Raw genomic sequence first — 72,089 nt, 5'->3', positions numbered from 1 at the left:
ACGTTGTGTTGGATTTCCTAAAATCACATTGGTTTGAGCCACTTCAGACCGTGGAGCTAAAATATCTCACGTGGAAAGTGGTCATGCTATTGGTCTTAGCTTCGGCTAGGCGTGTGTCAGAATTGGCGGCTTTGTCATGTAAAAGCCCCTATCTGATCTTCCATATGGACAGGGCAGAATTGAGGACTCGTCCCCAATTTCTCCCTAAGGTGGTATCAGCGTTTCATTTGAACCAACCTATTGTGGTGCCTGCGGCTACTCGGGACTTGGAGGATTCCAAGTTGCTGGACGTAGTCCGGGCCCTGAAAATCTATGTTTCCAGGACGGCTAGAGTCAGGAAAACTGACTCGCTGTTTATCCTGCATGCACCCAACAAACTGGGTGCTCCTGCTTCTAAGCAGACTATTGCTCGCTGGATCTGTAGCACGATTCAGCAGGCTCATTCTGCGGCTGGACTGCCGCATCCTAAATCAGTAAAAGCCCATTCCACGAGGAAGGTGGGCTATTCTTGGGCTGCTGCCCGAGGGGTCTCGGCTTTACAACTTTGCCGAGCTGCTACCTGGTCGGGATCAAACACGTTTGCAAAATTCTACAAGTTTGATACCCTGGCTGAGGAGGACCTTGAGTTTGCTCATTCGGTGCTGCAGAGTCATCCGCACTCTCCCGCCCGTTTGGGAGCTTTGGTATAATCCCCATGGTCCTTACGGAGTACCCAGCATCCACTAGGACGTCAGAGAAAATAAGAATTTACTCACCGGTAATTCTATTTCTCGTAGTCCGTAGTGGATGCTGGGAGCCCGTCCCAAGTGCGGACTTCTGCAATACTTGTATATAGTTATTGCTTAACTATAGGGTTATTGTTCTGAGCCATCTGTTGAATGAGGCTCAGCTGTTATTCATACTGTTAACTGGGTATAGTTATCACAAGTTGTACGGTGTGATTGGTGTGGCTGGTATGAGTCTTACCCTGGATTCCAAATCCTTTCCTAGTAATGTCAGCTCTTCCGGGCACAGTTTCCCTAACTGAGGTCTGGAGGAGGGGCATAGAGGGAGGAGCCAGTGCACACCAGATGTAATACCTAATCTTTCTTTAAAGAGTGCCCAGTCTCCTGCGGAGCCCGTCTATTCCCCATGGTCCTTACGGAGTACCCAGCATCCACTACGGACTACGAGAAATAGAATTACCGGTGAGTAAATTCTTATTATCCATTTCATACAAGGTTTACTGGCTTACCCAAGCAAGCCAAAATAGAAATGAGCTTGGGTGGAGGCATAGGGGTACATTTACTAAGCAGTGATAAGAGCCGAGAAATGAGCCAGTGGAGAAGTTGCCCATGGCAACCAATCAGCACAGAAGTAACATCTATAATTTGCATACTTTAAAATGATACAGAGCTGCTGATTGGTTGCTGGGGAAATATCTCCACCGGCTCACTTCTCCGCTCTTATCACTGCTTAGTAAATGTACCCCATAGACTTATATTAGTACTCGCACCTAAAGGTAGATAGGGTTACACATCTTTAAGTTTAAGTTCACTACTGAACCCCTAAAAGAATTAGTGTGAAAATACATAGTCTATATGTTAATGGACAGTGTAAGGAACATATCAGTTTTCAAACTGCAATCAGTTTAGCGACCCCGAAAATTATGGATTTGACACTAATGTCGGTCATTTTGGACATTTTATTTTTCACCCCTTCTGACCCTCCATGCTGATGGGGGCTGAACTTGGACATAAAACGGCATCGGGAGTGTCACTATTCATCTCCGCGACACCGAACACTATGGATTTTTACATGTCACCCCCGTCCCACCCCAACCCCTAGGGGTGTCTTACACCACAGTATTTTTTCGAGATTGCAAGTGATATGTGTACCAAGTTTGGTGTAAATTGCTCCAGGCATTCCAGAGTTATGCTCGAACATACAGTACACACACACACACACACATACACACACACACCTACATCCATTTTTATATGTAATATATATATATATATATATATATATATATATATATATATATATATATATATGTACATATATATGTATGTGTATGTATATATATATATCTGTGTGTGTGTATATATATATATATATATATATAGACACACACACACAGACACACACACACACACACACACACACACACACACAGACACACACACACACACACACACACACACACACACACACACACACACAGTACCAAAGGCAGACACTCCACTTAAGCTTTTTTATGTGTCTGGGTGCCCTCCCAGGTCTCCTGTACTTATGGGCGGCATTCTACAGATTTCAAAGAAATATTCACATACGCAGAGATAGCTTTTCAACATTTCAAATGCTTTAATATTGCATCTTGGGACAAAACATGCAATATTAAATATGCATTATTAAAGCATCTGAAACATTGTAAACTATTTCTGCGTATTTGCATACTTTTTTTTTAAATCCGTGGTGTACCGCCAATTAGAACAGGGGTATACAGTAACTGTCAATTTATCCCTAATCATAACCTAACTCAAACCAAATAAATAATCCTAATATCCTAACTCACGGCCTAATTCAGATCTGTTCGCTTGCTAGCTATTTTTTGCAGCGCTGTGAACAGATAGACGCCGCCTATAGGGAAGTGTATTTTAGCTTTGCAAGTGTGCGAACGCATGTGCAGCCGAGCAGTACAAAAACAGTTTGTGCAGTTTCTGAGTAGCTCTGACCTTACTCAGCCGCTGCGATTACTTCAGCCTATTCGAGCCCGGAATTGACGTCAGACACCCGCCATGCAAACGCCTCGACATGCCTGCGTTTTTTCCAAACACTCCCAGAAAACGGTCAGTTGACACCCACAAACGCCCTCTTCCTGTCATTCTCCTTGTGATCGGCTGTGCGAATGGATTCTTCGCTAGAACCAGTGCACAGCAATGATCCGCTTTGTACCCGTACGACGCGCCTGCGCACTGCGGTGCATACGCATGCACAGTAGTTACCTGATTGCTTCACAGCGAAAAATGCTAGCAAGCGAACAGATCTGAATTAGGCCCTCAATCCAGTAACTAACCCTAACCCCTAACCTATCCCGAATACTCTAGTCTCTAGGGCAGGCTGGATAGGCCATATGGCTTTTATCTGCCATCAAGTTCTATGTGAGGAAAATATTCTTTGGCGCGGCACAAACTCACATTTATTAAGCAGTTGCTGTGGAACTTTTCAGACTCCGCCTCCACACATTTTCACCTGAGGGGCTGGGGTGAGTGCGCTGAAGATTTGCCTATGGTGCTGAGAAACCTTGCAGCTCCAGCATAATATTGATAACAGTAGCATACTAAATTGTTTTAAAATGTGTAAACATCTGTCATTTCATGGAATTGAACCCAAGTTCTAGGGTATACTGAGCATTGACAATCACAATACCTATAGGCTATGCATGATGGAGAGGCAGAGGGGGTGCCGGGCACCAGGCCGCATTCCATTGGAGATACTACAGCTACCGGCGCATGGCATGCAGCATAGTAAGTTCCAAGGCACTATGACTAAGTGTGTTTTGGAGCAAACGAGCACCAATATCTATGGCTGATTGAAAATGACAGTGTAAAGTACCATACAGAATCACAGCAAAGTAAATAAAAATAAAAAATCATTAAAATCAGTGACATCGCTATGTCACTGCAGGTGTGCACGGCTTGACTTGCGTGCTGTCTTACTTCTTGTATATGCGGATGACTGCAAGCAACTTGATCACATCGGTGTAAATAAATTCTGTACATTAAACATTCATCACTACCTCAAACAGGACTTTAACCTGTATTTATGCATTAAGGTTAATATGGACTTCTGAATTATTGGACTAATTAGTAGAGATGAGCGGGTTCGGGTCTCAGAGAACCAAACCCTACCGGACTTTGCCTTCTGAGTCCGGATCCGAGCCAGGCTCGGATTATCCCTCTTGACTCGGAAACCTGAACGCGACAAAACGTCATCATCCCGCTGTTGGATTCTCGTGGGATTTGGATTCAATATAAGGAGCCGCGCGTCACGGCAATTTTCACTCCAGTCTCGGAGAGCGTATTGAGAGGACGTGTCCTCAGTGATCAGTGTCTGTGTGGGGGCGGGAAAGTGGGGTGGCGAGTCTTGTGCTGTGTTGTGCTGTCTTGTGCAGTCCAGTGTAGTCAGTGTATTGTGCTGCATCACTCCAGCCACTCACAGTGTTGGTGTTCTCTGCTGCCATATATCCAGTGTAGCTGTATAAAGTGGTGCTGTGTTGTGCTGTCCAGTCCAGTGTAGTCAGTGTATTTTGCTGCATCAGTCACAGTGTTGGTGTCCTCTGCTGCCATATGTCCAGTGTAGCTGTATAAAGTGGTGCTGTGTTGTGCTGTCCAGTCCAGTGTAGTCAGTGTATTGTGCTGCATCAGTCCAGCCAGTCACAGTGTTGGTGTCCTCTGTTGCCATATATCCAGTGTAGCTGTATAAAGTGGTGTTGTGTTGTGCAGCATCAGACCAGTGGTAGTGTCCTGTCTCATCAGTCATTCTAGTGATGAGGCAGTCACAGTGGTATATGCTGCAGATATGTGTCCACTGCTGCCGTATAATAATGATAACAACAACAACAACAACAAGTCCCTTACAGTGTTGCTGTGTTTGTGCTGCATCAGACCAGTGGTAGTGTCCTGTCTCATCATTCATTCCAGTGACGAGGCAGTCACAGTGGTATACGCTGCTGATATGTCCACTGCTGCCGTATAATAATAATAACAAAAACCACAAGTCCCTTACAGTGTTGTTGTGTTGTGCTGCATCAGACCAGTGGTAGTGTCCTGTTCATCAGTCATTCCTGTGACGATATACGCTGCTGCTATATGTCGACTGCAGCCATATAATAATTATAACAACAACAACCACAAGTCTTTTACAGTGTTGTTGTGTTGTGCTGCATCAGACCAGTGGTAGTGTCCTGTCTCATCAATCATTCCAGTGATGATATACGCTGCTGCTATATGTCCACTGCTGCCGTATAATAATCATAACAACAATAACAACAAATCCCTTAGGGTGTTGTTGTGTTGTGCTGCATCAGACCAGTGGTAGTGTCCTGTTCATCAGTCATTCCAGTGACAAAATACGCTGCTGCTATATGTCTACTGCTGCCGTATAATAATTATAACAACAACCACAAGTCCCCTACAGTGTTGTTGTGTTGTGCTGCATCAGACCAGTGGTAGTGTCTTGTTCATCAGTCATTCCAGTGACGAAATACGCTGCTGCTATATTTTCACTGCTGCCGTATAATAATTATAACAACAACCACAAGTCCCTGTTATCCTTGGGACAAAGAAGCCCATTGTGATGCCTGGACAAACTACCAAAAAAGCCACCTCTTCGGTGCGGAATTATTTCTCCACAAATCCGGACAACAGGTGTCAAGCCATCTGTTGCCTCTGTCAATCTGTAATCAGTAGGGATAAGGATTTTAACCACCTAGGAACATCCTCCCTTATATGTCACCTGCTACGCATTCATCAGAATTCATTGTCAAGTTGTGAAACTTTGGGTAAGAGCGTAAGCAGTCCACCGACACCTAAATCGCTTCTTCCTCCTGTACCCAGCTCCTGCAAGCCACACCACCAACTCCCTCAACGCCAACTTCCTCCTCAGTCAGGAACGTCAGTAGTCCTGCAGGCCATGTCCCTGGCAAGACTGAAGAGTCCTCTCCTAACCGGGATTCCTCCGTCGGATCATTGAGTGGTATGCCTGCTGTTGCTGCTGCCGCTGCTGTTGTTGCTGCTGGGAGTCGATCGTCATCCCAGAGGGTAAATCGGAAGACCACTTGTACTACTTCCAGTAAGCCATTGACTGTCCAACAGTCCTTTGTGAGGAAGATGAAATATGACAGCAGTCATCCTGTTGCAAAGCGGATAACTGAGGCCTTGACAGCTATGTTGGCGTTAGACGTGCGTCCGCCATTAGTTCAGTGGGACTTAGAGAATTGTTTGAGGTACTGTGTCCCCGGTATCAAATTCCATGTAGGTTCCACTTCTCTAGGCAGGCGATACCGAGAATGTACACAGACATCAGAAAAAGAGTCACCCAGTGTCCACTTAACAACGGACATGTGGACAAGTGGAACAGGGCAAACTTAGGACTATATTACTGTAACAGCCCACTGGATAGATGTATGGCCTCCCGCAGCAACAACAGCAGCGGCACCAGTAGCAGCATCTCGCAAACGCCAACTCGTTCCTAGGCAGGCTACTCTATGTATCACCGCTTTCCTTAAGAGGCACACAGCTGACAACCTCTTACGGAAACTGAGGAACATAATCGCAGAATGGCTTACCCCAACTGAACTCTCCTGGGGATTTGTGATATCGGACAACGCCACCAATATTGTGCGTGCATTACATCTGGGCAAATTCCAGCATGTCCCGTGTTTTGCACATACAATTAATTTGGTGGTGCAGAATGTTTTGAAAAATGACAGCGGTGTGCAGGAGATGCTGTTGGTGGCCCAAAAAATTGCAGGCCACTTTCGGCACTCTGCCACTGCGTGACGAAGACTGGAGCACCAGCAAACACTCCTGAACCTGCCCCGCTATCCACTGAAGCAAGAGATGGTAACGAGGTGGAATTCAACACTCTATATGCTTCAGAGGATGGAGGAGAACTAAAAGGCCATTCAAGCCTATACATCCACCTACAATATAGGCAAAGGAGGGGTAATGCACATGACTCAAGCGCAGTGGAGAATGATTTTTGTCTTGTGCAAGGTTCTCCAACCCTTTGAACTTGCCACACGTGAAGTCAGTTCAGACATTGCCAGCTTGAGTTAGGTCATTCCCCTCATCAGGCTTTTGCAGAAGCAGCTGGAGAAATTGAAGAAGGAGCTAAGACGGAGTGATTCCGCAAAGTATGTGGGACTTGTGGATGGAGCCCTTCGTTCGCTTTGCCAGGATTCAAGGGTGGTCAATCTGTTGAAATCAGAGCACTACATTTTGGCCACCGTGCTCGATCCTAGGTTTAAAACCTACATTGTATCTCTCTTTCCAGCAGATACAAGTGTGCAGAGGTGCAAAGACCTGCTGGTTCGTAAATTGTCAACTCAAGCGGAACGTGACCCGTCAACAGCTCGTCCTTCAATTTCTCTCGCCACTGGGGCTGCAAGGAAAAATATAACATTTCCTAGCCCACCCGCTGGCGGTGATGCAAGGCAGTCAGGAGCGAAAGCTGACATCTGGTCTGGACTGAAGGACCTGCCAACGATTATTGACATTTCTACTGTCACTGCATATGATTCTGTCACCATTGAAAGAATGGTGGAGGATTATACGAGTGACAGCATCCAAGTAGGCATGTCAGACAGTCCGTATATATACTGGCAGGAAAAAGAGGCAATTTGGAGGCCCTTGCACAAACTGGCTTTATTTTACCTTAGTTGCCCACCCACCAGTGTGTACTCCAAAAGAGTGTATAGTGCAGCCGGTAACCTTGTCAGCGATTGGCGTAGGAGGTTTATTCCACTAAATGTGGAGAATATGATGTTCATCAAAATGAATTATAAATTCCTCCGGGAAGACCTTACCAGCAATTGCCTCCAGAAAGTACACAGGAACCTGTGATGGTGGATTCCAGTGGGGACAAATTAATACTCTGTGAGGAGGAAGATGTACACAGTGAAAGGGGTGAGGAATCGGAGGATGCGGATGAGGTGGACATCTTGCCTCTGTAGAGCCAGTTTGTGCAAGGAGAGATTGATTGATTGCTTCTTTCTTGGTGGGGGCCCAAACAAACCAGTAATTTCAGCCACAGTCGTGTGGCAGACCCTGTCGCTGAAATGATTGGTTTGTTAAAGTTTGCATGTCCTGTTTATACAACATAAGGGTGGGTGGGAGGGCCCAAGGGCAATTCCATCTTGCTCCTCTTTTTCTTCTTTGCATCATGTGCTGTTTGGGGACTAGTTTTTATAAGTGCCGCACACTTGTGTCGCTTAGCTTGGCCATCCAGCTTCCTCATTGCAACTCTTTTTCTACTTTGCATCATGTGCGGTTTGGGGCCTATTTTTTAAATCTGCCATCCTGTCTGTAACTGCAGTGCCACTCCTAGATGGGCCAGGTGTTTGTGCCGCACACTTGTGTCGCTTAGCTTAGTCATACAGCCACCTTTGTGCAACTTTTAGGCCTAAAAACAATATTGTAAATGTTATTGAGGTTATTGAGGTTAATAATACCGTAGGAGCAAAATTACCCCCAAATTCTGAGATTTTAGCTGTTTTTATGTTTTTTTTTTTTAAATCATCCAGATCCAAAACCAAAACCCGAAAGGGTGATTTTGGCAAAACCAAGCCAAAACCAAAACACGAAAGTGGAATTAGAACCAAAACCAAAACACAAACCACAAAAAGTGCCAGCCGCACATCTCTAATTAATGTGGTGCTGTGTTGTGCTGTCCAGTCCAGTGTAGTCAGTGCCTTGTGCAGCATCAGTCCAGAGACCAGTCACAGTGGTGGTGTCCTCTGCTGCCATATATCCAGTGTTACTGGCGTATAATTCCCGTGATACTGGCGTATAATTCCCGTGATATTGCCGTATAATTCCCATGATACTGGTGTAAATTCTTGTGACATTGCCGTATAATTTTCGGAATACTGGTTTATAATTCCCGTGATACTGGCGTATAATTCCTGTGATATTGCCGTATAATTCCTGTGATATTGCCGTATAATTCCTGTGATATTGCCATATAATTCTCGGAATACTGGCGTATAATTCCTGTGATACTGTCGTATAATTCCTGTGATATTGCTGTATAATTCCCGTGATACTGCCGTATAATTCCAGCTATCCTGCCGCATAATTCCATATAAATCCATATAATTCCGTATAAATCCAGTCCAGTGGTGCTGCCATATAAGTTCACTGGTGCTGTCCTGTGCTGTATATTATTTACTCCAAATAAAGGGGTTATTAATATTTATTCCAAATAATTTCTACAGGGTTTGCTCTGTGAGGTGTAGGGGTACGCTCTCTTGTGCTGCATATTGTGTTATATTACTCCAGAAAAATAATGGAGAACAAACATTTGGAGGACAAAATAGGGAAAGATCAAGAACCACTTCCTCCTAGTGCCGAAGCTGCTGCCACTAGCCATGACATAGACAATGAAATGCATCAACGTCGTCTGCCAAGGCCGATGCCCATTGTGATAGTAGAGGGCATGTATAATTCAAAAAGCCAAAGATCAGTAAAAAGACCCAAAAAAAGAAATTTAAATGGTCTGAGGAGAAACGTAAACTTGTCAATATGCCATTTACGACACGGAGTGGCAAGGAACGGCTATGTTCATGACTAGTGGTTCTGCTTCACAAATGACGATGGAAGCCCTCATAACTGAGGCCTTGACACTTATGTTGGTGTTGCGTCCGGTATCCGCCATTAGTGCAGTGGGATTTAGACAATTGATGGAGATATTGTGTCCCCGGTAACAAATCCCATCTAGATTCCACTTCACTAGGCAGGCGATACCGAGATTTTGCCATTTAATTCCAGTGATTTGGACGTATAATTATTAATTACAGTGATTTTGCCAATTAATTACAGTGATTTGGACGTATAATTACAGTGATTTTGCAGTATAATTCCAGTGATTTGGTTGTATAATTCCAGTGATTTGGACGTAAAATTCCAGTTGAACTTGTTTGTGTTGCTTGGCTTAGTCATACAGCTACCTCATTGCACTTCTTCGACATCTTTGCATGAGGTGCTGTTTGGGGCCTAGTTTTTGAAAAGTGCCATCCTGTCTGACACTACCATATGGGTCCAGGGGTACTGCTGTATTAGTTCTGGGGTACTGCCATATAAGTCCACCAATTGCAGATTTTTTTAAAAATGACAAAGGCGTGCTGGAGATGCTGTCAGTGGACCGAACAGTTACGGCCCACTCTCGACATTCAGCCGCTGCGTGACACTACTAGATGGGCCTGATGGTTGTATCGCTTAGCTTAGTTATACCAGGGCCGAAACTAGGGGGGGGCTAGGGGGGCAGGCGACCTGGGCGCCGGATTGGAGGGGGCGCCGAGACCCCCTAACACCCTCTCCCTATTCTTTGTACTTTGAAACCCCCTTCTCCCTCCTCCCGAGTGCCCAGCTCGGGGGGGCGGGGTTTCGCGGAATGACGCGATTGCGTCGTGACGTCACGACGCAAACGCGTCATTCCACGAAACCCCGCCCCCCCCCGAGCTGGGCACTTGGGAGGAGGGAGAAGGGGGAGCCGCGCAGACGAGGAGGGAGAGGCGGCTGAAGAGCGGCGAGAACCGCTTCAAATGTAAGTCAGCCCCTCTCCCTCCCTCTCTCTCTCTCTCTCTCTCTCTCTCCCTCCCTCTCCCCACCACCTGCCGGAATGTGTAAAATGGGGACCTGTCTGCCGCAATGTGTAAGATGGGGACACTTTTTCCTGCCGCAATGTGTAAAATGGGGACACTTTTTCCTGCCGCAATGTGTAAAATGGGGACACTTTTTCCTGCCGCAATGTGTAAAATGGGGACACTTTTTCCTGCCGCAATGTGTAAAATGGGGACACTTGCCTGTCGTACTGTGTAAAATGGGGACACGTGCCTGCCGCAATGTGTAAAATGGGGACACTTTTTCCTGCCGCAATGTGTAAAATGGGGACACTTGCCTGTCGTACTGTGTAAAATGGGGACACGTGCCTGCCGCAATGTGTAAAATGGGGACACTTTTTCCTGCCGCAATGTGTAAAATGGGGACACCTGTCTGCCGCAATGTGTAAAATGGGGTCACCTGTCTGCCGCAATGTGTAAAATGGGGACACTTGCCTGTCGTACTGTGTAAAATGGGGACACTTTTTCCTGGATATGAAATTTATGTTAGAAAAGGCAATTTTTCAGGTAAAAAAGTTCTGAAAGAGATATATATATATATATATATATATATATATAATATTTTTATTTATTTATTTATTTATTTTAAAATGTTTATTTTTTTATTGTAAAAAAAAAAATTTTTTTTTTTTTTTGGGGGGGTGGGGGGTGGGGGGTGGGGGGGGGGGGGGGTGGGTGTCAAATGACTACCTTGCCCCGGGTGACAAAAATCCTAGTTTCGGCCCTGGTCATACAACAACCTCGGTGCACCTTTTTTCTTCTTTGCATCATGTGCTGTTTGGGACCTTTTTTTGATATCTGCCCTCCTGTCTGCCACTGCAGTGCCACTCCTAGATGGGCCAATTGTTTGTGTCGCTTGGCTTAGTCATACAGCTACCTCATTGCACCTCTTCTACATCTTTGCATGAGGTGCTGTTTGGGGCCTAGTTTTTGAAAAGTGCCATCCTGTCTGACACTGCAGTGCCACTCCTAGATGGGCCAGGAGTTTGTGTTGTCCACTTGTGTCGCTTAGCTTGGTCATACAGCCACCTCGGTGCAACTTTTAGGCCTAAAAACAATATTGTAAGGTGTTAGGTGTTCAGAGTAGACTAGAAATTAGTGAAAATGAATGTTATTGAGGTTAATAATACCGTAGGAGCAAAATTACCCCCAAATTCTGTGATTTTAGCTATGTTTTATTCAAAAATCATCCAGATCCAAAACCAAAACAGGAAAGGGTGGTTTTGGCAAAACCAAGCCAAAACCAAAACACGAAAGTGGAATTAGAACCATAACCAAAACACAAAACACGAAAAGTGCCAGCCGCACATCTCTAGGTGATCTCTTTCCCTTACTTAACGATCTGAAAGTTTTGGACTTCAATTTAGTGCACGCTTTTATTTTATTTTATATGAAACTGCATTTATATCTCATATGAATATTTGGTAGCACCCAAGGTGTTTCCTTTCTCATATCTTTGCTCATATTGCACTGGTGGGTGGGTTCCACTTGATTACATCTATGCAGCTGTTATACCATATAGAGCCATTGCTTTTTCCATCTTTATATCTATAAGCGTAATGTCTAGAAAAAAGGAGGTGGAAGTGCCTGACACATTCTCTTTGCTAATCCCCACCTGGAATTTCATCAGACAGCCAGTACAATGTTCAATGGCAACAAGTTGAGTGAGTATAAGCCAACACATCACCACCAGGTACACAAAAGGTCTTGGTCAAATCGCTGAACTTTGTGAATTCCAAGTAAGTTCATTTATGGGACCCAATACTTTATATGTGAAAATGATTCTTTAATCTTTTACCATCTTTAATTACTGGGATACCCTTGGTGTATATATTGTACAGCAGTAATTCCAAAACTGGGTGCCATGGGGTGGTGGTCCAGGGCCTATTTATAATATTTATGGTCAATGTGATTGGAATATCAAGTGGTTGTGGCTGCCAATCATAAAATACATGGACAAACAGAAGAACAACCCTGTCAACCGCCACATGGCTGAACCTAAGGAGGACATATAAGTTCAACTTAACATTTACTAAATGTTATAATTTTTGCAGAATTTTTCAATCTAAATCTTTTGACTTCGTTGGCGAAAAAAATGCTGATACTGATTTAAAAATGTTTGTGACCCCCTGCTGTACGGTATGTACAATTTCCCACAGCAGTATTTTTGTATATGATGAAAGTTCCAGCATCAACTATATTACGGGATAAAAACCAATAATGTTTGATTTTAATTGAATCAGTTGTTTTCTCATTGTAGTGTTTAGCACCCTCCATAATTGTATCCAGTACACTACACATCCACTTCTCCCTCAACCACTATCCTAGAGGGGAAACCACATTTACACTATAATTTGAAGCTACATTTTGTAAAGAGCCCTTAAGAAACATTTTTTTCTTCAAAATAATCTTCTTTGCCTTTATAACTGTCATTGAAAGAGCACATCTACCTTGCATTTTGCTAAATATCTCTTAACACTAAAGCTGGCCATACACTAGGACGATATCGGGTACGAATATACGATTTTGACACCTCGATCGCTGCATTGTGTGCGTCATGCGCAGTCCCACAGGTCAAATGTCGCATCCTCTGATCATAGGTGCAGCCCATATTATCCATCATAATCGTAAGCACATAGTGCCATGCTTTTTGCACATACAAGTCATTGTTTGATCGTTCGATCAGCGTCATTTGAGTGTACTGTATGCTTTTTGTTAGGCATATGATGGCTCGTGAGACGATCCATCGTGTAGGGGCGTACGAATGGTCATAAGATCGTAAGCATATTGTATGCACATTGTGTGACAAAAAAAGACCAAATTGTGTGTTCAGAACTGCCAGGGAGCTCCCAGTGAGTTCAAGGGAAATCGTGGCATCGTGGCACGACTCGCACCTAATGCTTGTCGTCCTAATGTATGGCCAGCATAACAGTACAGCCTACGAAAAAAGCCTAAATGCAGTGTACAGTTATTAACACTCCTCCACACACCCCAACCCTTGAAAATACCGCAACCAGTGCCAGGCTGGCATGGTCACACTATAACAGGAGAACAGTGTGTGGTTACAATGTAATAATGTACTCAAGGTCCAGCCTGGTTTGCATGGGGTACAATTCTGTAGTGGAATGGGCAGTGTGTCATTCTTAGATCCCAACTAGCATACCTAAGCAGTTAATATCTGCCAGGGCTGTCTGGGACTTGTTGTTAGGCGCGGCGGTCTTCTGCCGTGCCCTGACTGAGCAGCGGTCACGGCCGCCGCGCCTCTCTCCTTCCCTGTCCCCCGCACGGCGCCTAGCAACACCAGGACGCCGTGCGCACGATAGCCGCCGGGTCCCTGGCAACGCAGGACGCCGTGCGTGCAGGGCCGCTGGGTGCATAGCAACGGGGACGCCACAGGTGGACCGCGTTCCCCGTTGCTAAGAATAGTTAATTAGGTTGCTCGTGCAGCAGGGCAGCTGCACGGCAACTAGTAATTAGGGTCTGGGGGCTGGTCCTGCTGGCCCTCCTGTTATTGGCCAGCAGGGCCTTTTTATGTGAGCCAGCACACTGCAGCCCCGCCGGTGATAGCTTCTTGTATGCTGTTCCTGCCTTGCAGAACTCTGTTCCTGTCAGCCGTGTTTGGTGGATCTTGCTCCCTGCCCTTTGGTACTTTGGAAGTCCGAAGCCGGTCCTGGGAATCCTTTTAGTCCTTGCAAACCTGTTTGTCATCTGGGGTTCTCGCCCGGTTTCGTGAGTAGCGGCTTCTGCCGCATGTTGCGGCCTATGCCGCTTAGTGTTTACTTTACTGTGAATTGGTGCATTTGCGGAGGTTTCCGCTTTCACTGTCCTCCCCGGAACTCCGCGGTGCCGTGTAGGGGAGTGGACAGTGGTTTCTTTGTAGTTCTTTATCCTTTGGCGGCGTGCCGCACATACGTTTAGTTTTTAGGTAGTTTATAGCCCCTAGCGTGGTTGTTTCAGTTAGAGGTCCCCTTGTTATTACCCTGTCTCAGTTCACGCCTTGTCTCTCTTTAAGACCTGAGGGGGCATCGGAGTTGGGCAGACCTAATCCGCCCTTCAAACGCGGCTGCCATGGGCCCAAGAAACCATAGTCGTTCAGGCGTGAATTGATAACACGGGTAAGACAACGAAGGTAGGGTGCTAGGGGTTATTTCCTTCCCATTTCCCAATCCCAGCATTCCGTCTTGGTGCTCAGGACTCACTACATAAGATCTCCCCTGTCCTGAGCATCGGGATCGTAACATTATCACCGGCCCACATAAAAAAAAAAAAAAAAAGGGGGTTAATTTTTTCCGTTGTATTGGTGGGCCTAGAAATTCGGCCTCATGAATCCGGCAGGTTTAGGGCCAAACCCCAGTCAGCTTTTGGTTAACCAAATACTGGAATTAACTCAGATGGTTCTGGACCTTACTCTTCGGGTGAGATCACAGGAAGATCTTTTGCGAGCCTCCCCGAGTATGGTTCCAGAACCAAAGATGCATTTACCTGACTGTTTTTCGGGTAACCGAAAGGATTTTTTTAATTTTAAGGAAGCTTGTAAGCTTTATTTTCGTTTAAGGCCCCGTTCCTCTGGTACTGAGTCTCAGCGGGTCGGGATTGTGATGTCTCTACTTCAGGGTGATCCACAGACCTGGGCGTTTGGGCTAAGAGCGGATGATGCTGCTTTGTTATCAGTAGACGCCTTTTTTAAATCCTTAGGCCTCTTATATGACGACCCAGATAGAGAAGCATCAGCTGAGAGTCACCTGCGTGTCCTTAAGCAAGGCAAAAATCCAGCAGAGGTGTATTGTACCGAATTTCGCCGTTGGTCGAAAGACTGTGGCTGGAATGACCCGGCCCTGCGCAGTCAGTTTCGCCTCGGACTGTCGGAAGTGATTAAAGACAGTCTCCTTCAGTACCCCGCTCCTGAGACTCTAGACAAACTCATGGAGCTCGCTATTAAAATTGATCGTCGTCTCCGAGAGCGGAGGGCTGAAAGAGGAACAATTTTTAGGCCTAATCCATGTGTATATACTTTTCCTGAGGACGTCGAGGAGCCCATGCAAATGGGTCTCTCCCGGCTGTCCCCAGAGGAAAGAACCAGAAGGTTAAGTTCTGGTCTTTGTTTGTATTGTGGTGGCAAGGGACATATCGCACGTAACTGCCCGAACAAGCCGGGAAACGCTCTGACCAAGTGAATTGTGAGGGGGTTCACTTGGGTCTGCAGTTAATCTCCTCTAATAATTCTCTATTAGTTCCAGTAAAGATTTCCTTTGGCAGCCTCAGTTCGTTGGTGTCGGCCTTCGTCGACATTGGAGCTGCAGGAAATTTTATGGATTTAGCTTGGGCTAAGGCTTTAGGCGTTCCACTTATACCCTTAGATAGACGTATCACCATGCACGGCTTGGATGGGGGTCCGCTTTCCAATGGGGTTATTACTCACCGCACACATCCAGTATTGCTGACAGTGGGGGCCCTGCATTCAGAAGAAATAGAATTTTACCTTACACATTATCCGGCAGTTCCAGTAGTTTTGGGTCACCCCTGGCTTGCCTTTCATAATCCCACCATAGATTGGCGGTCTGGGGAGATTTTCCAATGGGGTCCTTTTTGTGTTAAGGAGTGTATTTCCCATCCTGTCCGGGTTGCGGCAGTTACCCCAGAACTTATTCCTCTGGAATATCAGGATTTTGCTGATGTGTTCTCCAAGGGTAATGCGGACGTTCTACCTCCCCATCGGTCCTATGACTGCGCTATAGATTTAGTTCCCAGGGCCACTTTACCTAAGGGGAGATTATATGCCCTCTCCGGGCAAGAAACCACGGCTATGGATAATTATATCCAGGAAAGCCTGAAAAAAGGCTTCATTAGGCCTTCGAAATCTCCTTTGAGTGCAGGATTCTTTTTTGTTGAGAAAAAAGATGGGTCGCTCAGACCATGTATTGATTTTCGGGCTCTGAATAAAATTTCTGTTAAAAACACCTACCCTTTGCCTTTGATTTCAGTACTTTTTGATCAGTTACGCTCTGCCGTTATCTTCTCAAAAATCGATCTTAGAGGAGCTTACAATCTCATCCGAATAAGATCTGGGGATGAGTGGAAGACGGCTTTCAGCACACAGTCGGGTCATTATGAATACCTGAATCAAAAGAAATGAGACAGCGCTATTCACTTTGTATAAAATCCTTTTAGTTTACTTTTTTGTATATATAAAAAAAGAATAACACACACATATACAATACAAATATTAGACTATAGTGCCGGCCGGTACTGATGTTAATCTATTAAGAATTATTTAAAAACTATACCACATCAAATCTAAATGTTTCCACACTAAATCATTATGAATACCTGGTGATGCCCTTTGGGCTGTCAAATGCTCCTGCGGTATTTCAAGACCTCATCAATGATGTTCTTCGTGACTTTCTTGGAAAGTTCGTTGTCGTTTATTTAGACGACATTTTGATTTATTCTGAGTCTATGGAACAACATATTACCCATGTGCGTCTGGTTCTTCAAAAACTACGGGAGAATCATTTATACGCAAAACTAGAGAAATGTGATTTTCACATCACGGAAGTGTCCTTCTTGGGGTATATTATTTCTCCCCAGGGATTTTTCATGGAACCGAAAAAACTCCAGGCCATCCTTAATTGGGCGCAACCCACAAATTTAAAAGCAATTCAGCGCTTTTTAGGGTTTGCAAACTATTATAGGCGGTTCATTCATACCTTTTCTGATTTGGTCGCTCCTATAGTAGCATTGACTAAAAAAGGAGCGGACCCTTCCAATTGGTCGCCTGCAGCCGAGTCTGCCTTTCGGGCCTTAAAACAGGCCTTTGTCTCGGCTCCTGTTCTCAGGCACCCTAACCCGGATCTCCCCTTTATAGTCGAGGTAGATGCCTCAGAGGTTGGAGTGGGGGCTATCCTATCTCAGGAAGATCCGGAGTCTCAGGAATTACACCCTTGTGCCTTCATGTCCAGGAAATTCTCCTCCGCAGAATCCAACTATGACGTTGGTAATCGAGAATTGCTGGCAGTTAAATGGGCTTTCGAGGAGTGGAGGCATTGGCTGGAGGGAGCTAGGCATACTATTACAGTGTTTACTGACCATAAGAACCTGCAGTATATTGAGTCAGCTAAACGGCTTAATGCTCGGCAGGCACGTTGGGCATTGTTTTTTACTCGTTTCAGGTTTATTATCACCTTCAGGCCAGGTTCCAAAAATACTTAAGCTGATGCCCTGTCACGTTGTTTTCTTCCGGTTCACAATAACCATCCTGCTACTACCCCCATAGTTCCATCATCTGTCATCCGGGCAGGCCTCACACAGGATTTATTTACTCAGTTAGTCCAGCTTCAACAGCAGGCTCCTAAACAGACTCCTGCTGATCGTCTCTTTGTCCCTGAATTTCTGAGAGGCACTGTTTTAGCTGAGTTTCATGACAACAAAGTCTCTGGTCATCCAGGAATCACTAAGACCTTGGAGTTAGTCTCTCGCTCGGTGTGGTGGCCTAGTCTTTCTAAAGATGTAAGGGAATTTGTCCATTCCTGTCAGGTTTGTGCACGGCATAAGGTTCCTCGTTCATTGCCGATCGGGCAACTCCTACCTTTAGCCGTTCCTCTCAGGCCATGGTCACATATATCCATGGATTTCGTGGTGGACCTTCCTCTTTCAGCCGGATTTCGAGTCATTTGGGTGGTAGTAGATCATTTTAGTAAGATGGCTCATTTCATTGCTCTTCCCCGATTACCCTCTGCTCAAGGGTTGGCAGTCTTGTTTCTCCGTCATGTGTTCAGGCTCCATGGGTTGCCCAGGGATATTGTCTCTGATCGGGGTCCGCAATTCATTGCTCGTTTCTGGAAACGTTTTTGTGCCTCATTAAATATGAAACTCTCTTTAACATCTGGGTACCATCCACAATCTAACGGACAAACCGAACGAGTTAACCAGTCATTAAAACAGTATTTACGGTTGTATTCGGCCAAACTCCAGAATGATTAGTCTGAATTTCTTCCGTTAGCCGAATTTGCTTATAATAATTCTTGTCATTCTTCCACCAAGGAGTCCCCATTCTTTTCAGTCTTTGGCTTTCATCCTAGAGCCAACTCTTTTTTTCCTCAGTCTCCAGTCTCCTCGTTGACCTTAACCTCCCATCTCAGAACAATTTGGAGAAAGGTGCACCTTGCCTTGAGAAAAGCTGCCTTCCGAGAAAAGACATTTTCTGATAGGCTCCGACGTCCTTGCACTTTTAAGGTGGGAGATAAGGTATGGTTGTCAACTCGCAACATCAAGCTCCGACAACCTTCGGCTAGATTGAGACCCAAATTTATTGGACCATTCCTTATCATTAAGAAGGTCATCCCAGTTGCTTTTCGGCTACGCTTGCCGAGATCTCTCAAAATTGGCAATACTTTTCACTGTTCTCTTTTGAAACAGTATTTTTCTTCCAGGAGATTTCCTCGGAGGACTTCCCAGGGTAGATCTCCGGTGGATGTTCAGGGGCAACAAGAGTTCTTGGTGGAGAAGGTTTTAGATTCTAAGCTTTCTCGGGGTCGGCTCTATTTTTTGGTCCACTGGAAAGGTTATGGCCCTGAAGAAAGATCTTGGGTCTTGGATAAAGATTTACATGCTCCCAAGCTGAAGAGGATTTTCTTTCAGGAGTTTCCTCAGAAACCTGGCTCTAGGGGTTCTTTAACCCCTCCTCAAGGGGGGGGTACTGTTAGGTGCGGCGGTCTTCGGCCGTGCCCTGACTGAGCAGCGGTCACGGCCGCCGCGCCTCTCTCCTTCCCTGTCCCCCGCACGGCGCCTAGCAACGCCAGGACGCCGTGCGCACGATAGCTGCCGGGTCCCTGGCAACGCAGGACGCCGTGCGTGCAGGGCCGCCGGGTGCATAGCAACGGGGACGCCACAGGTGGACCGCGTTCCCCGTTGCTAAGAATAGTTAATTAGGTTGCTCGTGCAGCAGGGCAGCTGCACGGCAACTAGTAATTAGGGTCTGGGGGCTGGTCCTGCTGGCCCTCCTTTTATTGGCCAGCAGGGCCTTTTTATGTGAGCCAGCACACTGCAGCCCCGCCGGTGATAGCTTCTTGTATGCTGTTCCTGCCTTGCAGAACTCTGTTCCTGTCAGCCGTGTTTGGTGGATCTTGCTCCCTTCCCTTTGGTACTTTGGAGGTCCGAAGCCAGTCCTGGGAATCCTTCTAGTCCTTGCGAACCTGTTTGTCATCTGGGGTTCTCGCCTGGTTTCGTGAGTAGCGGCTTCTGCCGCGTGTTGTGGCCTATGCCGCTTAGTGTTTACTTTACTGTGAATTGGTGCATTTGCGGAGGTTTCCGCTTTCACTGTCCTCCCCGGAACTCAGCGGTGCCGTGTAGGGGAGTGGACAGTGGTTTCTTTGTAGTTCTTTTTCCTTTGGCGGCGTGCCGCACATACGTTTAGTTTTTAGGTAGTTTATAGCCCCTAGCGTGGTTGTTTCAGTTAGAGGTCCCCTTGTTATTACCCTGTCTCAGTTCACGCCTTGTCTCTCTTTAAGACCTGAGGGGGCATCGGAGTTGGGCAGACCTAATCCGCCCTTCAAACGCGGCTGCCATGGGCCCAAGAAACCATAGTCGTTCAGGCGTGAATTGATAACACGGGTAAGACAACGGAGGTAGGGTGCTAGGGGCTATTTCCTTCCCATTTCCCAATCCCAGCATTCCGTCTTGGTGCTCAGGACTCACTACATAAGATCTCCCCTGTCCTGAGCATCGGGATCGTAACACTTGTGCCACACAAATGATGATTATCTTTATATTATACATAACCCCATCTTCACTGCCCAGTTGAGCCAGGAATTCAGGGCATGTTGCTGGTTTTTCCTTGAGTGCATATTACATAATTCCGTTCTGCCGCATTATGGCAGTGAGACACCACATTGCAGGTCTCCTGGTTACACTGTGGGCAGCATTGCTTGCCATGGCCATAATTTTTGAATGATAGGGTGCACCATGCACCCCTCAGCCAGGGTCAGATCCAGTGGGGGTGCAATCAGATCGCTCTCCCCACTACAAAGAAAGGAGGCAAGCTATGTTTATTGAAAGCAGCCTCTGTGGATCCAACAGGCTGCTGCCAGCTGACAGGTAAGAAGGGGAGGGGGGTTGCATGTTCCAGGCACGGGTAATTAATACCTCTTCCTTCCCCCTCTCGGTACCACTGGGCATGCTGTGATGGGCTGTTTGGCGAGACTGCGGCCACAATGTATGAGGACACATCTGTATGCATGCAACTCAAAATACATATACTGTAGATCCAAAGAACAAAGGATCAATTACGGTGGAGGTTATCAAAAGGTAAAAAAAGGATAGACTACTGTAGATGGGCCAAATGGTTCTTATCTCCCTTCTAATTCTAAGTTTCTATATTTATTTGTCTTCTCACAAATATTGCAGCCTACTCTACAGTAAATCAGGCCTTGTGTTGTCAAATGAAACTAAATGTATACTAGGCCCTATTTTATTAGACTCTGCAATTACGTATTTTGGCTCCATGGTGTGCAGTGCCTAATGTTATTTGGCTAGCTGATATGGTGCAAGCCATTTGGTAAACGAATAAAATAGGTAAAATAAAATATCTGTAAACTGATTACCTACGTTACATCTCCTCCTAGATCAAGGGTAGCCAACCCTGGTCCTCGAGAGCTACCAATAGTTCATGTTTTCCAGGTCTCCTCACAGAATCACTAGTGAAGCAATTAGCTCCAACTGTGGATCTTTTAAAATGTGTCAGTTAGTAATGACTACACCTGTGCACCTGCTAGGTGAGATGGAAACGTGAACTGTTGGTAGCTCTTGAGGACCAAGGTTGACTACCACTGTCCCAGATAATTCAAAATATGAAACCAACGAGCAAAAGATAGACATTGGGGGGAATGTAACAAGGTGGAAGAATCAGGAAGTGAGAGATTTTGTGATTTTTTTTTTTTTCCAAATTATTTTTATTATAATCTCACACCATACAGAGTAGATAAACAGCATTTTGAGACATCGAATGGAATATACAGTCAGCATTGTAGTACAACATAATATGCACTATATATAAGCCTCTAGGCAAAAGACAGGAAGATACAGATTATTCAGTCTCATATAAAACTTGGTAGAGATCAAAACGTATTTTCAAACTTTTCTCCACATAAAACCTTCATACCCTTCCAAGAAAGGTAACTTATGTATAACTAAGGATATCAGGGAATTGAGAATATGCTTTATTTCTCCAAGCGGCACAGACTATAGATGGAAAGGGGTGGTTTAAACATCAGTTCTCCGCCAATATGGACAGAGTATTTTGAATTCCCTAAACATATACATAATAACACCTAAAACATAAAAAAAAAAAATAAAATAAACTAACATGTAATGCCTACTATGGGACACGGGCCGTTGATCCATCCACAAAGCAATCTTCCAATATCGAGGGTCCATATTTCTAGTCAACCCGGTGACGATTGAAAATAGAACGGAGCGGAGGAGGGATCCGGAAAAAGGAAAGGAGAGAGGGTAGATCAGATGTTCAAGGGGTTAGGTTGGGCTAAAGTGTGGAGGAGGTACCATGAGGTAGATTGAAAGCATTTGTCAATGGCTTGTTTAGTGTGTAGGGGGAGTGTCAAAATGTATGTGTCCCAGCATTGGAACAAGGCAGGGGTGAGCCTCTCCTTATGGATAGAGGCCTCCAGCCAGTCCATGGTGAATAGAAAAAATAATCTAGAGGTCACCATCGAAAGATTAGGGGGTATGTTGTGGATCCATTGTTGTAGGATTGCCTTCCTGCCAGCCGCAGATAATATCATAAGTAGTTTTTTGTTAGACCTGGGGATGTCTGGCTGGTCAGTCAAACACCCAAACAATGCCCAAGAAACAGTGCAACTAAAGGATATGCCTAAGGAGGTGGTTCCATAATGATGTACCTCATGCCAAAACTGTGATACTAGAGCGCAGTCCCAGAAGCAATGGAAGAGGTCGGCCCCCTCCATTGAGCATTTAGTGCATTTGCTGTCTTCTGAGATGCCCATCAAGAATCGGCGTTTAGGTGAGATGTATGCCCTATGGAGCATTTTATAGGCCATCTCTTGATAGGAGCTTGCAGGGATAAGTTTTAGGGTGAGTTGAAAGTGATTTAGGAGGGATTCAGGGGTTACCGTTGAAATGTGGGAGGACCATTGGGACAGCTCTGGAAGGTCCGTGTCAGGGATGAGTTCATGACGAATACGTGTATAGATGGTTGATATAGAGTAGCATGTTGATTGGAGTAATGTATCTAGAGAGTTAAGAAAGTCACTCCCCGTCAGTTTAGAAAGTACATTTTTAAGATAATGTATTGCCTGGAAGTAGGCAAACTCGTGGTGAGGGGGCAGGCCATATTTTTCTCGTGCCTCCGCGAAAGACAGCGGGACACGGGAGGTATTAAGCAAGTTGCGTAGGTTGCGGATACCAAGAGAGTGCCAGGCAATGAAGGGTTGCAGAGCCTCTCCTTCCTGAAACTCCAGGTTGCCTATAAGGGGCATCGAGAGTGAGTACAGGTGTTGAAGTTTGAGAGATTTCCACGCCATTTGCCACGCCTGTATTATGGGGAGTAGTAATGAATTAGTGGTGATATGTAGCGCCAACTTGGAGGGTTTGGCATGAAGAAGATAACTGAGAGATAAGGGGGCGCAAAGTTGAGAGTCTAGGCTGGAGTCCGTGTAGTAATTATTGTCTCCAAGCCAGTCCATAGCAATACAGAGGAGGCAAGCAAGATTGTATTGTTTAACATCAGGTAGATTGATTCCTCCTCTGGGTACCGTCTGGGACAATTTTTTCATGCTAATCCTTGGACGTTTGCCAGCCCAGATGTATCTGGAGATAGAGGTATTCAGAGAAGATATATCCGACTTGGATAATAGAAGGGGGGTCATCTGTAGAACATAAAGGAGTTTTGGGAAGCTGGCCATCTTAAATAGGTTACATCTCCCTAGCATGTTAAGGGGGAGGGATTGCCAGAGACCAAGTTCGGTTCTAATCTTATGGAGGACCGGGGTGATATTAAGCCTATACAGGTGGCAGGGGTGGGTAGGGAGTGCAACGCCTAGATAGGTAATATGTGTATTCGCCCATTTAAAGGGAAAAGTAGTCCCCCAACCCAATCTCGCCTGTCCGTATATGGCTAGTGCCTCCGACTTACTGTAATTAATGGAAAACCCTGCAAAAGAGGAGAAACGATCAATCACAGTAATCAGCTGTGGGATCGTACGGTGAGGGTCTGACATAAAAAGGAGGAGGTCATCCGCGAATGCCACCACCCGTAATTCCTGTGTACCCACCTCGATGCCCCCATAGTTTTGGTGTAGCAGAATGTGGCGTATAAGAGGTTCTAGTGCTAGATCAAAAAGGAGAGGGGATAAGGGGCATCCTTGTCTAGTGCCTCTTTCCAACGTGAAGGGTGGAGATGTCACATTGTTGACTAAGACCTGTGCCACTGGGTTATTGTACAAGGTCTGTACCAAGTTGCAAAACGCTGCGCCGAATCCCTGGTGGGCGAGTACTCGGGATAGGTGAGGCCAGGCAATTTTATCAAACGCCTTCTCTGCGTCCAGATTCACAATGATGTTGTTTTTGGCCTGATTGAAGCGGGTATGAGATATCGCAGTCAGGGCCGCCCGCACTCCTCGTGTGGATTGTCTACCCTTGACAAACCCCATCTGCGCGGGTGAGATAAGGCGGGGTAGGTAGGCTTGCAACCTATTAGCTATGATTTTGGTCAATATTTTAAAGTCCTGATTGAGGAGTGAAATGGGGCGATATGACCCTACTTGGGCAGGATCTTTACCCGGTTTTGCGAGTACTATAAGCTTGGCTTCGTTAAAACGAAGGGGAGTCTCTCCTGTTGTTAGGATGTGGTTATATAATCGTGTTAATGTAGGGAGTATGGCCCTCATTCCGAGTCGTTCGCTCGGTATTTTTCATCGCATCGCAGTGAAATTCCGCTTAGTACGCATGCGCAATATTCGCACTGCGACTGCGCCAAGTAATTTTACAATGGAGATAGTATTTTTACTCACGGCTTTTTCATCGCTCCGGCGATCGTAGTGTGATTGACAGGAAATGGGTGTTACTGGGCGGAAACACGGCGTTTTCGGGGCGTGTGGATAAAAACGCTACCGTTTCCGGAAAAAACGCAGGAGTGGCCGGAGAAACGGGGGAGTGTCTGGGCGAACGCTGGGTGTGTTTATGACGTCAAACCAGGAACGACAAGCACTGAACTGATCGCAGATGCCGAGTAAGTCTGAAGCTACTCTGAAACTGCTAAGTAGTTTGTAATCGCAATATTGCGAATACATCGGTCGCAATTTTAAGAAGCTAAGATACACTCCCAGTAGGCGTAGGCTTAGCCTGAGCAACTCTGCTAAATTCGCCTTGCGAGCGATCAACTCGGAATGAGGGCCTATATCGGCATCCAGCATCTTATAAAATTCGGCACTGAAGCCGTCAGGGCCAGGGCTCTTTCCATTGGGTAAGGACTTAATGGTGGCCCGTACCTCATCATCAGTTATGGGAGCATCTAGCGAGTCTCTTTCCTCCATTTCCAGCCTTGGTAACTGCGCCTCAACCAGGAATAGCTGACCATCAGTTGCGTTATCAATGTCGGCAGTATATAAGGATTTATAGAATCTCATAAAGGCCGAGCAAATGTCAGTGGGATCAGAAAGAACACCTCCAGAGCTGTGCAACGAGTTAACCCATGTTTTGTTTCGGGGCCCCCTAACCAAGTTGGCCAATAGTCTTCCAGACTTGTTTCCCCACCTATGGAATCTATTTCTGCCGTAATCATAGCTGATCTGGGCCTGTTCGGTGAGAAAGGTATCATAGATTTGTTTTGCCATGAGGTACGTTTCTCTATGAGTAGGATTGTCGCATTGTTTGTAAGTGCAATATGCGAGTGTGAGAGCCGCGCTAAGTTCCTGCAATTTGGTGTTGAATTTCTTACGCTTAGAATTAACATAGGAAATAATATGGCCTCGAAGGACTGCCTTAGAGGCCCCCCAAAAGAGTGGAGTGTTAGATGCTTGATCCAGGTTGTCAGTAGTATAATTATGCCAGGAATGTTTGAGATGTAATAAGAAATCTTCTGAGTGTATGAGATATGCTGGGAATCTCCAACATTTAGAAATGTTCTGGGGTAGGGATAAATGTAGGGACAGGGTGATGGGAGCGTGGTCTGAAATAATGATGTCCTTGATTGAGGTGTGGGTGACTTTAAAGAAGAGGTGTTTAGACAGGAATAGATAGTCAATGCGGGAGTGAGTAGAGTGTGGGTGTGAATAAAAAGAATAATCCCGTTGAAGGGGATGGTGTGTACGCCAAGGATCTAGTAAGGTAAGTTGAGAGCAAAGAGAGGAAAGTAGAGTAGAAGAGGATCCGGGTTTTTTGGTACTCACCCCCGACCTGTCCATGGATGGATCAACGACCGTGTTGAAATCTCCCCCTAGGATTAAATTTTTTCCGCCCCAGGACAGAACTCTCTGAAGGATATCTGCAAAGAAGAGATTGTTAGATCCAGTGGGTGCATATAAATTCAAAAAGGTGTATATTACATTGTCAATGGAGATATCTAGGAGGATAAATCTGCCCTCTGGGTCAATATATTTTTTACGGATGGAGAATTGGAGATTTCTATGAAAGAGGATGGCAACCCCTCTGGTTTTATTGGTGTAAGGAGCAGATATACATTCCCCAATCCAGGGGGCTTTTAATGACACAGGGGAATCATGCACCCAGTGTGTTTCTTGTAGGAACACGACTTGGGGGGACAAGCGAGAGAGGTGGGCAGCCACCTTCTTGCGTTTAATGGGGCTGTTGAGACCCTCCACATTCCAAGAAACTATATTAAAATCTAAAAGTGGGGTTGTCACCGGAGTTGAGGTCTGAGTGGTAGCATGGGTAGCTATGCTATCCTACCCCCGTAGATGGAAAGCAGAATATCAAAATCGTATAGGTGAAATGGTGCCCCCCCCCCCGTCCCAATGAGCAAGGAGGGGCCAACCTATGGAGAATCGAGACACATTATCCCAGCAGGCAGAACGAACAAACAAACAAACAGACAAAAACATTAAACTAACAAATATGAAACAATGGGAGGTGGAGCCTCCGGCATGCGCAAATAGCATGCCTATATCATATCCCGAACACTGTGTGACCTGTTAATCAAGACAAGTATAAAGATATGCAATCGTTAAGTAATGGTGAACAGTCAAGTGTCAGGGTGTGCAAAATGGGCCTTTGCCGCCATCGGATCATCAAAAAAGCATGGTTTCCCATTGACAAAGACCCGAAGACGGGCAGGGTATAATAGTGAGAACTTGACGTTATCTTCAAATAGTCGCTTGCATATCGGAGCGAATTCTGCGCTTGTTGGCGACATGGGTGGAGAAGTCCTGGAAGATAAGCAGCCTTTCACCCTTATAGAGGAGACTCTCTGACTTGCGGTAGTGATCTAAAAGCTTGGCTTTATCCGCGTAGTTTAGAATCCGCAGGATAACAGGTCTAGGGCGTCCGGCTGAGTCTCTGCGTTCAGGGCCGATCCTATGTGCCCTTTCAATGGCTAACGATGAGCCCTGAAGAGCCATACCTAATTTATCAGGTAGCCAGTTGGATAAAAGGTCCAGCAGTGCATGGCCCCTTATCGACTCAGGTATGCCCACCACCCTCAGGTTATTTCGACGGCTCCGATTCTCCAAGTCATCGAGTTTATCAGCAAGACCTTTAATTTCTGCGGTCTGGGACTGTATGGTAGATTGTGCGGCTTGTAGGTCGTCCTCCAATGTTGAGACCCTCTGTTCAACTTCATCTAGGCGACCACTGTGTTGAGTTAGCTGGGCTAAGGTGGAGTCAATGGCTTCTTTGATGCCCGCCAGTTTTTCGTCTAGGAGAGGTCCGAGAACCGCAGCAATGTCAGTGGGTTTCATCTTAGGCTGTTTAGTAGTCGTAGTGTTAGTACGTTTTCTTTGGGAACGGGATCGGGTGGTGGAGTCAGAAGAATTTCTGTGGGACGTGTCCTCGCGTGTGCCTGAGATAAGACTAGTTGAGGACATTGGAGTGGACACCAGGAACTTTTCCATATGAGGTCGCAGAGATAGATATGTAAAATAGAGATAAAGTAGGGTGCAGAGAGTGATTCAATGAGGGTCACATCAGCGTAGGGGAGATCTTGGAAAGTTACATTGCTATGAAGATAGCCGGCATGTCAGGTCGTTACGGGGCTGATTCACAAGAAGTAACGTGTTAGCGGTGTCGCCATGTGACACTCCGGAATGTCACAGCCGCGTGATGTATATGTCGAAAGGCTTGAGGTGACGTGGTAAGAGCTAGACATCCACTTCAGTGAGTCTACAGGACACAGCAGATTACGACAGGGTAGTTGAGGTATCACATCGGTTATTGCAAGATGATATACAATGATGATTCCCCTCCGGTTGTCAGATAGGAGACCTGTGGACAGGCAGGATTATAGGAATAAATGTATAGCAGCTGCAAATCCAGAAGCAACCACCAGAGGGAGCTCCTGTTACAGCCTATCTCCAGCTATGAAGCAGGATGGGTGCCATGCCAACCTCAAGATGGCCGCCGCCAATCGATGAGACCAGGTCCCTCCGGAGCTCTCCCGGCCTTTATCTCTCGTCAGCGGGGTGGGGGAGCTGTCAAACGGGGGCATGAGAGGTGGGGGGCGGATGTCAGGCGCCCGTAGAGGCCGGGGATCGGCGAGGCAGCGCAGAAGATGGAGTTTCAGGCGGTGACAACCCCAAGATGGCCGCCGGCCGCCCGTTCTATGTGTCCCGGCCGCTGTCTCCCGCAGGCCGCCCGGTCCCCGGTCCTTGGTGGGGCTTTAGGGGTTTGCTGTGCAGGGTGTCCGACCTCCAGATAGCTGATCAGGTGGAGGGAAATGCCTGTGCAACCGCCGCTCCGGGCCCGGTGGCTCCCCGTCTTCACTCCAAAATCGAGGCCCCGGCTTCAGGGACAGAGGTAGGCCGCAATCCGCAGGGGGCAGCGCAGGGCCCCCCCGATTCCGCAGCCTCGACCTCTGAATGTAAGGTGGCTTAGCAGGGCTTAGGGGTCTGTATAGTTATATAGATGCCCTCAAATCTGGGCCAGGGGGTTCTTTTTAAAAGATTGCTGGCTGGAGCTCTGCAAGATCCTGACCTCCCTTGATGCCAGCTAGGCCACGCCCCGTGATTTTTTTTTTTAAAAGTGGCAATCATTTACATGGCAGAATCAACCATGCTTTACCATGTAAATGATTGCCTCTTTGAAAAAACAGGAAAACTCTCACAAAATCTCTCACTTTCTGATTCTCACACTCTGTTACATAGCACCCATAGTGTAAGTCAGGGAAATAAATAATAGGTATAAAGTAATTATAGAGACATGAGTCAATGTTAGTTTTGCATTCACATACAATAATACTCCGTAGACGTGCCTGAACAGCTGATAACATCACTATTATGTTTATAAGTAAACACTGATCGATTTGGCAAGAGCAAATAGCCCTGTAGCCAAAAGTCGCCAATTGTTGCTATATTATAAAATCAAGTGAAGCATAATGAAATGTTAAGTGAATGTTAACATAAAAAAACCAAACCTGTGTTTAAACTAATAAGTATACTTATATTGGGAATGATTTGTATTTAGTGATATAATACATTAAAGAGTAGATAATATATTATAATGTAAAACTATGTCAGGGTTATATTTATATATGAAAACAGTAGAAATACAGAACTTGCACGGAAATAAAGGAGACCTGTAACTGACACCGCAACCCTATACCAGAACTGAAATCCCCCCACACCCACTGACCACTAGCTGCAACCTCTGCCATGTATAACTGGAAGTGCAAGTGAGAAGTTACAAAGATATAGGAAACAAATGTATTAATATTATGAAACAAGGGGCATCCTGTAATTCCATTTGTAAAGTACAAATAAAATGCAGAAGTTGCATACTTTTGTAATTATATTATTTGCTACTCACAAAGGTGCTAATATTACGGCCTTAACTCTAACACTAACTATTTAACCCTTGGAGCACCTTGCGCTACCTATAAATTGAACAAACTGCTATTTGTATACCACTGTAATTCTTATACCCAGTCAGGGACATAACTATGGGTGGGCAAGTAGTGCTGCTGCCCAGGGCCTAGGGGGCGGAGCCAATGCCATTCAGAGTGAGAATGCCTGAAGCATCCTTAGGCTGCTCCAGTCACTGCTGCAGGGTTCTTAGAGCTAAATTAGCAGGCGATCAGCTCCTTCTGGGTGCGGAATATCCCCCTGCCAGTGTTAACCTGGTACATGAAGGGCCCACTGGGGAAATGCAGTGCTAGGGGCCCATGCTTAGAGGCTTGGCTAACCACTAGTGCATGGTCTGGGCCCCTTGTTATCTAAATATATACTTAATACTGCTATTGCATGCACCCCCACCCTCATTTTCTGCCAGTCTTCCAACCCCTGGTGCCTCTTTGCCACTGTCAACTCCCTCCTCTGCCCACCCCCACCTTGTCTCCCTCCTCACTGTCTGCTCTTGACTTTGCCACTTATTTCACATCCAAGATTGACTCCATACATCAGGACATCACATACCCACCAGGCCATCTGCAACCAGCCACCTGCCACCTCCTATCCCTTACCACCCCTCCCCAACCATCTCACTGACTCGACATCTTTCTCCCATGTATCTGGTGAGGAAGTAATTGCCCTTATCCATTCCCCACCACCACCTCACCACTTGACCCTATCCCCTCCTGCCTCTTCCACTACCACTCTCCTTCTGCCTGTTCCCATGTTGCCCACCTTCTCAATCTCTTCCTCTCATCAGGCACTGTTCCCGCTACCCTCTCCAACTACCGACCCAGCTCTCTCCTGCCTTTTGCCTCCAAACTCCTTGGTCATATTGTCTACAATCACCTTAGTGCCTTTCTCTCCTTCCACTTACTGCTTGACCCTTTCCAGTCTGGCTTCTGTTTTCTCCACTCCACTGAAACTGCTCTCACAAAAGTATAAAATGACCTCCATGCTGCCAAATCTAAGGGCCACTACTCTCTGCTTATTTTACTTGACCTCTCTGCTGCTTTTAACACTGTGGACCCTATCTCCTTCTGCAAATCCTTCACTCCCTTGATCCGCATAATATTGCCCTCTCCTGGCTGTTCTATCTCTCTGACCATTCCTTCTCTGTCTCCTCTCATGACCCCCCCCCCCCAACTTCCACTAACCGTAGGTGGCCCCCAAGGTTCTGCTCTTGGTCCTCTCCTTTTCTGTCTCTATATGTCCTCTTTATGTGAACTCATTAGAACTTTTAACTTCCAATATCATCTCTATGCGGATAATACTCAAATCTACCTTTCCTCCACTGACCTCTCCCATGCTCCCCTCACTCGTATCTCCAGCTGTCTCGTTGCTATCGTTTCTTGGATGTCCCAGCGCCTTCTTAAACTTAACATGTCTAATATTAAGCTGATCATCTTCCCATCCTCCCGCACAACCTCACCTCCCACAATTTCATTATCTATTGATGGCACTTCTATCTCCTCTAGCCCCCAAGTGTCTTGGAGTTATCCTTGACTCCTCGCTCTCCTTCAAACCACACATTCAGCTGTCCACTGGAAGTGATCTCCACTACTTGCTGTCTGCTGGCTGATTTACCGCTTGTCCTCCGCTGTGAGGTATGGACTGTGCAAACCAAACGGTTATCATAGACGGCTAAGTAGTCATCCAGCTGCATTTGTGATTATCATATCAAGGAGACGGCCGGCTGCTTCCAAGCAGGGCTGGAAGCATATGTTACAAACTGTAAGTAAGTCTGCAGTCGTTACAATATAACAACATTACCACGTGTGATACATCACTAAAGGAACCATGAATATGTATTCTTAGGAACCAGCATATATGTAATTATATGAGACTGCAGGTTAATACTAACCTACTAATTTTATAGTGAATACTTTCCAGCAGAACTTAATTTAAACCACAACACTGGGACGCCAGTATTATGGTTTTTTAATTACCCGGGAGAGTTGCTGTTTTAACTACTCAGTTTAAGTTTCATTTTTATGCATGCTAATTAACTATTCTAACAAATATATCTGAAGCTTGCAAGCTTATAGATTATTGATTTTTATGTATGTTTTATATGTATGTTTCATATATGGTTTTTGAGTTTTTGATTAAATATTTTATTGTATACTGAGTGTCACTGAGTCAATCCGTTCTGACAGATCGCACACCTTCATTTTATTTATAAGCAAATTCCAAGTGTTAAAGCGCAGAGTGATCCCTTCCTCTTTTTTTCCACTATTGTTTCAGCATAGCAAGCTGTTTTACTCTGCAGCTTAAAACATTATATGATATTCAATTTATTAGATAAGCGCCGGAACAGAACAGTCTGTGACTTAGGTCCCAGACTGCTCATTTTTGTTGTACCTCTCACAAACTTGCCATTTTCATCTCAAAAATATTTCCAGGATCAGACCTATTCTCACCCAGGATGCTACCAAGACCATTATCCACTCACTGGTCATTTCCAGACTGGACTACTGTAATCTCCTCCTAACTGCATCCCTGATAAATGCCTCTCTCCACTCCAATATATCCTCAATGCTGCAGCCCGGCTCATCTTCCTCACCAAATGTATTACATCCAACTCCCCTCTCCTAAAAGCCCTTCACTGGCTTCCCTTCCCTTTCAGAATGCAATTCAAACTTCTCACACTCACCTACAAAGGCTTCACCCACTCCTCTCCCATTTACATCTCTGGCATTATCTCCCTCTACAATCCCACCCATCATTTTGGCTTCACTAATGCACATTGCCTCTCCTGCCTACTAATTACTTACTCCCACTCCTACCTTTCCAGATTTCTCATGTGCTGCTCCCTTTCTCTGGAATTCTCTACCTCTCCCCATCTGACTCTCCACCTCTCTACAAAACTTCAAACAGACTCTGAAGACCCATTTCTTCACCAAACTCAGCCTAATCTTATCCTAACCCTCTATTCCTCGCTCACTGTCTAAACCCATCTCTTTCACCCCTGTCTTTCTGCCCCTCCCCTTTTGAATATAAGGTCTCATGAGCAGGACCCTCAACCATCATGTGCTTATCCTTCTCCTACTTAAACCATCTTCAACGGCACCAAATCCCACGGTTTTCTGCACCCTGAAACTTATGTCAGTGTCGTCTGCTGCTGTAGCTATGTTTATTTACCCTGTATTTGTTCTATATTATCTTCAACTGTAAGTCACTATTTTCCTGTTTTGATGATTTTGTTTATGTACTCTGTAATTGGGCACTGCAGAACCTATATAAATAAAGGATAATAATAATAATAATAATAATAATAAATGATAATGTCCCAGATTAATAACAGCAATGCACTGTAGATAATACACCATAGTCCATTGTAGTATATGGTGACATATGCATGATGTATAACTCAAGTGCATAGTCTGGAACCTGATCAATAGAGGAGCGATCAACCTGTTTCTTTCGCACTGTAGGAGTAAGTCCTGGGCTACGCTCAGACTGCACAGACTGGAAAAATCGTTCAATGGTGAGTGAGTTGCGAACGGATTTGCAAATGTCCGCTGTATGGCGAAGTTTTCGCACGGAGTACGCATGCATTCGCACACTTGCACAGGGCAGGTTTTCACTCTCTATGGGTGGCGGCTATCTGTTCGCAGACCTCTGCAAAAACGCGGAGGAGCGATCAGGTCTGAATTAGCAATTTCTCTTAAACTCTCTGACAAACAAGATTAAGTGTACACACTGAGCTTTGTTACAAACGATCTGTACGACGAACGATCTGCTCTGCTGGGATTAAGGGGTTTGAGCTGTATGCATAATCGACTGACAACCTGCTTCCAACGACAATGGCTGCACGCATCGTTCATCGTTTGCTATGTACACACTAGAACGATTTGAACGATCTGAATAATTTGATCGTTCACAACCATCATTATCGCTCGTATCTATGAAAAATATCTTCTAGTGTGTATGGACCTTTAGTGTAATTCAACCTAAAAGACTTATGGGCTCTACACACTTGCTGATGTTTCCGATTTGGATGATGTTCGTTTTCAACGATTAACGACCATCGTCCAAATTTGCGTTTTATGCTAAATGAAGGAAAACCAACAATGAACGACCGTGGGGACGCGCATCGTTCATCGTTGGTTCCTACACACTAAATTACATGAACAATATATCTTTCACTTATGAGCGATATCGTTCATATCACCCGTTATATCGCCAAGTGTGTAGAGCCCATTATTGGCAAGTGCAGCATGTAAATAAAAAGTTCTCAAGGTGTGAGTTCAATGCTTTGGGCTTTCGAAAGCAACTACAAAAACCTAAAGTAATATCCTGTTTCAGTGTCAGTGTTGCAATAAAACGAGCAGCTTGTTAGTACAGAATGAATAAAAACAAATAGATACTGTGTTAGTTAGGGAAGTAAGTTTGCATAGACGTAAAAAGCTTATATGGTCTATACTAGGAGCTGACATTATGTAAATTAATTTACCTGCTACTGGTGACCACTCCTTGTTGTGTCATCATAACATATTATTTGCAATAATTATATGCTATATATAAAGCTACTAGCCACTTCCTCAAACACCAGACGGAAGCTGCCTGTTGAGAGAACTTGTCTTCTGAATTCTTTCTAACAACATGTAAGTATTAACGTCTCAAAGATTATTTCAACATGTAACTATGGGGGACATGTACTAAGCAGTTATAAGAGTGGAGAAGTGAGCCAGTGGAGAAGTTGCCCATGGCAACCAATCAGCACTGAAGTAACTTCTACAATTTGCATACTATAAAATTATACAGAGCTGCTGATTGGTTCATGGGGCAACTTCTCCACTGGCTCACTTCTCCGCTCTTATCACTGCTTAGTAAATGTCCCCCTATGTCTGTGACCGTATTATGGTATTGTACAGAAAACTGATCATGCTTACCCACAATTAATATGTTGATTTTTAAAGTTTCTCGTTGCAAGTGGATGAAAATATATTGTACACCTGGTATCCGGATGATAGGTCGACATTGAAAAGGTTGACAGTCAAGAGGTCAACCCCAAATGGTCATCATGCATAAGGTCGACAAGTATAAAAGGTCATCATGTAAAAAGGTAGACAGTACAAAAGGATGACAGGTTTAAAAGGTCAACATGACAACGGTCGACTCACATACTGTATGGTCGACACAAGTTTTGTTTTTAAATCACTTTTTTTTCAACTTTATCATACTTTACCATCCACGTGGACTACGATTGGGAATAGTAACCTGTGTCAAGTGCAGAGCAGAGCAAGGCACCTTACCTGAAGCATGGTGAGCATAATGGTATACTAATGGGGGATTTTAGTAGGACAAAAGTGTAAATAAACCACCAGAAAAAAAAACTTGTGTCGACATGTATTGTGTAAACTTTTCCATGTCGATCTTTTTCACCCTGTCGACCTTTTCTTCTGTGTGAATGCTGACCTATTGACCCTGTTAACATTTTGACCTTGTCGACCTTTCCCATGTCAACCACTTGGAGTCGACCTATTGACTATAGAGCTTTTTTATGTAGATCTTTTAAACCAAACCATTACACCTATTCTAACTATAACACATGTTAGAAAACAATTTATAGACTTACAATCAAGACACAACATTTTATACAGAATGTTTTAATTATACTTTATTGGCCAACAAAAATTATATACATTGTATCTTTGGAAGTGCTGCAGAACAATTCTCCTGAGCACTGATTTACTAACAGTAAATGGTACCATACAACATGGTGCTTGTGCCGCTGGCATGCAGCTACCTACTTTTGCTGGATGGTCTCAATCCATTTCTTGATACATGGATACATTGGATTGACAAACATGGATTTTTAAGTGTTACTTCCCACTATACGTTGGATATAGTTATAGATCTATTAATCTACAGTCTCATATTATAGGGTCAAACCAATTGTAGGCAATGTTCTTGCCACCGTCTTGCTGGTGGCTATACATAGGCCTAGGGCTATGTCCAATGTGTATGGTAGGTTTCTACTCACCCAACTCTTCAGCCTCAGTTATTGCCTTGTCTAATCCAAGGGATGTGGGATATAAGGGATATTTCACATAAGTGAAGAACAATAGTTCCGTAGCATAAGCAAGACTAGACTATTTTGCTTTGTAGTCCATTTCCAACAGTTGCTGAGCTGGTAAACCATGTGATACTGCATTATATTGTAAGTGGAATTACATTAACAGATGCAAACCTGACATTTCATCAGTAATCTGCTTATGTGCTAAAACAATTTACTGTGTCCTTTCCCTTTTTGTCATAGGAGGCAGTAAAAGAAACACAACATGTTTTTATATGTGCTGCTTTGTGTGCCTCTCCTCTATTTCTGGTGGTGGAGAAGGGACAGCTTAAGAATCAGTAGCATTGAAGGCAGGCATGTACTGATCACTGGCTGTGACACTGGGTTCGGAAATCATGCTGCCCATACATTTGACAAGATGGGATTCAGAGTTCTAGCAACTTGTTTGACGGATTCTGGAGCAGCTGCTTTAAAACAGGAAACATCAGAAAGACTTAAATCAGTATGTTTGGATGTAACTGATGCTGACAGCGTAAGGAGAGTCGGAGAATGGGTGAAGAATGAAGTTGGGAATAAAGGTAAGTTAAACTTCTGAAGCCTAGAATACTGAAAGTCAGACTTCTAAAAATTTAAATTGCAGGGTAAATATTTTGCAGTTACAGGTTGAGTATCCCTTATCCAAAATGCTTGGGACCAGAGGTATTTTGGATATGGGATTTTTCTTTATTTTGGAATAATTGAATACCATAATGAGATATCATGGTGATGGGACCTAAATCTAAGCACAGAATACATTTATGTTACATATACACATTATACACACAGCCTGAAGGTAATTTTAGCCAATATTTTTTATAACTTTGTGTATTAAACAAAGTGTGTCTACAGTCACACAATTCATTTATGTTTCATATACACTTTATACACAGCCTGAAGGTCATTTAATACAATATTTTTAATAACTTTGTGTATTAAACAAAGCTTGTGTACATTGAGCCATCAAAAAACAAAGGTTTCACTATCTCACTCTCACTCAAAAAAGTCTGTATTTTGGAATATTCCGTATTTCGGAATATTTGGATATGGGATACTCAACCTGTACTGGTACATTTCAAGCTGACAATGCCAACACAAGCATCAAGTGCTGCCCTGCAACAATCATTTACACAACTCAAAAAATGCTACCTGAAAAAGAAAGATACTCTGTAACATAAGCACTATATATGGTGCATGGTTTGACAGTCTACAAAGAAATTCATAAACACGTCTCATACTGACAGGTCTGAGGTGTGATGTGGGAAATCACTTCCAACTCCTTCAGCATAACACTTCCACTCTTTCTGTTATAACAGGTTCTCTTTTGGGTGATCTTTAAATGTATGCAAGCAGAGCATTCAGTATTAGAAGTGATCAGGCCATATAAAGGCATCAGTCACAATTATCCTTTTGCCCGTTAACTGGGCCTTTTTACCCCTAGTTACTGTGGAACTTAAACCAGACATACAGTACAAATATCAGGCTTACTAAAGAGACCTGGGCTTAAGGCAGTGCGGTCAGGTGAGGTAGAGCCTCTCCTGTCATACTCCAGTATACTCCAGACAGAGTTTTGACTATAAAAATGATAAGAAAAATACAAAGAAGGTATCATAAATATATTTTTTAGTACTAAACTCTGGAATATACTTGAGTATGACAGATGAGGCACTACCTCCCCTGCCTAATTTATCCGCACATCTCATCACCAAATTTCCAGCAGTATACAGTATACTGCTGCACCTTTGTATAATGCCCCCATGTACCCTCGGATTCATATACTATATGTGCATAAATCTGCTTCTGATACTAGCCAGTGCCTCCCTAGCCATTTACCTCACAGCATAAAACTGGTTTAAGATTATTAGGCCAAGCTTTGGTTAGGGTTTGGGCTAAAGTAAAGTCTAGATGCTCAGATTCAGGCACAGTCTCCTCTTCCTCACAGTGAATTTTTTCAATACCTCCAACTTCAATACTTTCACTCCAAGGTTAATGCCTCTCTGTCCTGTAGACCTTTTACCACTCTCGAAAGTGTATGTATGAGACACTCTTCCATGAAAGGTCTCACTTCTGACCTCTATTCCTTGCTGCTACGAAGCTCTGCTCCCCGCTGAGATCACAGGGAATTCGCTTGGGAGAGAGATATGGATATCACTTTGGATGAAGAGGAATGGGGGGAGATATGGGGTCAGGGCCGGTGCTAGGGTGTTCGGCGCCCTCCTGAAAAATATAAATTTGCGCCCTCCCATACTTTACATGTAGGGCCGGGGGGGTTACCATGGCCTCTTTGGCCCCTGAGCTGCAGGAGATACGTGTAAGCCTATGGATGTGAACTCTCTGCCCACACTCACTCTGTGCAGCGCTAGTTACGGCCCTGCACACAGACAGTGCCGTAACTAGACATTTTACCGCTGTGTGCAAGAGAGGGAATCGGCACCCCCCCACCACACACACCTGCATGTAAAATAGGGGCAGTGCGCACCGCAGGCGCGCACAAAAAATATAGGGGTGTGGCTTCGCGGGGAAGGGGTGTGGCCACAAAATAATACCAATTCATATTACATATTATAGTAGTCTCCATTATTCAAACTATGCCGCACAGTAGCGCCACCACACCAGGTAGAGCCCATTTTACACATTACGGCCGACAGATTCCGCTTTTTACACATTACGGCAGACAGCGTCCCCCTTTTACACATTACGGCAGACAGCGTCCCCTTTTTACACATTACGGCGGACAGCGCACCCCTTTTTACACATTACGGCGGACAGCGTCCACTTTTTGCACATTACGGCGGACAGCGCCTCCCTTTTTACACATTACGGCAGCTAGCGTCCCCCTTTTTACACATTACGGCGGACAGCGCTCCCCTTTTTACACATTACGGCGGACAGCACTCCCCTTTTTACACATTACGGCGGACAGAGTCCCCTTTTTACACATTACGGCGGACAGCGCACCCCTTTTTACACATTACGGCGGACAGCGTCCACTTTTTGCACATTACAGCGGACAGCGCCTCCCTTTTTACACATTACGGCGGACAGAGTCCCCTTTTTACACATTACGGCGGACAGCGCTCCCCTTTATACACATTACGGCGGACAGCGCCCCCCTTTTTACACATTACGGCAGACAGCGTCCACTTAAATACAAACAAACACACACACACACACACACACACACACACACACACACACACACACTTTCTCTCTCACACTCTTTACATACCCTTACCACAATCTTGCTGGCCAGATCTTCCACAGTCTGCTAGCCTGGTCCATGTAGCTCCGCCCCCTTTGTCCGTGTAGCCCCGCCTCTTGGTCCGTGTAGCTCCGCCCCCTTTCGTCAGACAGAAAACACTCCTCTCCCTGTCACAGGGGACAGAGGAGAAGGAGTCATGCTGCCGGCGCTGCTGCGGCTGCCTGTCAGTGTGACAGGGCAGGCGCAGCAGCAGCAGGGGGGACAGGACGGCGCTTCAGCTGGGATGCAGAGCAGTGAAGGCGCCTCTCCTGCCCGGCGCCTACCTGCACTGCATCCCTTGCTGAGCGGCTAGCGCCGGGCCTGTATGGGGTAATGCATCCTCCAGCTCTGTCTGTGTTAAGATAAAAGAAAATGTGTATAAACTGTTATACCGTTGGTACTACGTACCTTCTCGCTTAAAAGCTCTGTATCCTGAAGATTCAGATAGATGTTGGAGGGGTTAGGTTGCACTACTGAATGGACCTATATGCATATTTGGTGGGCTTGCCCAAGACTAGCGCCTTTATGGAAAGAAATTGTTAGGCTCCTTTCGCTCCTATTTGATACTCCAGTTCCCCTAGACCCTAAATATCTCCTTCTACCTCTGGAACTCCTGACCTTAACTAAACATCAGAATAAGTTGTTACGTGGTGTCGCTTCTGCTACAACATACCAGATTGCAAAGGCCTGGAAACTGCCCTCCCCACCATCCCTACAATCGGTCATTGCTCACATTTGGTATGTCTATAGAATGGAATATATGACCAGTATCATTAAGCACTCCGCCAAAGTGTTCAATGCCGTTTGGGCACCTTGGCTGGCTTCTCAAAATGCCCCCTCCCCATTTTGTAGCTAGATGGGTTGTTTATCTGGTCAGGTTATATATCAATCTGCCTGGACCCCACCACTTTGACCCCTCTCCTTCTTTTCTATATCCCTTCTTGCTCCTGCTCTAGCTCTCTCTTTGTTCTCTGTCTCTCTTCTTATTGTCTCTTAATCCTCTTGGCCATGCTGTAGACCTGGAGGATTCTCTTTTTCTTTGCACTATCTCTGTTATTGGAAAAAAATGATTTACTCATGTACTGCTTGCTGTATTTTCTGTATGTATTTGTGTACCTTGCTATCTCTGTTGATATATGTCGTGCAGATATTGTATGTTACTGTAAGTCGGACAATAAATTCTTCTTAAAAAAAAAAGTAAAGTCTAGTATTCTTTAAAAAATATTTTGGGTCCTGTTAGTGAATTATGACAGGCTTATTTGCTGATTTTTTACAGTGGCCCCCAGCAGATGCAGAGGGGGGAGGTTCAGGTTGAAGGTTTGTAATTGGATCACCATACTACCACCTCCCATTTTGTGCAATGCATTGATAATGATTTTTTTGCAGCTTGGGATATGGCGAGGATGGCGTGACTCACGGAATGTTGCATGATTGAGTCCCCGTACCACCCACTTCTGTGTGGTAATGGTCAGATCAGAGAGGCTGATTTTTTTCCCTTTGGAGCCCAGGGGGTAAATTTACTAAAACAACAATTTTAATTGACTTTTATTGGTTCGAAAAACAATCTAAATCGATGCTGCGTTTCAGGGGCTGAATTGCACATTTACTGACATGTAAAAATAAAAATAAAAAAAACCTGCTAGTAAATGTGCGTTTTAGCCGTTGAATGCAACATCAATTTAGATCAATTTTAAATTGATTAAAAAATATATTAATGTAACCCTGATTAATGGGTTAAAGTGCCTCATCTGAGGTAAAAATTGCTGTAATTAAAGTGATATCTCTATATTGAGAGAAACAAATTAATGTATTAACACCTCAGAGGATTATAGATGTGTATATGTATATATATATATATATATATATGTATATATATATATTTATTTATGTGTGTGTGTGTGTGTGTGTGTGTGTGTGTACAGTATACTTTTTTTCCCAAATGTCATATTAATACTTTATTTAATTACACTTACTGATATGAACTATTAAAATGTATTTACTGTATATACGCAATGGTGGCAAGTGACTGGGGGAACATTCTAGCTACTCCTCTCTCTCCTAGCTGTCAATCACCCAGTGGGGTGATTGCCAGTGGGAGGGGCCTATGAACTATTAAAATGTATTTACTGTATATACACAATGGTGGCAAGTGACTGGGGGAACATTCTAGCTACTCCTCTCTCTCCTAGCTGTCAATCACCCAGTGGGGTGATTGCCAGTGGGAGGGGCCTGTCACCCAGTCCTATCACCCAGAGTGAGATGAAGTGATTGCCAGTGGGTGGGGCCTTACCTCACTGCAGCGGATAAAAGAGCTATCAGTTACAGCTGACAGCCAGACTGGCGTACCCTCCCTCCCATGCTCACTCTCGCCACCATGACCTGTGACACATTTCTGTAAACAACGGGCTGTAGACATGCTGCCAGGCACAGGAGGTGTGGGGTTGATGCCAGTGAGGGAGCCATGTCCTGCTGTAGGGGCTGCATGCTGCAGATGGTTTCCTGTAGGCAAAGCTATGACAGCTGGTGAAGGCTATGGCGAAAGTGGGTAGAGCCATCATCAAAAGTGGCGGAGCCAGCGCCAAAAGTGGCGGTGCTGCGGCAGTGATTGACAGCTGTGCAGAGCTCTCCACACAGCAGGGCTGATGGCAATAGAACTCCTTCCTGACCTGCTACCATTGAGGAGGAGTACAACCTTGGGACTTGGCTGTGGTGAGAAAAGTTCCCCCATGCACGCACACAGCATACTTGGGCAGAGCAGTAAGGAGGGGGAGCAGCTTGGAGACTCAGGCAGTCGATTTGCGTAAGAGAGAGGAAGACAGCAGGGTGATGTCTGTGGTTGCACACCTCACCTTTTCAGACACAGCAGCAGCACAGGGGGCAAGAGTGTGCAGAATCACATTGAGGGAGATTGCAGTCAGCTACTGTGAGGGGTGTGTGGCCTCAGAAGCCTACAATCTATGGAGCTGCAGATGGTGTGAGCTATACAATCCAATGACACCCTACACATACACAGCCCAGGGTAGAAATCGGGGGGAGTGACAATTGGGAGGCGGAGCTTATTAAGATGCACATACAAAACTGTTAGCCATATACTTCCCTTATGTGCCCTGTAAGGCTGACTGAGAAAGGCATAGACTGATGGGAGTAATAGTGGTGAATGGTATACCTTCACTACATACAGTAGCACCAGCAGGGCCGTATTTTCATATGGGCTCAATGGGCTCTTGCCCAAGGGCCCCAGGAATATAAGGGCCCTAGGCTGATAGCTGAGGATCCCCTCTTTCCAGGTGTACCAGATTTTTTAAAATCGACCCTGTGGAACCGGAGATATCTGACTTGAAAGCAGTGGTCCCCAACCAAGCCTGTTAATTGTTCTTCCCAGCCAGATATCTCGGGTTTTGTCTGACTTAGAGAATTTCTGAGGGTATACTCCAAAATATGGGACTCTCCCCTGTCAGTGGACACTGGCAGCTTGTCTCTACTATGCCCAGAACCAGAGATAGCAGCCTTCCAGCAGCTGGTCCCTGCTCCAGCTCCACACGCCTAATATGCAGTTTTAGATTTTCGTTGGTGGATTGCTCTGGCTCCTGAACTCTTATCCCCAAGTTCCCAATACCTCCTGAAAGGTGGGGCTCTCTAGTTTTTTACCCCATTCAATGCTAAGAAATATATTTTCAGGAACTTGAGATATCTGCAGTCAAGCAAGCTGCCCTCCCACCGGAAAATTATAAATATTAAGCCCACTCCACTATACGCCCATCCCCTACGTATTAAACACCCCCTACCACCCTGGAAGTCATGTACCAGGGCTTCTTCATTCAGCCCAATGCCCCCTTCTACAGTTTAGCCCCATCTGTGCAGTAAAGGAGTAATTAGCAGAAAGTACTGCTCCAGGTCCTACATGCTGGAACACCCGCGGGACATCAAAGCTGCCGCTGATAGCACACCCCCCCACACACACACACCCCTACCGCTGGAGGATGGGTGGGGGCCCAGTGCATTGCTGTGCCCAGGGGCCTACACTGCTGTTAAGACGGCACTGAGCACCAGCTGCACAGCTTAATATTATACCAATGCAGCACTTCACTGATATAACTGAACACAGCTTAAGGACAAAAGACTTGAGTCTGGGAAGGCTCACATTTTTTACTGGAAGCGGCTGATGTTATTAAAAGCCAATTGCTATGAACCATCCGGTATCTCCTCACTAAATGCTATAGAAGGTGAGGGATTCGCTTCCTCTTTATTGGTGTTTATGAACACATCCTTTAAATATAATTGAACAGCCTAGTTATTGTTATTCCGCTGCCATATTATTCAAAAGGGACATATATAACTAGACAATGGCCTAGTTACAGATTGACTTTTATGGAATAAAAGCTCACAAACTAATTACCTTTATTGGAGCGATTTAATCCGTCTTGAGCATCTGTTTAAACTCGCGAACTGAGACCATTCTGGAGTAAAGTCTAATTCTTACTGCTGATGTAACCAATTGGATCTTTCCCTATGGGAATAGCATCTATATATTTACACAAACCACTTAAGTGTCCCAGCTACAAGATTTTAAAAGGAAGGGCCCCAACGAGTGCACTTAGGTACAACAGTGACTAGTCATGTAGAGACCAGCTATTATACTGCAGTATAATTTAGAGTATGATTTAGAATATTCATAAGCTTTGTGACTATATGCAATTTGTGGTTAACCACTATAGTAGTGAAACGTGGAGAGAGGGTGAACAATCGGATTATCTATATTTAAACCTTTGCATGTATGTACTTTAATTGAATTGCTCAATAAAATTGTTACTGTTACTGACAATTCGTGAGGGTCGAAGGAGAGATGTCTGGCAGGAACTGAGATGCAGGTCTTGTCGAAGTCAGAAAATATTACAAAACACACATTACATACAAACACCACATAGGTGGCCTCCGTGTGCGTGCGTGTTCGGCTGTGCATGCACATATTCGCAAATTGTGTATGGTCGCTCCCGCGGTCCTGCGCGGTTTGAGCGTGGTATGAGTAATTACAGTGGAGTTTGTACTCTCATGGAAAAGCCACAAAGACATATCATAAATCTAATATATATATATATATATTGTATAAATCCCACACTGTCTGCTTTAACCTTTAAATAGCATGAAAATCAGTCACACATAAATTAAAACTCCCAGAGACTAAAATACAATGGCCTTATTTACACTAAGCTTTGAAATTCTATGAAGAAGGCAAACACCTCTGTTTACTGAAATAGCCAAGTTTCTATTTAAAACAATGAGTACTGAATTGTCATTGTCTCACCTGAAAGCAAAAACAAACAAAGAGACAATACCCAGGAACCGAAGCTGTTTAGAAAATCAATTAAAAATAACTAACCAAAACACAAGACCAGACAGTAAGAAATCTAAGATATTAACATTCATAGTCTAAAACTCATGGAGATGTAGGTGTTTATATATATATATATATATACTGTATATATATATAATTCCTAACAAATTGTAATAGCAGGAGTATGTGTATGTATGTATATATATATATATATATATATATATATGACAATACAGGATGAACCACAAAGTGGAACCAAAAGCACTCACCAGATTTCAAATAAAAAATTCAGCAAAAAGAATATTTAATGTAAATGGTAATCTCACAGTTCAAAGGTAATGTCCATATTTATCTGATGTTTCGGTCCAAACCAGGACCTTTGTCAAGGATTCACAGCTTTGTCAAACCAGTCAGCATCACAGCAAAGTCAATCTAATAGGTACTGGAGTCTGGAGATGATGTCTCACCGGCCCCTGTTAGGCCTGGCTATATAACAGGGGCCGGTGAGACATCATCTCCAGACTCCAGTACCTATTAGATTGACTTTGCTGTGATGCTGACTGGTTTGACAAAGCTGTGAATCCTTGACAAAGGTCCTGGTTTGGACCGAAACGTCGGATAAATATGGACATTACCTTTGAACTGTGAGATTACCATTTACATTAAATATTCATTTTGCTGAATTTTTGATTTGAAATCTGGTGAGTGCTATCTGTTCCACTTTGTGGTTCATCCTGTATTGTACTATGGGTCCCACCTCTGTGTGGGTCGGACTCTGATTGGCACCCCAGTAGTTGGCTGAGCTGTGTGAGAGTGCAGGGATTTTTGGTCTTATATATATATATGGATATGTGTGGATATATGTATATCTTGAGGATTGAAATAGATAATCATATCATGTGTGGGATCATATTGTTCAGAGTCACGTAAACATTAATCTGGTGGGAATAAGAACATTATTAAATATGACCTCATTAAGTCATTAATAATACCAGATTTATGTATGATTAATGTGATGGGTTTAACTGGTCATGGGGCGGGAACTCAGATGCAAACAACAGAAACCACATCTCAAGTCCTAGCCATCGCCCACTTCTTGAGCTGACCAATGGTCCCCGGTGCACAGGATATGTCCCACCCCCTAACCAATGGAAGAAGAGCACACAGTGTCTATTGTATTATGTTTTGATCTAGGGAATAAAGAGCGAGCTGCAGGCCAGGTCACTATCACAGACTCTAAATGCTATCTTCCTGATGAGCGGAGGACTGGTCCAGGTTGCGCTTGCGAATACTCTCACGTATGTACATTGACTGTAGCCATTATTCTGTTGTAGATTTATCTTGTTAGCCTTGTAGTGTATAATTTGTATTGTTATCCCCTTTCAAATAATCCACTGTGGCCTTAGAACCCAGCGGTTAACTACATATCGGTGTTGTGTCCTCATTTCCCTGCTAGGGTTTAAAGCGTATTTAACTGTATAAGGTTTAAGAGTGTATTGATAAGGTGTACGCACTGCGGGTACTTTATACCGTCAGCACTGTGTAAGGTTTAAGGTATAACATCATTGCAGTGCTTTGCTGCATAAAGGTTTAAAGTGTAACCATATCATTGCATTGTATCACTAACAAGGTTTAAAGTTTATCAACTGATTGTGTGCGCGCTGTGTGTACTTTGTACCCCCAGCGTGGCGTGTGTACGCTAAGTCCGTACAACGTACGGGACTCTGTACGCAAATAGCGTACAAAGTGCGTAGCGTGTATCTTAAGTATAGTGGCCACAGCGGCTCCATGGTAAGAGTGTGTTTATAGGTATAGCTTTATGGTTTAAGATAATATCGATATTATCAGTCTATATTCCAGTGTAAGTGTATTAAGCCTTGCTAATATTTCTCACATAGCTCCTCATTCAGGGTTTTATCTGGTAACAGGTCATTGTAGAGGCTTTCCCAAGTAGGCCCATAAATACTTTCCAATACTTGGGTGGAGGCACTAATAAAGGTACCCCTTTACGGGAGTTTAAGGGTAGGTACCCTTCAGACAACAGGGTGGTGGGCAACCTAGATTCCCTTTATGGGTTAAAGGGGGGTTACATATATTTAAACCAACTTTAAATAAATTTACCCCCAGGAGCTTTCCTCAACATTAGGAAGTGTCCCAAAAAATCTAAAAAAGTAGTCAGGTATGATGGTGGGCCTTTTTCCATGGTATACACAGTGTATATGGTATCTGGATGATAGATCGACAGTGTATTGGTCAACAGTCAATAGGTCGATGCCATATGGTCGACAATTACAAAAGATTGACAGATATAAAAGGTTGACAGTTGAAAGGTCAACAGGTACTAAAGGTCAATAGGTTCAAAAGGTTGACATGACAATGACCAACACAAATGGTCGACAAGTTATTTTTTTTTTTTTCACATTTTCTCAACATTTGCTAGATTCACTTTCCATATGGACATCTACTGTATTAGGTATAGTAACTGGTGCCAAGAAAACCGAGCCCATGAGTGCACACGCTTACACTGATGGTGGTCACATAACATGAAATATAGAAGATTTGGCCCAAGAAACATGTGTTGACCACTATCATATCAACCTTTTGAATCTGTCGACCTATCATTTGTTGACCTTTTGTACTTCTCAACCTAATGCATGTTGACCATTTTGTGTCGACCTAATGACTGCTGACCATAACATTGTTGATCCATTGATCCACATCCAGTGTATATACTGTATAAGCTAGAACAGATCTGATATACACAAGTTACCTCTAGTTTTACACTAAAAAAGTGCTATTATTATTGTTTATTTTTTACTGGTAAACCACTTACTGTTTATTTCCCAATTATTGCAAATGAAAATGTTAACTAGGTTTTTGTAAGTGTGAATTTAATTACATGATAGCAAACCCTAAAGGGGCCTTATTCTAATTTGGGACGTGAAGCCGCACTGCCCACTGTTTTACTGTCATCATTACTATCACCAGTGGCCATCCTGGGTGCAGGAGATCTGTCAAGAGTAGGTGTCCCTTCACACACCTCAGTATAGCACGAATCTCTAGCAACATGTCCACCACATTCCCATGACAGTCCCACAAGTTGATCTCTTGCATACAGCCACATTGTTGTCACCCAGACACGCTCAAATCATACAAGGAGAGATCTGACCAACATCCACCCAGCTCAAAATCGGCTGCATATATGGAAAAATGTGCTTCTGTGCATGCTCAGTTTGCTAGAACATGCTATTTGTGGCTGTATACGGAGCTGTGATATTGGATATTTAAAAAGTATGTATAAGTCATAGAATTGCTTTGATGGAATTTTAAACATGCTTTGTTCTATTTATAGGTCTTTGGGGTTTAGTGAACAATGCAGGAATTATGGGAACCCTTGCTCCGATTGATTGGCTGACCATTGAAGACGTGAGAGAACCAATCGAAGTTAATTTAATAGGTTTAATACATGTCACATTGACTGTGCTCCCCTTGATTAAGAACGCTAGAGGTAGGATTGTGAACGTATCCAGTGTTGGAGGGAGAGTTGCAGCTAGCGGAGGTGGATACTTTTCCTCTAAATATGGAGTTGAAGGCTTTAATGACAGTTTAAGGTAAGTTGAATACATATCATGCTAGCTGAAAAATAAGAATTTACTTACCGATAATTCTATTTCTCGTAGTCCGTAGTGGATGCTGGGGACTCCGTAAGGACCATGGGGAATAGCGGCTCCGCAGGAGACTGGGCACATCTAAAGAAAGCTTTAGGACTATCTGGTGTGCACTGGCTCCTCCCCCTATGACCCTCCTCCAAGCCTCAGTTAGGATACTGTGCCCGGACGAGCGTACACAATAAGGAAGGATTTTGAATCCCGGGTAAGACTCATACCAGCCACACCAATCACACTGTACAACTTGTGATCTGAACCCAGTTAACAGCATGATAACAGAGGAGCCTCTAGAAAAGATGGCTCACTACAGCAATAACCCGATTTTTTTGGTAACAATAACTATGTACCAGTATCGCAGACAATCCGCACTTGGGATGGGCGCCCAGCATCCACTACGGACTACGAGAAATAGAATTATCGGTAAGTAAATTCTTATTTTCTCTAACGTCCTAAGTGGATGCTGGGGACTCCGTAAGGACCATGGGGATTATACCAAAGCTCCCAAACGGGCGGGAGAGTGCGGATGACTCTGCAGCACCAAATGAGAGAACTCCAGGTCCTCCTCAGCCAGGGTATCAATTTTGTAGAATTTTACAAACGTATTTGCTCCTGACCAAGTAGCTGCTCGGCAAAGTTGTAAAGCCGAGACCCCTCGGGCAGCCGCCCAAGATGAGCCCACCTTCCTTGTGAAGTGGGCATTTACAGATTTTTGGCTGTGGCAGGCCTGCCACAGAATGTGCAAGCTGAATTGTACTACAAATCCAACGAGCAATAGTCTGCTTAGAAGCAGGAGCACCCAGCTTGTTGGGTGCATACAGGATAACAGCGAGTCAGATTTCCTGACTCCAGCCGTCCTGGAAACATATATTTTCAGGGCCCTGACAACGTCTAGCAACTTGGAGTCCTCCAAGTCCCTAGTAGCCGCAGGCCCCACAATAGGTTGGTTCAGGTGAAACGCTGAAACCACCTTAGGGAGAAACTGAGGACGAGTCCTCAATTCCGCCCTGTCCGAATGGAAAATCAGATAAGGGCTTTTACAGGATAAAGCCCCCAATTCTGACACGCGCCTGGCCCAGGCCAGGGCCAACAGCATGACCACTTTCCCTGTGAGATATTTTAACTCCACAGATTTAAGTGGTTCAAACCAATGTGACTTTTGGAACCCAAAAACTACATTGAGATCCCAAGTGCCACTGGAGGCACAAAAGGAGGCTGTATATGCAGTACCCCTTTTACAAACGTCTGAACTTCAGGGACTGAAGCTAGTTCTTTTTTGGAAGAAAACTGACAGGGCCGAAATTTGAACCTTAATGGACCCCAATTTCAGGCCCATAGACACTCCTGTTTGCAGGAAATGTAGGAATCGACCCAGTTGAATTTCCTCCGTCGGGCCTTACTGGCCTCGCACCACGCAACATATTTTCGCCAAATGCGGTGATAATGTTTTGCGGTTACATCCTTCCTGGCTTTGATCAGGATAGGGATGACATCATCCGGAATGCCTTTTTTCCTTCAGGATCCGGCGTTCAACCGCCATGCTGTCAAACGCAGCCGCGGTAAGTCTTGGAACAGACAGGGTCCTTGCTGGAGCAGGTCCCTTCTTAGAGGTAGAGGCCACGGATCCTCCGTGAGCATCTCTTGAAGTTCCGGTTACCAAGTCCTTCTTGGCCAATCCGGAGCCACGAATATAGTGCTTACTCCTCTCCATCTTATCAATCTCAGTACCTTGGGTATGAGAGGCAGAGGAGGGAACACATACACTGACTGGTACACCCACGGTGTTACCAGAGCGTCTACAGCTATTGCCTGAGGGTCCCTTGACCTGGCGCAATACTTGTCGTTTTATAAACATGTGGAAGACTTCTGGGTGAAGTCCCCACTCTCCCGGGTGGAGGTCGTGCTGAGGAAGTCTGCTTCCCAGTTGTCCACTCCCGGAATGAATACTGCTGACAGTGCTATCACATGATTTTCCGCCCAGCGAAGAATCCTTGCAGCTTCTGCCATTGCCCTCCTGCTTCTTGTGCCACCCTGTCTGTTTACGTGGGTGACTGCCGTGATGTTGTCCGACTGGATCAACACCGGCTGACCTTGAAGCAGAGGTCTTGCTAAGCTTAGAGCATTGTAAATGGCCCTTAGCTTCAGGATATTTATGTGAAGTGATGTCTCCAGGCTTGACCCTAAGCCCTGGATATTCCTTCCCTGTGTGACTGCTCTCCAGCCTCGCAGGCTGGCCTCCGTGGTCACCAGGACCCAGTCCTGAATGCCGAATCTGCGGCCCTCTAGAAGATGAGCACTCTGCAACCACCACAGGAGGGACACCCTTGTCCTTGGTGACAGGGTTATCCGCTGATGCATCTGAAGATGGGACCCGGACCATTTGTCCAGCAGGTCCCACTGGAAAGTTCTTGCGTGGAATCTGCCGAATGGGATTGATTCGTAGGAAGCCACCATTTTACCCAGAACCCTTGTGCATTGATGCACTGAGACTTGGCTCGGTTTTAGGAGGTTCCTGACTAGCTCGGATAACTCCCTGGCTTTCTCCTCCGGGAGAAACACCTTTTTCTGGACTGTGTCCAGGATCATCCCTAGGAACAGAAGACAAGTCGTCGGAACCAGCTGCGATTTTGGAATATTGAGAATCCAATCGTGCTGCCGCAACCCTACCTGAGATAGTGCTACACCGACCTCCAACTGTTCCCTGGATCTTACCCTTATCAGGGAATCGTCCAAGTAAGGGATAACTAAAATTCCCTTCCTTCGAAGGAATATCATCATTTCGGCCATTACCTTGGTAAAGACCCAGGGTGCCGTGGACCATCCATACGGCAGCGTCTGAACTGATAGTGACAGTTCTGTACCATAAACCTGAGGTACCCTTGGTGAGAAGGGTAAATTTTAACATGAAGGTAAGCATCCTTGATGTCCCGAGACATCATGTAGTCCCCTTCTTCCAGGTTCGCAATCACTGCTCTGAGTGACTCAATCTTGAATTTGAACCTCTGTATGTAAGTGTTCAAAGATTTTAGATTTAGAATCGGTCTCACCGAGCCGTCCGGCTTCGGTACCACAACAGTGTGGAATAATACCCCGTTCCCTGTTGCAGGAGGGGTACCTTGATTATCACCTGCTGGGAATACAGCTTGTGAATGGCTTCCAAAACTGTCTCCCTGTCAGAAGGAGACATCGGTAAAGCCGACTTTAGGAAACGGCGAGGGGGAGACGTCTCGAATTCCAATTTGTACCCCTGAGATATCACCTGAAGGATCCAGGGGTCTACTTGCGAGTGAGCCCACTGCGCGCTGAAATTCATTGAGACGGGCCCCCCACCGTGCCTGATTCTGCTTGTAAAGCCCCAGCGTCATACTGAAGGCTTGGCAGAGGCGGGAGAGGGTTTCTGTTCCTGGGAACTGGCTGATTTCTGCAGCCTTTTTCCTCTCCCTCTGTCACGGGCAGAAATGAGGAACCTTTTGCCCGCTTGTCCACGAAAAGACGGCGCCTGATAATACAGCGTCTTCTCATGTTGAGAGGCGACCTGGGGTACAAACGTGGATTTCCCAGCTGTTGCCGTGGCCACCAGGTCTGAAAGACCGACCCCAAATAACTCCTCCCCTTAATAAGGCAATACTTCCAAATGCCGTTTGGAATACGCATCACCTGACCACTGACGTGTCCATAACCCTCTACTGGTAGAAATGGGCAACGCACTTAGACTTGATGCCAGTCGGCAAATATTCCGCTGTGCATCACGCATATATAGAAATGCATCTTTTAAATGCTCTATAGGCAAAAATATACTGTCCCTATCTAGGGTATCAATATTTTCAGTCAGGGAATCCGACCACGCCAACCCAGCACTGCACATCCAGGCTGAGGCGATTGCTGGTCGCAGTATAACACCAGTATGTGTGTAAATACATTTCAGGATAACCTCCTGCTTTCTATCAGCAGGATCCTTAAGGGCGGCCATCTCAGGAGAGGGTAGAGCCCTTACAAGCGTGTGAGCGCTTTATCCACCCTAGGGGGTGTTTCCCAACGCACCCTAACCTCTGGCGGGAAAGGATATAATGCCAATAAAATTTTAGAAATTAGCAGTTGTTATCGGGGGAAAACCACGCATTATCACACACCTCATTTAATTTATCAGATTCAGGAAAACTACAGGTAGTTTTTCCTCACCGAACATAATACCCCTTTTTTGGTGGTACTCGTATTATCAGAAATGTGTAAAACATTTTTCATTGCCTCAATCATGTAACGTGTGGCCCTACTGGAAGTCACATTTGTCTCTTCACCGTCGACACTGGAGTCAGTATCCGTGTCGGCGTCTATATCTGCCATCTGAGGTAACGGGCGCTTTAGAGCCCCTGACGGCCTATGAGACGTCTGGACAGGCACAAGCTGAGTAGCCGGCTGTCTCATGTCAACCACTGTCTTTTATACATAGCTGACACTGTCACGTATTCCTTCCAACAGTTCATCCACTCAGGTGTCGACCCCCTAGGGGGTGACATCACTATTACAGGCAATCTGCTCCGTCTCCACATCATTTTTCTCCTCATACATGTCGACACAAACGTACCGACATACAGCACACACACAGGGAATGCTCTGATAGAGGACAGGACCCCACTAGCCCTTTGGGGAGACAGAGGGAGAGTTTGCCAGCACACACCAGAGCGCTATATATATACAGGGATAACCTTATATAAGTGTTTTTCCCCTTATAGCTGCTGTATCTTTAATACTGCGCCTAATTAGTGCCCCCCTCTCTTTTTTAACCCTTTCTGTAGTGTAGTGACTGCAGGGGAGAGACAGGGAGCTTCCCTCCAACGGAGCAGTGAGGGAAAATGGCGCCAGTGTGCTGAGGAGATAGGCTCCGCCCCCTTCTCGGCGGCCTTATCTCCCGTTTTTCTATGTATTCTGGCAGGGGTTAAATGCATCCATATAGCCCAGGAGCTATATGTGATGCATTTTTTTGCCATCCAAGGTGTATTTTATTGCGTCTCAGGGCGCCCCCCCCCCAGCGCCCTGCACCCTCAGTGACCGGAGTGTGAAGTGTGCTGAGAGCAATGGCGCACAGCTGCAGTGCTGTGCGCTACCTTGTTGAAGACAGGACGTCTTCTGCCGCCGATTTTTCGGACCTCTTCTGCCTTCTGGCTCTGTAAGGGGGCCGGCGGCGCGGCTCTGGGACCCATCCAGGCTGGGCCTGTGATCGTCCCTCTGGAGCTAATGTCCAGTAGCCTAAGAAGCCCAATCTACTCTGCACGCAGGTGAGTTCGCTTCTTCTCCCCTTAGTCCCTCGATGCAGTGAGCCTGTTGCCAGCAGGTCTCACCGAAAATAAAAAACCTAAACTAAAACTTTCACTAAGAAGCTCAGGAGAGCCCCTAGTGTGCACCCTTCTCGTTCGGGCACAAAGATCTAACTGAGGCTTGGAGAAGGGTCATAGGGGGAGGGGCCAGTGCACACCAGATAGTCCTAAAGCTTTCTTTAGATGTGCCCAGTCTCCTGCGGAGCCGCTATTCCCCATGGTCCTTACGGAGTCCCCAGCATCCACTTAGGACGTTAGAGAAATAAAAGTATAGTAATGATCCTAGTTAAAGATCCCATTAGGGGACCTTATTCCTTCAAAATATGCAATGGTACATAAAAATCATAGTACATTCCTAACAGCTTAATAATATCACTGCAATACAAAAAAAGTATGCATACAGTATTTTCTCTTACGTCCTAGAGGATACTGGTGTCCACATTAGTACCATGGGTATTAGACGGGTCCACTAGGAGCCATGGGCACTTTAAGAAATTGATAGTGTGGGCTGGCTCCTCCCTCTATGCCCCTCCTACCAGACTCAGTTTAGAAAATGTGTCCGGAGGAGCCGGTCACACTTGGGAAGCTCCTGAAGACCATATACCCACACTGGCAGCACTTCTACAGGGGTCTTGACCCATTGTAGAACAGAAATTACCTCAGCCAATATAAAAAAACCTAGAAGACCGCGTGCCATTAAGGGGGCGGGGCTTCACTTTGAGCAGATCCAGCAGCTCACCAGTGCCATTTTCCCTCTGCAGGTTTACACAGGCAGACTAGCAGGGATGCGCAGCTCCTCCACAAGTACTCCAGGGCACCTCAACGGTACCAGGGGATCATAGCAAAGGGGGGGAGCAATATTTGGTGTACTAAACCTATTAAGGGTACTTAGTTTGCGACCCAGCAAAACTTGTACTTTAGCTATAGGGGCGCTGTATGGCTGGCTCCATTATACTTTGTGTCTCCCTAGAGGGCTCTGTGTGAGTTAACTGTGTTTTACCCTATTTTCCTGTGTGTATGTATTCTTTCACATTTACTATGTCAAAGGAGTGTGTATCATGCACAGCAGAGTGTTTTTCTCAATCGGGGGATCACTGCAGTGTACTCAGGATAGTACACATTCTCAGGCTAGTGGATCTGAACCAGTATGGTTAGATTCATTAAAAGGGATGATTTAAAATATTTTGAATAAATTATCCCAAAATGAGAAGGAGATGCAATACTTAAGGCAATCTGTTGATGACCTGATGAATAGAGATTCGGTGGTCATTCCAGCATTTCAGACCCCTGCCATTTGTCCACAGAAGCGTATTCTGTCCCAAATCATGCAGGCTGATACCGATGATGATGATGATGTATCAGACCCAGAGGAGGGTGAGGTGGACTCGGGAGGGGGGGATGCATCTTTGTCACAGGGAATAAAGGCCCTGATAGAAGCTATTAGAGATGTCCTGCACATTCCTGATAAGGTATCAGAAGACGAGGAGGAATCTTATTTTAATGTGAAAAAGAAATTCTCAGCTACTTTCCCTGCATCTAAGGAATTAAATTCCCTATTTGAAGCAACTTGGGTAAATCCTGACAAGAAGTTTCAGGTCCCAAAACGGTTACTTACATCTTTCCCGTTTCCTCAGGATGATTGGAAAAAATGGGAAAACCCATTGATAGTTGACGCCTCTGTTTCTAGACTGTCTCGTAAAATAGTTTTACCTGTTCCTCGGGCAGCTTCCTTGAAGGATGCTGCAGACCGCAAGATTGAGATCACTTTCAAAACTCTGTACACAGCTGCGGGGGTGGCCCAGAGACCCACTATAGCTTGTGCATGGATCTCTAGGGCCATTGCAAAATGGTCAGGTAATCTAATTGATTTGTTAGATTCCTTATCCAGGGGGTAGATAATTTTACTCCTACAACATATACAGGGTTCTGCTAACTTTATGGTGGAGGCCATAAAGGAAATTGGTTTACTCAATGCACGCACCACTGCCACGGCAGTGTCAGCATGCAGGGAATTGTGGCTACACTAGTGGATTGTGGATGCGGATTCCAGGATAGGCGTGGAAAGCATGGATTTCACAGGTGAAGCCCTTTTTGGAGATGAACTGGATACGTGGATATCTAAGGCTACGGCGGGTAAGTCTACATACCTTCCTTCCACAGCTCCTTCGGCTAGAAAATCCTACACTGCTCCAACTCTGCAGTCCTTTCGGACAGCGAAATTTAAAAACAAAACCAAAGGTTCTTCTACAGTCTTCAAAGGCAATAGAGGTAAACCCAGAAGACCAGCAACTGCAGGTTCACAGGAACAGAACCCCGGTTCTGCTTCCTCTAAACCTTCAGCATGATGGTGGACCGCACTGCCTGGAAGACAGGCAGGTGGGAGCCCATTTGAGATTCTTCAGTCACATATGAGCAACGTCATGCCAGGATCCCTGGGTCAAAGATCTTATAGCCCAGGGCTACAGACTGGAGTTTCAGGAACTCCCACCTCACAGATTCTTCAAATCAGGCTTACCAGCTTCTCAAGAAGCAAGTATGACTTTTCAGGAAGCAATTAAAAAACTGGTACAGACTCAGGTCATTGTTCCAGTTCCACTTCAACTGCAAAACCAGGGTTATTATTTCAACCTGTTTGTATTTCCAAAACCGGACGGTTTGGTAAGGCCTATTTTAAATCTCAAGTTGTTGAACCCGTACTTCCGGGAGTTCAAGTTCAAGATGGAGTCTCTGAGAGCGGTGATCTCAGGTATGGAGGAGCGGGAATTCTTGTTGTCTCTGGATATCAAGGATGCGTACCTTCATATTCCGATTTGGCCACCTCATCAGACTTATATAAGGTTTGCTATACAGGACTGTCACTTCCAATTCCAGGCCCTGCCATTTGGCATCTCTACAGCACCGAGGGTGTTCACCAAGGTGATGGCAGAAATTATGTTTCTCCTCCGCAAACAGGGACTGAACATAATATTGTACCTGGACAATCTGCTGATAAAAGCACCATCCAGGGAGAGGTTGTTAGTCAACATTGCCCTCTCAACCAGACTACTCCTGGATCACGGATCGATTATGAACCTACCAAAATCTCATCCGGAACCAACACGGAGGCTTCCATTCCTGGGGATGACACTGGATACGGAGGCACAGAAGGTATTCCTTCCATTGGAAAAGGCATTGGTGATCCAGTCATTGGTGCGGGTTGTTCTAAGACAAACCCGGATATCGGTGCATCTATGCATTCACCTTCTGGGAAATATGGTAGCCACTTACAAGGCGCTGCAGTATGGAATGTTTCATGTAAGGCCCTTCCAGCTGGATTTGTTGGACAAATGGTCCAGATCGTATCTTCACATGCACCAGAGGATCCGTCTGTCGCCGAAAGCCAGGATTTCTCTTCTGTGGTGGCTTAAGACTTCTCACCTGACCGAGGGCCGAAGGTTCGGGATTCAAAATTGGATTCTGCTAACAACAGACGCAAGCCTCAGAGGTTGGGGAGCAGTCACCCAGGGGCACAGTTCCAAGGAAAATGGTCAAGTCAGGAAGCCGTTCTTCCGATCAGCATTCTGGAACTATGGGCCATATACAACGCCCTTCTACAGGCATCGCATCTTCTTCAAGATCAAGCCATTCAGGTTCAGTCGGACAATGTGATGGCAGTAACGTACATAAACCGACAAGGCGGAATGAAATGCAGAGCAGCAATGTCAGAGGTAACAAGGATTCTCCTCTGGGCAGAAAGACACACCATGGCGTTATCCGCGATCTTCATTCCGGGAGTAGACAACTGGGAAGCAAACTTCCTCAGCAGACACGACCTCCACCCAGGAGAGTGGGGCCTTCACCCGGAGGTTTTCGGGTGCTTGACACGTCAATGAGGAATGCCACAAATCGACATGATGGCCTCTCGTCTCAACAAGAAGCTCAAGCAGTATTGTTCCAGGTCGAGGGAACCACAAGCAGTGGCGGTGGACACTCTGGTGACTCCATGGGTCTACCATATGGTGTACGTGTTTCCACCACTCCCATTGATCCGAAAGATTCTCAAAAGAATAAAAAGGGTTCAAGCAATTCTCATTGTTCCAGACTGGCCAAGAAGGGCCTGGTATGCGGATCTACTGGAGATGCTCCTAGAGGACCCGTGGCCTCTACCTCTTCGCGAGGACCTTCTCCAACAGGGGCCGTTCATCTATCAAGACTTTCCATGGCTACGTTGGACGAAATTGAGGTTGAGCGTCAAATTCTAGCCCAGAAAGGGATCCCAGATAGGGTTATTCCAACCCTGATCCAAGCCAGAAAGGGGGTAACGTCTAAACATTACCACCGTATTTGGAAAAAATGCGTTTCTTGGTGTGAAAACAGGAAATTTCCTGTGGTGGAATTTCAACTGGGATGTTTTCTCCTTTTTCTGCAGTAAGGTGTGGATGTGGGCCTACGTTTGTAAAAAAAAGTCCAGATTTCGGCCTTATCCATTTTCTTCCAGAAACAATTGGCTTCTCTCCCTGAGGTTAAGACATTTTTGAAAGGAGTTCTGCACATCCAACTGCCCTTTGTGCCTCCTGCGGCACCTTGGGATCTCAACGTGGTGTTGCAGTTTCTGCAATCGGAATGGTTTGAGCCTTTACAGAACGTTGATGTCAAGTTTCTTACGTGGAAGGCCGTCACGCTGTTGGCCTTAGCTTCTGCAAGGCGTGTGTCGGAGCTAGTGGCGTTGTCTCACAAAAGCCCCTATTTTATTTTTCATGAAGATAGGGCTGAACTCAGAACTCGCACGCTGGATCATGCTTACTATCCAACATGCTTATTCCATGGCAGGATTGCCGTTTTCAAAATCTGTACAGGCTCACTCTACTAGGTTGGTGAGTTCTTCCTGGATGGCTGCCCGGGGTGTCTCAGCTTTACAGCTCTGCCGTGCAGCTACTTGGTCAGGTTCGAACACGTTTGCTAAGTTCTACAAGTTCGATACTTTGGCCTCTGGGTACCTTCAGTTTGGTCAATCAGTTCTGCAGGAACCTCAGCACTCTCCCACCCGGTTTGGGAGCTTTGGTACATCCCCATGGTACTAATGTGGACCCCAGTATCCTCTAGGACGTAAGAGAAAATAGGATTTTAATTACCTACCGGTAAATCCTTTTCTCGTAGTCTATAGAGGATACTGGGCGCCCGCCCAGTGCTTTGTTTCTTCCTGCACTGTTACTTGATTAAGTATTTTTGGTACAGTGGTTGCTGTTCCTAGTTTAAAGTTTGGTTAGCTTGGCTTTCCTCTAGTTGTGTGTGCTGGTTCGGAATCTCACCACTATCCTTTTATATCCTTCTCTCAAAGTATGTCCGTCACCTCGGGCACAGTTTCCTAGACTGAGTCTGGCAGGAGGGGCATAGAGGGAGGAGCCAGCGCACACAATCAATTTCTTAAAGTGCCCATGGCTCCTAGTGGACCTGTCTATACCCCATGGTACTAATGTGGACCCCAGTATCCTCTACGGACTACGAGATATTTTTGTTGACACTGCCTTAAAAACCTTGATGCCTTATGTGTACTATATTATTCCAATCTTTTGTATTCCCTGTGATATTCACCCTTAAACAAGTCTGTAATATGGGGTGTATGACAAGTACCACCGCCCAGGATGCAATGTTGTGGTGGAGTCGCTGCCCTGACTGCAGCATGGAGAGGCACTCCGCCACCCTTTTCCACCTTTTGAGGTGCCCAGTGAGGCACTCTGCTACATAGAAAGGTGCATGATGTGTCTTTAGGATGTACCCATCCTCCTGCTCCCAGTTCTTCGCTGGAGCTTGTAGCACTGGTCCGGGTGGGAGGAGCACCTTACTGTAGCACAGCCCCCAAAGTACTATGCTACTTTGTGATAACATGTAAATGATCAAATACATTCATTCATAACCCTTTCCATTGTCCCTTATTCTACACTGATGACCCCCAATAAGGGAGGAAGTCTTTCTGTAACAGGGACTTGTCTCCTAGCTAGACTGTGTCATATACTGAATTTGACCCATTTAGCTTCGCTTTAAATGGAGGTATTTTTTGCATGTTGACACTAGTATGGAGCTTAAAGCTCCACTCCCACCTAGTAAAGATTTTGCCATGGTGCATCCTCCTGTGGCCTTGTGGCTTCTGTGTTCCTCTTACAGCCCTGGTTACAAATCAGAAAAGGGAGAGTGAGTGGAAGGAATAATCATAAAATGCAATCAGGAGATTACATTTGGTCCACCTGCTCTCAGCCTCTCTCCACTGCTATTAAAAGTTGGGGAAATACATTTAATTGTATGTTGGGTTCAGTACTCTATTAAAGAACTAGCAAATTGGATGTTGTGGCCCCCAGGATATCAGCAAGAGGGGGGGGGGGGGGGTCACCTTAATAATATTTTTTAGTGTATGTGACAGTGTAGTTTTAAACCCTTCCCTAACATTTCCCTTTGGAGTTTGGAATATCAAACATACAGTAAAGCTGGGTACACCCCTGACATACACAGAGGTGGACCCACTGTAGCGCTGACTGCGCTGCCGATCCAGATAAGTATACACACTCACCGATCAGATGCCCGACATGGCAGTCAGGACACCCAGCTGGTCAGACATTTGAATTTGCCCGTCCACCTGTGACGTCGGCTTCTGCAGCAAGTGTATGGGTGGTCGGCAAACTGTCCGCAAACACAGCCAGATTGCGTTGCTATATCTGAAGATATATCAGCCATCGGGTGGTCTTCAGTTTGCCGGCTGTCGGGATCCCGGCGCACAGTATACTGGCGCCGGAATCCCGACAGCCGGCATACCGACACCTTTTCTCCCTCTTGGGGTTCCATGACCCCCCTGGAGGGATAATAGATAGCATGGCGCACGTAGCACGCCACTGTGCCTGCAGCGCTCATTTGCGCTCGCCTAGCTGTCGGTATGTCAGCGGTCAGGATTCCGGCGCCGGTATGCTGGCAGCCGGGAGCCCGGCCGCTGGCATACAATACTACACCAAGCCATTGTGAACAACATCATTCACAAACACATTGGGGGTGCACACCTGCCGATGGCCTTGCAATATATCGGCGATTGTGTACCCAGCTGAAGATATTAAATAGCTATACGGTGTAACAATTTCTCACTCCTGAGATATTAAGTACTGTACTGCCATCTGTACACATTGATAGATGTGTTTATATATCATTCATTGTATGCACTTTTTGTATAGTTTACTATGTTTTATTTTGAAATCATAAGCTCTAGCAAGCAGGACACACATTTATTGTTTCAGAGCATGTTCCTGTATTGTTATGAAGACCGCTTTCTTTCTATATTGTGATTAACCAAAAATAGTAGCAGTGCAATGCTGTGCAATAAATTTTTGTGCCCAAAATAAATTATTATGATCTGTTTGAGAAGAAAACACAGTATAGTCAAAAAAATATTTACAGTATTACAACATGCATTCAATAAATTAGAGTGAAAACAGAAATACAGTACAGGTTGAATATACAAATATTCCGAAATATGGAATTTTTGACGTGAGAGTGAGATAGTGAAACCTTTGTTTTCTGATGGCTCAGCATACACAAACTGTGTGTAATATACAAAGTTATTAAAAATATTGTATTAAATGACCTGCAGGCTGTGTGTATAAAGGGGGTAATTCCAAGTTGATCGCAGCAGGAGAATTTTTAGCAGTTGGGCAAAACCATGTGCACTGCAGGGGGGGGGGGGGCAGATATAACATTTGCAGAGTTAGATTTTTGTGGGTTATTTTGTTTCTGTGCGGGGTAAATACTGGCTGCTTTATTTTTAAACTGCAATTTAGATTGCAGATTGAACTCACCACACCCGAATCTATCTCTCTCTGCACATGTTATATCTGCCTCCCCTGCAGTGCACATGGGCCCTCATTCCGAGTTGTTCGCTCGCTAGCCGCTTTTTGCAGCAGTGCACACGCTAAGCCGCCGCCCTCTGGGAGTGAATCTTAGCTTAGCAGAATTGCGAACGAAGTATTCGCAATATTGCGAAAAGATTTTTCTTTGCAGTTTCTGAGTAGCTCGAGACTTACTCTTCCAGTGCGATCAGTTCAGTGCTTGTTGTTCCTGGTTTGACGCCACAAACACACCCAGCGTTCGCCCAGACACTCCCCCGTTTCTCCAGCAACTCCCGCGTTTTTCCCAGAAACGGCAGCGTTTTTTCACACACTCCCATAAAACGGCCAGTTTCCGCCCAGAAACACCCACTTCCTGTCAATCACACTACGATCAGCAGAGCGAAGAAAAAAACTCGTAATGCCGTGAGTAAAATACCTAACTTTTGAGTAAAATAACTAAGCGCATGCGCTCTGCGAACATTGCGCATGCGCAGTAAGCGACTAATCGCAATACAGAGAAAATCGGCAACGAGCGAACAACTCGGAATGACCACCATGGTTTTGCTTAACTGCTAAAAAAATTCCTGCTGCGATCAACTTGGAATTACCCCCCATGTGCACTGCAGGGGGGGGGCAGATATAACATTTGCAGAGAGAGTTAGATTTGGGTAGGTTATTTTATTTCTGTGCAGGGTAAATACTGGCTGCTTTATTTTTACACTGCAATTTAGATTGCAGATTGAACTCACCACACCCAAATCTCTCTCTCTGCACATGTTATATCTGCCCCCCCCTGCAGTGCACATGGTTTTGCCCAACTGCTAAAAAAATTCCTGCTGCGATCAACTTGGAATTACCCCCAAGGTGTATGTGAAAGATAATTGAATTGTGTAAATGTACACACACTTTGTTTAATGCACAAAGTTATTAAAAAAATATTGGCTAAAATTACCATCAGGCTGTGTGTATAGGGTGTTTATGAAACATAAATGCATTCTGTGCTTAGACTTAGGTCCCGTCGCCATGATATCTCATTATGGTATGCAATTATTCCAAAATACGGGAAAATCCAATATTCAAAATACTTCTGATCCCAAGCATTTTGGATAAGGGATACTCAACCTGTATAAACATACAAAATACAACCAATCAGAAGGAAGTGTTCAAGACCCTAAATAAGGTATTTCTAGGCGTATAGGTATTGATGAACACTGAAATAACATCCACAGAGCTGAGGGGCTGTGTATTGATACTACTGTAGGTTAGGAAATCCGGTCTCTAGGACGACAAGACTTAGTTCGACAGTGTCTAGGTGGACCATTATTGGCCAACAGTAAGTAGGTTGACAGGGTTTCTAGGTCGACAGGGTCTCTAGGTTGACATGTTCTAGGTCGACAGGTCAAAAGGTTGACATTCATTTTGTTTGTTTTTTGTTTTTTTTTGAACTTTTTCATACTTTACAATCCACGTGGACTACAACTGGGAACGGTAACCCAGTCACTGTACGGCGAAAATGACACCCAAAAAGATTTTTTAAAAACGCATGCCGACCTTTTGACCTGTCGACTTAGATCCTGTTGACCTAGAGACCCTGTTGACCTAGAATCAATGTCGACCTAGTTACTGTCGACCAATAGTGGTTGACCTAGACACTGTCGACCTAAGTGTAGTCGAGCTTCAGTACTACACCCGTTAGCTCTGAATGCAATGTCGTTGAACAAATGGCGATAGTTAATTACCAGTTTCACATCACTAGTCCAAGAAGTTTTGAGATTGTGAAATGCCTAAGGATAAGGTTTCCTGAATCTCTGTACAATCCCATGCAGCTGTTGGAGGAAGGCCGAAAAGAACCTGTATTTTAGAACCTTCATGGAGCCGCAAAGCGTTTGTAGATGCAGATCTAATAGTCCAGCAGTGAAGTGGTTAGCACAGCCAAATTAAAGCAAATAGTCAAGCTCATAGAACACATGCTTAGCGTCTTTCCCTTCTTGGGAGTCTCTGAAGAAGCTCTCGGGCACATAATTCCCAATATTGCACTGTTACTGTTTTTTCATTTTCAGATTATCCTATTGACATACTGTAGGTGTCTGACAGCAACATAGCTATGCAAACATACCCACATTAATATATTTACTCATTTATTTGGTAGTAATAATAATATTAATATCTCCATTGATATTTTGTGCAAATACTGTTGCAGTATTTATATTACAGTGGTATATATTTCATTAGAAACAAATCATGTGACATATTGACAGCGCCAGCCAGTCTCCTTCTTCTTTGTTTCCATATTGGACTGCACTAAGAGTGTGTTATGCTTTTTCAATGCGTTAGAATAACAGTATTGTGGATTTGTACTGGATCATGTCATGGGATAGTTTTACTATAGCTTTAGAACCTAAATAATTTTGAGCCCTAAATTTGCCTCTGCCAGCAATAAAAGGGGCAAAAAAATGAAAACACTTTCAAAACTGCACAATGTGGGTAATTCCAAGTTGATCGCAGCAGGAATTTTGTTAGCAGTTGGGCAAAACCATGTGCACTGCAGGGGGGGCAGATATAACATGTGCAGAGAGAGTTAAGGCCCGTACACACTGGTCGTTGTATCGGCCGTTCTCTTGAACGGCCGATACATCGCGGGACCGTCGGCCAGTGTGTACGGGCGATACGTCTGTGAACTCCGTCGTTCACAGACGTATTGCGTCGGCCGCGCAGCACAGCCGACAGCCAATATATCTAACGATATATTGGCCCGTCGCTGTGTGTGTATGGGGCAGTCGTCCGACCGCCCGTACACATGCTGCGGCGGCCGGCGGTGATTGACAGGTGAACTGGGCGGGCGCTCGCGCCCGCCCGCCCAGTTCATGACGTCAGTCCCCCGACGGATCGGGCTGTGTGTATGCACAGCACACTGCCCAATCCGTACATAGATATATCTGCAGATCAATTGATCTGCAGATATATCTAATAGTGTGTACCCACCTTTAGATTTGGGTGTGGTGTGTTCAATCTGCAATGTAAATTGCAGTGTAAAAATAAAGCAGCCAGTATTTACCCTGCACAGAAACAAAATAACCCACCCAAATCTTACTCTCTTTATACATGTTATATCTGCCTCCCCTGCAGTGCACATGGTTTTGCCCAACTGCTAAGAAAATTCCTGCTGCGATCAACTCGGAATTACCCCCAGTGTTTTATTCAAGGAATATAGCTTTTTTATCATTATTTTTTTTCTGTTGTTATCACCATCCAGATATGGCCGCAAAAGAATAACTACAGTATTCTATTTATTTTTGTTTGTGAGTTTCATGTTGATTCACATTATAGGATGTTATTTGTCAGTTACTGTTATCTTCTGTACATATGGAGGAGCTGATTGTGAGTTGAATGTAATGTGGGAATCTGTAGGGTTAATGCAGCAGGTCCATGCTTCTGCAAACGGAAAGCCATGCCACATACTGATTTTATGCAAGTCATGGCAATCCTTATCAGTAGTTTAGGTATGCAGCCCCAGAGATCAATTATAAAGAGATACATGCCCATAAGGCGGGCTGGTCCTATGCATTTGCATTGTTGCCACCCAGCAGCTGCACTAAATACCCAATTTCACAGAAAGACAGATCTGTCCAAGTTCCGTGTCACTCAAAATAGGACGCAGATATGCAAAATGCGTAATTTCACATCTGCGCCCGCACTGTATACAATGATTCGCCATTTGCATCCGTGAACAAAGACTCAGAATCAGCCCCATAATGTGGTCATGTATGATTAGAGTATCATGCTGGCTGAACTAGACCCTAATGTTAATCTTTTTTTTTTGTCTCTTCTTTGTAAAGGCGAGATATGAAGTCATTTGGAGTAAGCGTTTCTTGCATTGAGCCGGGTCTTTTTAAAACACCGTTGTCTGATGCAAAAACAGTTTTAGAACAACGTATATCTATTTGGAGAAAACTGTCACAGGATATTCAAAAGGAATATGGAGAAGATTATATAGCTATTGGTAATTGACCTAACAAGACATGTTATACAGACCCGGAAGGGCGCTGAGGGATATTCAGTGGGTGTGGATGGCCCAGAAGGCCAGCAGTTTCTCTGAGACGCACACCCCTTGTACCGAGGGTTGTCACCTCATTCCTTTAATTCTGGACACATATTAATTACACAATTTCTGTGGCTGGCTGACTTCAAGACTCCATTTCACCTGGTTTTAATCAGCCACAGAACCTGTGTAATTAATACTGTATGTGTCCAGAATTAAAGGGATGAGGTGGAAACCCTACTTGTACCCATGGCAGTTCCACCATGGCTAGTCAACAAACAATGGAATTTAATGTCAGCGCTACTAAAAACAGAAAGACATAACAAACAGGAACATTTGCATAGGCACTGAAAGCACTTTACACTCACAGACCTATAAAAGTACAATATTTTAAAAAGAACACTTACCTTGAGTTTCATTTATTCCTGGCCAGCAGTCATGGAATTACAGTGGGTGCAGAAGGTGATACCTCTACTGGGCCCAGAGGCGATGCCTACCACCCTCTCTGTACCCCCCCCCCCCCCCCTCAAATGTTATTTTATTCACTCTCTCATAACAACTACTATTAATATGTCATTACACATCTTTACATAATTAAGGGGCTCTTAGACTATGTGTCTACACAGCACTGGGTATACAGTAATTGCATTGTTATTATGTATGTGCAATGTTGGACTGGCCCACAGGGTACAGATGAAACCCCCAGTGGGCCCCATTTCTTGAGGATCCACCCCCACTGGGGATCAGGTTGCAGACTGTGCACTTTAATTATACATTATACCTATGTTACATCATACTGCATAGAACTGCATTGTATATTTCCTATAGTGCATTGCTGTTATTAATCTGGTACATTTAAATGCATAGACTATATTAGTCAAGGGGCCCAGACCATGCATGCTCAAATGGTTCCTCTGTGTTGGCTGGCCACACCCCCTCTGGAGGCTGGCCAAACTCCTAAGCATGGGCCCCTTCCACTGCATCCCTCTGGTGGGCCCTTTATGGCCCAGTCCAACACTGTGTATGTGTTCTCAGCAAAGTACAAGGTGAGAAACATACAATTTAAGTATTTAACCTGAAGTATGTTTGACTGGCTTTGTGCCTTAGTGATGTCAGTGGTTTCTAACTAGTTGATGGGCTTCTTTGTCAGGAACATTAGTCCAGCCCACAAAAACACTGGTTTAAATGGCGTATCGGAGACAAGTACACGCAAGCAATATGATGCAAATAAAATTACTATGCTTCTATAGCTCATGCCAACCTGTCAAATTTTAATATTGGTTTAAGTGAAAATAAAAAGTTTGAGTGATAGCATTCTGTTCTGCCAAATTAAATGCTGTTCAATTCTGGGGGGAGCAAAAATGTTAATTTGGTAATCAGGTGTATTAGAGTGACTACGGAGTGACTGGTGGTGTTATAGTAATATAGCATTTTTATTTTCCATTCTAACCCCATGTCTTCCCATGACTGATTGTTTTGATTTTCAGATGCCAAGAAAAAGCAAAAATTAAACCAAATTCGAAACAGTGATCTGTCCATGGTTGTGTGGTGTATGGAGCATGCTCTGACAAGCCAACACCCCAGGACCCGGTATGGCGTCGGCACTGACGCCAGTTTTCTTTGGATACCCTTGTCTTATATGCCAACATTCATCCAGGACTTTGTCATACTGATGAATAAAGTACAGATCCCAACTTCACCCCCAGCATGATTATTGTATATATATGCTATTATCTGTATCATACAATAAATAACAATTATTTAACATTTTGTTTGTTATAGTTTTAACTTTTAACAAAATACTTTAAAAAAAAATAATCACACTGATCGCACCCCCTCCTAATCTACTAATCTAAATGGTGCCCCCCTATAGAGCATGTAGCAGAGACATTCTATTTTTAATTATTATTTTTTGTGTGATGAAGTGTGGCCACACCCCCTTACATGAGGCCATTACCTGGGCCTGGCCACACTGTCTATAGCTATGATGGCAGCGAAACGCGTCAGGTGTGCCTCTCTGTCACCACTTAACCTATTGGATGGCCCTCATAAGTGCCTGAACCATCACTGGACTACCAACAATACAGCAAGCGCTGGGATGATCTCCTCCTACCCACGGATTGGATCTTACTACAAAGACACCGTAATCCTGGTGAGGGCCCTTCATTTTGTACATCTGTATCCATGGGACTATCCTCCAGCGGTGAACGTGGGGTAATAATTTAATTCTGGACTGTGTCGTCAGTTCTAAAGGAGTAATAACCGTCCATTGTTGTTTGCTATAAATCAGTTTTCATCAAATAGGAACAGTCACGGATAATTAAGGTTGCAATTGTTTGGTGACTAAGAGACTTCTTCATATTTTATACAATTTTTAAACTGTGTATTATCTTTTATTTATCATTAATGCATTAAGTATATAAATGTAATCTTGACAATCCATCTGTTTAATCAACCAGTTTAGCGCTGCCTTTCTTTCTTCTTTTTCATGTATTGGATTCTCCTACCTGCGGCTTATATGGGTATTATGATTGTTGCAGCAATGTTTATAAACCTTGTCCATTTACTGCAATGTTATGTACTGTTATGCTGGCCATACATCAGGTCGATATCGTGTATGAATACATGTTATCGGCGCATCGATTGACACATTGTGTGCACATCACGTATGTTTTATGCACGATTACGATGCAATGCATGCTCCGCGGGTCGCACAAAGTATCTTTAAAGCTCTTTTGCATGGCCGCCGGCTTCCCAGGGCTTCCGGCGTCTTCACCTGGGAGTCTGCCATCTTCCCAGGGCTTCCGGCATCTTCCTCCGGCGTCTTCACCTGGTAGGTGGTGGCCTTTAAGCTCTTTTGCATGGCCGCCGCCTTCCCAGGGCTTCCGGCACCTTCCACCGGCACCTTCCTCTGGCATCTTCACCTGGGAGGCGACGGCCTTTAAGCTCTTTTGCATGGCCGCCGCCTCCCCAGAGCTTCCAGCATCTTCACCTGGTGGGCAGTGGCTGTTCAGCTCTTTTGCATGGCCGTCGCCCAGCCAGGACTTCCGGCGTCTTCTAGCTTCTGGAGCTCTTCACTGTTCCTCCTCTGCCGTCAGCCAGAGGGGGCGTGGTGATGACGTGGCGAGCCGTGATTGGCTCGAGGCAGCCATTTTGAATTTCAAAAATGACGCTGAGGCGCCATTTTTTAAACTGGTACCGCTCTGCTGCCAAACTCTGCAGAATGACAGGCAGGGATCTCGGATCCCTGCCTGCCACTATGGTTACCTCCGCCAGGTCCCACTCCGCCGCGTCCTGCCGCCAACGTAGCCCTTCACCTCGGCCGCATCCTGCTGCCTCTGAAGCCCGCTCCTCCGCCTCATCCCGCCGCGCCCACAGTGATGACAGCGGATCCAGTGACCGATCCGCTGGCCAATCACTGTGGCTTCACTGACAGGGACGTGCTTTCATGGGTTGAAAGCACGTCCCTGTAGTAAAGCTTTGTAATGGATTTTTAATGGCTTTTACAGCCCGTGGCTTGACCCCACCCACGCCCGCCCCCTTATCCTATCACATTCACAACGGGAGGCACCACGATCGGTGCCTACCAACCCCATTTAGACAGCACTAATGATTAAATAAATATCAAGGAGATACTTATGACACAGAATATGTATCATAAATATCTTCTTTGTATTATTTTAATCAATAATGACAGGGGAGGCACTAACTCCCCTGACTGCACATCCCTGCATTGTACCATGTTTGATGTGCATATGATATACCGTACAATTTTGAGTGGCATTTCCCTGTTTATTTATGTTTTTGGTGAGACACACCCTTGATCGTTTAACGACCTGTCGTGTGTCCAGAGCCTCAAATCATTTGTCTAGAGCTGCCGGGGGAATTAAAGGGAAATCGTGCCTGGAATCAGATCGGATGCTGGTCATCCTGATGTGTAGCCAGCATAAGTCACTTTTTTTTGTTATTTTGTTTATAGTTTTTCTGTTTATGCACTTTGTAAGGTGCTGTGTGTCCCTTGTGGCGCCATATGAATGAAGGATAATAATAAGAAGAATACATTCATCGTAATATTCTATCCAACTCCTTGTTTATGTAATTAACATGATTTTGTACAATTGGCAAGCGACTAATCTGTGATCGGTTGGGCTAATCAAATCAAACAAAACCTTAAATACCGATAAACAGACGGATCAAGCGAATCCAAAGTGATTTGTACCTGAAAGGACTCGTATCACTGGGTATACATAGATTGTGGGTACCCAGTACGGTAAATATCCAACCCCCCTGAGCCCAAAAAGGCCATGCCTCATTTATTTCAATCAAGGGGTGTGGAAAGATTATCTTACACACCAGCTTATTGCCATGGTTTCATGCTCTGGGTTTCATGCTCGTTGCCAGGGGTGTGTAATGCTCGTTGCTAGTTGTGTAATGCTCGTTGGCGGTGTGCGCCAGCGGCTCCCAGTCCCTGCTATCACCTGCACCCCCTCCTCCCACCCATAGTACTCCACTCACTGGGCAGAGTTTCATGAAAAGACCCGGTACTATGGATGGGGAGCAGGTTATAGCAGCCAGCAGGGGTCACGGCGGGCGCCCAGTGTGAATGCAGTAGAAACAGCCCTTCCCTGATCCTGCAGGAAAAGGTAAAAGCTTTTCAGTGAATGATTACCATGGCAGCTGAGCCAACCACAGCCAGATTTACACACAATATATGAGCCAAATCGTTCATGTGGGTAACACAGGGGCAGCCGGATATACAGATAGAGCCATGCTTATCTAGTGCCGCTCCATCACAAACGTGCACTCCCGGTGGGACTAGACGATCCGGCACAGAGACACTCCCATCGTAGAGAATTTAGCACATGCGCTTCATGGATGTGCACACGGCGCTGACACTGCGATATGCATGCCCAGGACTAGACAGAGCCACGATTAGCATGGCTCCATCGGTACTGCTGGAAATTTGGTGAGTTCTAATCAGAGATGTGTGGAAAAGGTAGGCAGTGCCTCACCTGCCATAGACTTTTTACTCCAGAGTTTTGACAATAAAAATGATAAGAATAATACAAAGAAGATTTTTATAGTAAATTCTTTGTATTCTTCATATAGTTTATATCATCACCTGCCTCACCTCACTGCACGTCACTGCAAGGTATATATGTCTGGAGAAACAACACTTACACACATAGTGAAGGTAGTGGCATAGCCAGCTTTACACAGGAGGGGAACGAAAAAATGGTTGCCCCAATGCTTTGGCCTGATGTTTTTTCCAGGCTCCTACACCCTGCAGAGGCGGATGACCTTTCACACAGATCAACGGTTGTAGGTGTGCATAACCTGTAGTTACCCGCGCACAGCCGCCAGCCAATCGTGGCTTTTGCTCTTCCACTTGGACCAATCACAAGCAAGAGCTGCAGCTCAACCAGTCACAAGCTCCAAGTTAGAATTCCGGGTTAGCAGGGCCAGTTGTAGGTGTTTTTAGGGAGATGTATATACTACATATATCATGGAAAGAGGCACCCTAAAGGAGCCAGCTTACTTTCTAGACAACCTTATCTGATAGCAGGTCTCTAACATGTACATTTGTAGTTATTGTTGGAGCACTGGATGCAAGCAATAAGCAAAAAAACTGTATTTTCACATTTACCTGACCCCTGTGTTCTCTCACACCTCCACCACACGTGACATTTGTCACCATAATTCCCAGAAAAAACTATTAGGCTAGTTATTCAAACCTCACACCTGCATCACATAGGTGAGTGTCGAGTACAACTCTACCGTTAGCTGCACAGTGCAGCTGAGTGGAAAGAAAACACCGGGACCTAGAAGGGATATTTACAACCTGCAGGACAGAGGAGGAGGAGGCGGCCATGGCCCAGCAAACAGCAAGATCCATTGTGCTGGGAAGTGCACAGCAGGCACTTTAACCCTTGCCTGTTGTATCAGGGCAAGCCGAGTTGCGGGTCCACTTACCTCCAGTGTATAGAACCGATACAGCATAGGTGCAGTTTTTTTTACAGCTATCGAGATTTAGACATGATGGGACACTCGTGTGTAAGCTATTTAGGGAAATGTATTAGAAGGATTCCCACCCATTAATAGAATTCCAGTTTTTAAAACCAGAGGTAATTTAAATAACTGTAAGACAGTTTAACTGAGCACACCCTAATTTTGTTTTGTAAAGAACAGTCAGGCTTAGTTGTATGTTGAAATTCTAATTGTGTAATGCCCTTAATTACCTTTAGTTATTGTGTAATTGCCAATGTTATTCCCTGTGACATAATGTTATTTAACATAACTAAAATAATGTTGATCATACATAGAGCACACATGAATTATAATATATTCTAGAACTCCGTTCATAACATATAAACCACATTTTCTCATGAAAACGATATATATTGAAAAAATAAGAATTTACTTACCGATAATTCTATTTCTCGTAGTCCGTAGTGGATGCTGGGAACTCCGTAAGGACCATGGGGAATAGCGGCTCCGCAGGAGACTGGGCACAAAAGTAAAGCTTTAGGACTACCTGGTGTGCACTGGCTCCTCCCCCTATGACCCTCCTCCAAGCCTCAGTTAGGATACTGTGCCCGGACGAGCGTACACAATAAGGAAGGATTTTGAATCCCGGGTAAGACTCATACCAGCCACACCAATCACACCATATAACCTGTGATCTGAACCCAGTTAACAGCATGATAACAGAGGAGCCTCTGGAAAGATGGCTCACAACAATAATAAGCCGATTTTTGTAACAATAACTATGTACAAGTATTGCAGACAATCCGCACTTGGGATGGGCGCCCAGCATCCACTACGGACTACGAGAAATAGAATTATCGGTAAGTAAATTCTTATTTTCTCTGACGTCCTAGTGGATGCTGGGAACTCCGTAAGGACCATGGGGATTATACCAAAGCTCCCAAACGGGCGGGAGAGTGCGGATGACTCTGCAGCACCGAATGAGAGAACTCCAGGTCCTCCTCAGCCAGGGTATCAAATTTGTAGAATTTAGCAAACGTGTTTGCCCCTGACCAAGTAGCTGCTCGGCAAAGTTGTAACGCCGAGACCCCTCGGGCAGCCGCTCAAGATGAGCCCACCTTCCTTGTGGAATGGG

General features: G+C 45.0%; 1 protein-coding gene across 1 annotated transcript; it reads left to right on the top strand.

Moving 5' to 3' along the window:
- Positions 1-34,023: 34,023 nt before the first annotated feature.
- On the top strand, positions 34,024-66,731 carry DHRS9 (dehydrogenase/reductase 9). The gene is made up of 5 exons (XM_063933574.1): positions 34,024-34,085; positions 35,744-36,078; positions 47,462-47,720; positions 64,764-64,927; positions 66,454-66,731. The coding sequence occupies exons 2-5, from the start codon at positions 35,766-35,768 to the stop codon at positions 66,675-66,677; spliced, it is 960 nt and encodes a 319-aa protein (XP_063789644.1). The 5' UTR covers positions 34,024-34,085; positions 35,744-35,765; the 3' UTR covers positions 66,678-66,731.
- The last annotated feature ends 5,358 nt before the right edge of the window (positions 66,732-72,089 follow it).

This window comes from Pseudophryne corroboree, chromosome 7 (genome assembly GCF_028390025.1).
Source record: "Pseudophryne corroboree isolate aPseCor3 chromosome 7, aPseCor3.hap2, whole genome shotgun sequence".
NCBI lineage: Eukaryota > Metazoa > Chordata > Amphibia > Anura > Myobatrachidae > Pseudophryne > Pseudophryne corroboree.
Note: the sequence above shows the minus strand (reverse complement) of the source record. Positions and strands in the feature narration are given on the sequence as shown.

Bases quoted from the DNA above. Each gene is read 5' to 3' on its own strand.
- DHRS9 (XM_063933574.1), top strand. From the start codon at position 35,766: ATGTTTTTATATGTGCTGCTTTGTGTGCCTCTCCTCTATTTCTGGTGG. The intron at 47,721-64,763 runs GTAAGTTGAATA...TTCTTTGTAAAG, and splicing joins GGCTTTAATGACAGTTTAAG to GCGAGATATGAAGTCATTTG. The intron at 64,928-66,453 runs GTAATTGACCTA...TTTGATTTTCAG, and splicing joins AGAAGATTATATAGCTATTG to ATGCCAAGAAAAAGCAAAAA.